Below are 60,948 nucleotides of genomic sequence, written 5' to 3' on the forward strand. Positions count from 1 at the left end.
ATGAATGTAATTAATTTTCACAAAGCAGGAGCTAAATCTGTCTTTAGACTGAGTCAAGTTAATTAGTTCATAAATCAACTGTTATTGACTGTAATTATTAAAATAAGTCTTTCAACAAATAATTCTTATTGTTTCTTTCATTTGTTGATACAAATTTATTCAATTAGCATTAAAATGAAGTCTTAAAATTTCTTCAAATTTAGGATGTTTGCCTTCCATTCTGTACAATTGCCTTTGTAAATTTTATTAATTAAATTTTAAATGTAATAAATGGGTTGGTGTTGTTTGATTGATTCATACATTGGTTTTGTTCCTGTATGCATTATCACTAACATTCGTTATAATTATAATTCTTATTTTTAATTAAATTTATTATAGTGAAGTAATATGAGTAAATGATACTAGTATATTGTTGGTAAAATTAAATGGCTTTATATGACAGTCCTCATCCTTAAACTGCTCAACCAGTTGAGCATAAAAATTAAATCCTTTTCCCAAATCTTCTAGTTTTTGTAGTATGGAGAGCATTTTTTATAGCAAACAATATGCTAAATGAAAGGTAGTTCACCATAACAAGGATAACTGTTCCCTTCTTTTGACTAGTTTTCAATATGTTTCTTACACTGTTTCATTCTTCTTAGTGACTACTTTTTATAGGACCATTTTCACCCCTACCAAATTTTTTCTAAAATCGTTTTCTGTTTTTTCTCTCTTCAATAATGTAATACTGTGACCTTGATCTATATCTTCTCAAATTTTGCATTAGCAATTCAAACAATGTTATTGTATTTATTATATGATAGTTTTAATTAAAAGAATAAATGTTTTTCTAAATAAATGAAACTTCCAAACAATGAAAATGTTGTGAAGTCGATAAGGCAACTGATAACATTTATTCACAGAAGTATACAAGGGATAGGCATACACATATTTGTAAGGAATGTGATAAAATTCTCAAAAGAAATATAAGTAAGAATAAGTAAGTTCTTCTTGAAGAGTTTATATCTAACTATAAGAAACTTTCAAGAGATAAATGTTCCAAAAATATTATTGTCAATGATAAAAGATGAAGAACCTCAAAGTATTTAAAATTTCTGCTTGTTTATACTTTACTACATCTAGGAACAAGCTCTCTAATACATGTAAAATTTGTCAACAAAAAGATAAGAATAAAAGAACAATGGTTTGTAAATGTGGTTAACAAGTATTTAAAAGCATTTAATCCATTTGACAGCCAAATCAACTGAAAATGAAATTTAATTTTGCTAATCCCGTTTTTCACGAAGTTAATATTTCTTTATACTAGATAAAAGGAGTGATTTACAGACACCTAACTTTGTGATTATTGCAGAAGGAATTATTTGAGAGGATGTAGTAGATTAAGGGAAGCTGATTTAGTCATATTTATTAATGAAAATCACATACCTAAAGTGGGCTCTGCAATTAATGGCAATCTTTGGAGACATCTACCGTTTTATGAAATTGGAAATGATGAAATTTTTCAAATAAAGAATCGGAATCACTGAAATATTTCCAATTTATTATAATGAATTTGAGAAACAAAGACAAAACAACAATTAGAGATCTAGGTGATACAGCATTTAAAAGCAGATTGTAAACTATAAATTCTGAATATAATATAAACTCAAATGAGCCTACTCATTTCTCAAATGTGGCAGAACCAAAAATTATGAAAATAGTCAGAGAAAATTTAAAATTATTTAATGGTTTCCAAATAAATTTTAATTTATCTTGTGATGACAGACTGCAGGCAAATGATAAACTTTAGCAATGTGAACAACAAAAACAAACCAATGCTAGCATTGTCAAGAAGGATTTGATTAAAAAATGCGAGCATGTAAGGCGAGATATTTTAATGAAATTATCTAATTTTCAAGCAAGAGGATCAGGATGGACAATAAATAGAGTTATTGGACTCAGATTAGGAATTAACACATATGTTCCACTGAGACAATCCTCTTACATTGAATTACCAGAAAAAATAAAAGAAAAATAAGCTTGTCTTAATGTATGTATGGTGATCAAAAATGTTTTCCATGATCTATAAAATATGCATTATCTCCTGCAAATAAATATTCGCAAAGGGTTACAATATATAAAAAAGTTGGTCTTGATCTTGATCAAAACTAGAAAATTTTGAATTTCCTGTGGTGTTCACAACATTCCAAAAACTGAGAGTAGAAATAATGTATATATGAACATTTATTCATTTGACGGAATATTCAAGATTAGAAAAAGTAAGAAAGAAAAACATGTAAATTTATTATATTTTAAAAAGAATAGAAAGTTGGAAACTCATATTATTATTGGATTAAAGATTTATTTCAACTCGTTTCAGTCCATATGTGAAAAAATAAAGAACCAAAATTTATTTGGAATATGTGGTTACCGCATTTCAGCAGTGAAGAAACGATTAGATAGAAACAAACGAAATTGCTTATTTACCAAACCAATACATGAAGAATTACCACAGAAAGGATCATTCATCATCAGAATACACTGAAGTTTCCCGTATTATCTATGGGTATTATGAGAGTATATTAAAAAAGATGGACAACTGTCAACCAAACCCAATAAACAAACTGAAGATTTCTATGAAGACCCGAAATCGGTGATCGATCACTTCGATACAAGTGACTATAGATCAGATAATATATACAATATGCCACAACTCAATAAGAAAGTTTAGGAACACTGAGAGATGAATGTAATTGAAAAATAATAGAAGAATTTTGAAACGGAAAGCAAAACTGTAAGCATATAAAGTTGGTGATAAAGCAAAGAAAAATCTAAAGGATTCAAGAAATATGTTGTTAAAACTAAAACAAGTTCAGAAGACTACAAAAACTGTTTATTCAACAACAGACAACAATGCAATATGATGAATTTGACTGGAGCCAAAAATGAAATCTGTACAGTTGAGGTAAACATTGAGCACTGAGTCCTCATGATAATAAAAATATGTCCTGGAAATTAGAATAGATATATTACCGTACTGACATTCTTCATTATTATCATCTTCTGTATAGTTTTCATGTTCATAATTATTATCTTCTGTAAAGAGAAACAGCTTAATTCAGGTTTATTATTTCTTATTTCTGCTATTTGTTCAACCATATAAAGTGGTGTAGAGTTTTTGTTGTTGTTTTCTGAGTCTATGTATAACATAAAATCTAATTGCAAAAATATGAATAACAATTTGTCTTCAAAAATGGAGACTTAACTGAAGAAGCTCACAATTGAAAATTATGATACAGTGCCTTATGGAAACGGAAGCTGTACTGTTACTTCTAATATAAAATAAAAGTCCTTACTAAATTTATATTGCAAATGGTACAACTTTATTAGTAGATTTTTATTGCGATCTTTGACTTCTAAACCTCTATTGATTGAGTGAGAAACTTTTAAAAATAGTGAATAGACTTTAATATAATTTTGTAATATTTTTGGTAAAATTTTTTATTGGTAAATTATAATTTGCTATTTTTTTACACTCATGAAAGAGAGAGAATCAGAATTTTCTATTTCTTTCCATATCTCTATATAACTTTCCTTATAACTATCAAATCTAATTTTGTATTATCTTTCTCCAAAAATTTGCTTCAATATATTAGTACTGTTAAAGTGGTCCTGACTTCTCAAATGTTCTATAATTGAAGGCGACTTAAAATATTTTTTTTTTACAAATATTACACTCAACTTTTCTCTCTCCTGATTTATTATTTCTCTCAACAAAAATGTAAAATAGCAATTCATCCCATACATTATTCATGTTTGTAAGTTTAAAAATTGTAAAACTTATTACATCTTTAATTTATAAAATGAATATTATACTGAAGAAGTTTAATAACGCAGGTTAATGCAATTTATTTAAAAAGATGAGAGAGCTAAAAGTAAATCAACTGTATTACTGTATGTTACAGTATATTTAAAAACTAGATATGGGGAGAAAATTTGTGTGAAGCTTAATAATGAGTTTAAGATCATTTTGCCTGATAGATACTCAAAACTTATTACTGGTTGGAGCTTCCAGATCGTGATGATGGTATTATTAAACTGATGTATAAAGGAATGAAGAAGCTAAAAAATAATTGTAACGAGTTCCATGATCTGAAATTTTAATTCTGTATCTCACTGCATTACTTTACTTTGAGTGTCTTTGAAAGTATATTTTCAACTACCTTATTAAATTTATACCTGTCATTTTGCTCTCATATGATGGCATGAGTGGGTAAATTGCATTTTTGTGGTTATTTATGTATGAAAATGTCGTTTTGTGTGTGCATATTTGCCTTTTGTTTTATTTAAAAACATAGGGGCTTTTGATTTTTTACGTCATTTGTGTATAAAAGTACCTATTTGTAAGACTGTGCTTGTGTCCCAATGTACATCTATTCAAAGGCGTTCATAGCCAGTAACAAGAGTCTTGAGCTCTTCTGTGAACGACCTTGCAGCAAAACATTGCTGTAATCAATTGGAAGTATAAGTGTTTATATGTGCTCCTTTTTTATGTATAAGGCGAGATGAGGACATGTATACACAGTGATGCCCTCTTGCACACTGCAGTTACGTGCTCAGATTTTTATGTTTTATTGCTCCTAGAATCTTTGCTGAGGGAGAGATGTTGACATTAGTGACATTTAGGATTAAAGATGTAAAGGATTTCCGATATTTCGTGTAATGAGTCCTGGAGACAGTCAGGACCACTTGGTTTTCGTTTCGGTTGAAGTTTAACCTTATATTCACTCAGTGTCCATTCTGAAACTGCACAGATGTCGATATTTAAATTCTCCAAAGCTGTTTTCTAGTTTACTAGTTTTGCACTTAGTTATAACTGGAGGTCACCACCATACATGTCGAATCCACAGCACAACAAAAGTGTGATACAACATTGACATACAATGAAATGATACAGGCCCTAACGCCGAAGAGTGGGGGGGAATACCTGTTATTGCCTATCACCATTGTCACATATAGAGCTGGACACCAGATTTTGGGTGCGCAAGTAATCACTGCACTGCACTGGCCCAGAAATTTATCGATGACAACATCTTGAAAGGCTTAGCTGAAGTCTAATGAGCGCAAGAGAGTGCCTCTTGTCTATCTTTGAGAAGCTTGATATCGTCTGTTCTTTACTAAGTGGGGTGACAAGCTGTGATATTTGTGGAAACCTGATTGGTGTTCGACTAGAAGGTTGTATGTAATTATGTAGAGGGTTAGCTGGTTGCAGACTACATAGTGTGAGGTCTTGAACAGTGTTAGAAGGATTCAAATCAGTCAGTAATGAGCGGGCGCTGTGACAATGTACTTTTTAGGTAGTATCTTTACTAGACCCTGTTACGAAGCCTCAGTTGCATCACATGTGGTTAAGGAGTGGTTGAAAATGCATAATGGGCAGTAGTGGCTAGTCATTTGGCGTGTGAAACCATTGTATCCAGTGGATGCTGTTCTAATGAATATGATGGCTTTTTTGACAATATTGTAGAGAACATGTTTTACACAGAATTTTGAATTGCTACTGCAGTTTATCCCCATGAAGTAACCAGTAAGTAACATCTTCGTTTGGGGTCAGCAAATCGTCATTCTCGTTTTCTACAACGCAATTTTCGGCTTCCGAAATAGTGACTGGGAGACAACTATTCGTTTTGCCAAGCACTTAAAGCCAGTTGAGATACTGGCGAGGTCTATATTTTCTCCAACTGTACCTGGACTTTTAATCCAGATATTTGAGGTTTCATTATGCTTTTACACCTCACAACTCACAAAATTATAAGTAAGCCGCATTCAATGCAAAAGCGTACATTTAAAACTCATTGTAGACAATGGAAAACCGAGATATACTTTCATTTACTGCCCACAACACTCTCGCAGCATGCAGATTAGCTGAAATTCATGACAGTGCACTATAGAGACCCTCATGCTCAAATGTTATGCTTATTTCCAGTAATAATTATAAAATTAAGTGAAGACAGCTATAATTTGAATGATGATGTCTTCTTATGTCTACTGCAAAGTACTCATGAGCTGCCACACAGTACAAATGAAGACCTCTTCAGCAGATGAAAAGAAATGTAACACAATATGCTACTTTCAGTAAGCGCCTAAGAGTTTTAGGCCATTATGTGAATTTTGAAGAAGCAAGCTTTTGTCGAGTATGTTTTCTTGTGCAGCTGCTTTATTCCATAAATAGCCACTTGACATTTATGAATACGTGCATTCCAAGTGATGTGGAAATTGGGGGATTGACTTTTCCATTCCATAGGAAGACATTTCCGAGACAGAACTCTCACCGCTGTTGGCCTTTTCAGTGGATGGTGTACACATATAGTCTAGTAGTTTGACCATTCAGTTCATCAGTAACTTAATCTCACTGTATTATAACTTATTAGTATCGCTCAGTGTTTGTCTTCTTCCTTGGGAGCTATACAGTGTTGTTAAGCACTAAAATCTCTAATATTCTGGTCATAAAATATAAATTTAATTTTCCGTTTTTCATATTACTAGCAAGTTCTACACTTCATTTAATTTTTTAAAATCCCATGTCATTATGAAGATATTTCTTCATTTAATGCATATTTGTGCTTAACATCTGTTTGCAATACAAGAATTCATTCTTTTAATGCTGGCAGTAATGAACGAACAGTGCACATGCCTTGAGGGAAACCATAAGTACATGTTAAAAATAAATTCATGGTTTATCTGCTTAGCTCCATTATAGCGTCACTTAATGTTGTTCACTTGTCCTTGTTAGTGCACTTAAGATGAACATATCGATATTGTACCAAATGGACCGTGTATTTGTGAAATACCATGTGGTGACCATTTGGACTCCTTTTTGAAACTAAAGGAAACATCGAAGTGCAAACTTCAATTGTTTCAACAAATGCTAAAAGATTTCCTAACTACTAGCATTCGCTCACCTTCAAGAACCTCTGAATCCTATCATCCACTGTTATAGCCCTAAGATGGATATCCAACAGCTTTCGTACACAACGTGAAGAACAATTTAAAATCAGAGTTGGTGACATAGTCTATATTAAACTGAGTGAAAGTCCAATTCCTCACAAGCTGTTTATCGTGTTTCCACTGTATGACGACCGTTTTCATACCATGAAGGTATACCATCAGGTCGTATCTGCATATAGAATGAAATTACAAAAGTGAAAGCACTAATAGCCAACATAACCTACTGAACAAAGTATACACTAAAGTGATGTACTCGCTAAACTAATAGTTCATGTGCCACAAATTACAAGGTGCAAGTGCGCATAAAAACATGTCACTCCTTCATAAAACCTTGGATGAAACACCAGATGGGCATCTGATCCAAACCATACAAGATCAGTAATACACTTCAAAATACATTCAAAAGACAGGCAGCTGATGATGAACTTCGTATGGTAGGATGAAAACTATGAGCACAAAACATTCTAGAATGAATGTAATGTAAATTAAAACACACCTCGCAGTGTCAGTAGGGTATAAGGGAGGAGAAAACTGCCACTGTCAAAATCCATGGGAGAAACAAACAATTAAAAGACACATAATCCTCAGAACTCATCAACATACTAAAATATGTTGGCAAGTGTCAAACGAAACTACACATTACAGCACTAGCCACACACTGAATACTGTGAAGCCAAGCACTCACCATCCTATTGCGCCTTGAAGACTGTGACATCTAGTGGTAGAAACCAAAATTAAAAGGACACATAGGCAGGACCTTGGAAATCACAACAACGAAAGGATCTCAGTATTAAATAACTATCCTCTACAACACACAGAGAATATTACCCATTACACTTATGACAAGTAAGATACACTTAAAATTGCTTACAGCTAAGGAAACTCAACCACCTGGTTACAGCCACAATCCAACTGAAGCCCTAGTCCTGGATAGCAAAATGTATTAAACCAATAAATATATAAAAAATATGTAAAAAAATACATAAAAATATAAGGGATATAAAAATATAAAAAAAACAAAATATCTAAAATGGTGATGCTAGACCAGGTTAACATAAAAATCGACCTCCACCCGTTTTTAGTTTATGGCTGCTGTAAAAATGGATGATTTTTGGCAAGGCTGAGGTTAGACTACTAGAGGCTGAATGGTTATCAGTTTGAGTATTTTAAAATAAAGTAACACTGACAGACCGAGTTACACCCAAAGCCACAGATATAAGGTTATCAGTTCAGCACTACATGAGAGATTTAAACATCTGCACTGGAAAGATAGTGAAGATATGGAAGCCTAATTAACACTCATAGATTTGTTCTGTGTGATGGGTCCATTACTAGCGACGCCTATAACGCAACATAGGACACCAGCAGGATGGAATACTCCAGAGCATAGGATGTCATACAGCATCCCAAAGCATGTACAACCATTGATGGAGGATTTCACCTGCCAGCAGTTAGCCAATGTAATCATTGAACACAATGATATCCCTGAGGTGTGAGCATTGTCATCAAGCTCAAATATCGGCAGATGGTACCAAGAACTATAGAATCTATTGCGTGTGTGACTTCCTAGATGCAAGGACTGTCCGTGATGCATATACCATCCATAAAATTAGGCAACGTTCGACGATTTCGACCAATATAGACACTTTTCAACCACATGTTTCAAGAGGGGCTACCAGTAACCTAAAGCAGTTCGAAAATATGGGCCAACAGCAGCCTTTTCATGGGGGCATTACCAGCATCATAGGATGGCATGGCTGGCTCCATCAAACTAGTCAGAAAATTCAAGAAAAAAATATACCATTTGGCCTGAAGAATGTGAAGGCTAAATTCCTTAGACTCTTGGATGGAGTGTTTCAGGAACTGAATCCTAAAAAGAAGTGTGGTCTCCCTTGATGACATGATTGTCTTTTTAAAGGGAAGAAAATGAGTCAACTAGATAAAGTTTTTAAAAGACTGCAGGTACCACACCTGACACTAAGTGCCCATTAGTGCCATTTCACTAGAATAGAAGTAAACTAGCTCAGTTACTTAATTAGTCAGGAAGGAGTAAAACCTGATGCACATCTCATATCAGCAGTCTGAGACTTTCTGGCACTGCATACTATGAAACAAGTACAGTCATTCTTAGGTCTCTGCAATTATTATAAAAATTTTTGACGAATTTTGCACAAACAACCAAGTCGTTGAATCGTGTATTGAGAAAGAAAAGACTCAAATTCGAATGGTCAGCAAAGTTTCAAGCTGCTTTTGAGAAACTGAAACATTCGTTGATATAAGTTATGTCTTGGTATTTTCTGAATTTGAGCAAGTGTTCATCCAATCATGTGATGTGATCAATATAGCAAATTGGTTGTTTTTTGAGCTACATTGTGAATAACAGGATACTTTCAGTGGCTTATGTGCCAAGGCAGTAGAATGAGGAGAATGTAACTATTCCACTACAGAGAAGGAAGTACTAGCTGTCATTTATGGCACTGTCTACTTTCAGTGTAATTTATATGGACAAACATTTAAGGTATTTATGGGTCATACTTGCCTTTAGTGATTGTTGAGAGTGATAGACACTTCCAATATGTTGACACAATGGGTGATGAAGCCAAGTAGATTCAGTTATAAAGTGGTGCACATACCATACATGGGAAAAAGCACACAAATGCAGACACACCGAGTAGGAAGATTGGAGCTATGCAAGCACTAGATGAAAGTCTGTTACAGTGGCAGAAGGCACAAGCAGCTGATGTAGACTGTCAGGCATTTAGGTCACAGCCATAGTTTGATACGCCTGGGGGAATGTTTGTTATACAGTAGAAATACGAAATGCCGACCACTCATGGTGCTTCCCACATCACAGAAATAAATTATTATGACCGGCACATGACCACGACTATCATGGTGGACATATGACATCAGACAGGTGTGAAACTGACAAGGTTTGGTGGACCACCAGAAAACAGGATGCTCTACAATATATGAAAGACAGTGTGCCATGTGCACAAAGAGCAAAGATTGGTGGTACAGTTAAAACTTTTGAAATTCTGGGTTTGGATACCTATGGATCATTTAATAGGACAGCAGCAGGAAATAAATATATTCTGACGATACTAGCCACTTTTCCTGGTTTGTAGCAATGGTTGCAATGGATTTCAGACCAGTGAGCAAGCACATCACGAAACGGATAGTTACCACTTGGTTATAAACATTTGGCATTCCCAATGCTATAATTGCAGATCAATGTACAAATTTTGTGTCAGATCTGTTGAAGCAGCTGTGTTGCCAGCTTCATATCGGAAAACTGTGCACTATCTCTTTCCATTCCCAACAAATGGACATACTGAGAGAGTTCATCGCATAGTTTTTAGAATTTTGAGTCATTATGTAAATAATCAGCATGGTAATTGGGATATGTGTCTTCAACACGTCTTCTCTGTGTATAATTCCAAAGTACACACAGGAACAGGTCTTTCACCACTCGAGGTGGTATGTGGTAGGAAGATGCCATCTCCTTTAGAGACTTGGAAACCTAAATTAGGTTTTAATGAGGAATCTGTGTACAAGATCGGGAAACAGTTAAGAGAGGTTTGGCAGAAGATCAAATGAACGAAAAGAAAGGCACTTGAACATCAAGAATGGATGGAAACTTACTGGAAAACTGCTGCCATACTGGATGTGCCAGTGGGTTTTAGTGACAAAACCTTACACACCAAAGTGCAGAACAAAGAAGTTTTTAATTATCATAGTTTATATGAAGTGATAGAGTTGATATAACTCGTAAATGTGAAGGTGCAACTTCTAACGAAGACATCTATTATTCGTGCTTGCCAAGTCAAACCCCTGAGTGGAGTGATAGATAATTTGTTACACATTTCATCACTGCAGGGGGTGCAGAATAAAGTGTCTATGAAGGCAAAGAGGCCACGATTTTAAAATGATCAGGTTACATGCAGCACGTGAAATACACTAGTACTGCATGACAGGTAAAGAGTATTTAATTTCTTTAGTCTCAATACGTATTTTTGTCTTCTTGTTTCTGAAAAATAGTAACTTATTACTGCATCAAATTCCGGTTGAATGGTTACAAAAATCCAGAGCATACACTGTACTACTAAAATGTATGTAGAGATAATTGTTGCTTGCTACTTCATTGTATTGTTACTGGTCGTCATTCTACCATATTTCTAGCATTACTTTATGAAGATTTCTTAATACTGTTGTATTTCAAGCTATTACAGAATGAATATATTATATACTTTTCCTAGTGGGCTAAGGCTTCCGCTTTGTTGTATTTGTGGATGAATATAGGAGAAAATTTGAGGACAATTTTTTCTGGCTGGGGGGATTGTAGGCTGTATAATAATAATGTTTGATTTAGGGTTGTGTATAACAATTATGTATCATGGTATTATTTATGGTTTTACAAATCAGGGATCCGGCAGAAAATTCCCTCTGATGATCTGTGCCAGAAGACGCTGACCCTGAGAGTCGTTGGTTCGATTCCGCGATGGAGCGTGCCACACCGTGTGGTGGCCTTTTGTTACGAACGCAGCGAGCGAATTCACAAGGAAAAAACCGCGCCGCCACTGCAGAGAGTCCCAGGCATGGCACTGATGGAAGAATACGCCACCTGGCGCTCTGCTGCAACACGACCCGTCGCCGTATCTGTGGTCACTGGAATGTGTATGCTACCACCCTGTGCCGCTCTGCTGTAGCAAGGAATGGAGCGAGTCAGAACACATTGTACTACTCTGTTTGTTTAAAGGGTCTCATGTCTCAATAAATGACTGATAGTGGAACCACCAATGTTTCACTTACACCTCACACACTGAGTCAAGGAAAGAGCCCATCCACCGCCCACAAAGTGTCGCTTTCCCTCCCGCCATCCCCGACAAAATAATGGCCTGTGCTCTCCTCTGTCACTGATGCTCAATATCTAGTGTCACAAAACCCCGACCCACTACAGTAGTAAGGTTACATAGTTTAGCAGATATGAGCAGCCAACCATAATAAAAGATGATAAAAGTACACTACATGTATGAATATAATAGTTGTCACATGTTCATTATAACAGCTTATGTGTCATGAAGAAAAAAAGAATGGAAGGAAGCATAGGCAGAGAAGGCAGAGTATGTGTGCGGGAGAAACATTTGTCTGAAGAAATCAACGTTTCATCTGAGCAGAGAACTGCAAATACCGCAGTCAGCTGTCTGGTGCATTCTACAAGAAAGTCTGTGTGTAAAGGGGCATTAGAAAATGATCCGCCACAGACAGCACTTGTGACAGCCAACTGGCAGTAGAACGGATGGAATTGAGAGGAACTGAGAGAATTAGCAGACACATTATCTGCACTCAGAAAGAGAGTGCAGTTCTAGACTCCTGTGAATTGTGCATGCACAAATTTGGACATGTTCATTAGATGGCCACAACTTGCACATACTCAGAAGGGAGTACTCTGAGTATTAGTATGATTTCTGTTTGTTGTTTTTTATGGTCTGCTGTTGTTGACATATGTGGCCAGCAGTTATAGTGCATTTAAAATTAGTTGCGACTTTAGACGTTTGGCTGACAGGAGGGGAATGTGACATCCTTACCCACTGCTGAGGTATCACCAGTGGCGAGCTGGATTTACCTACCACACTGTTCTGTAGTCGTGAGGTTCTGTAGTGTTCACACTGCATTAATAAAAACAATACAGTATATCTGAACACGAGATTTTAAGCAAAAGTATCACCCAATAACATCTTCACTGGCTGGGAAGATAACGTTCTGCTGCAAAACATTCTTCGGAATTCGACAACAGTAATGGACGAAACACCACACTCCTCTGCTGAGATGCATAAAGCTCCAACAATGCAGGGGAGACAAGTGGATATTTTGCTCTGGGTTCAAACAGCTGTTCCTTAAGATAAAGCTTAACCTAGCATGTATAAGGCGAAGTTAGTGTAACTTGTAATGCTGTACAAGCCAAAATCTCGCACTACCAGGTCGACGAACTGGCTAATGGTAAAGGGAGTAGTTTAATCAGACTTATCATGCACATTTAAATCCGTCAGAGAACATGGGTTTAAGTGAAAAGTAATGCGACAAAAAACAACAAGAATTTTATATTCACTGAGGTTGAAATAGTGACAAAAGAACCTACTTCAAGTGGTACATGGCAGGATTAGGCTTGAGGTGTCAGCCATAACAAGAAGATAGTTGAGGAGACCTTGGTTCATGAAGAACTGTGATAAGTTTTGAAAAATGTGTCTTCTCTTGCTGTCATATTAAAATATGCTTCTTTTGCCAAGACACAGCAGAGTTTAGAAATATTCATCTCATTAACATTCTTATATATACCAGTAACAGCGTCACAGAAAAGCCCTTGGCTTGCAAAAATGGACGTAGGAAATTTTTTATCTTGTCTATATAGTTGAGAATATATAGAATACAAGTTTTCGATCTTCAAAACCCTCAGGACAACCTTTTCTGCCAGAAAAAGCACGAAATTTTGCCACTTTTCCAGATTTCCTCCAATTAATCGAAAATTATGCATCCTACTGAAAATTTATCATTACAAAAATGAAAGCACATCCAATTATTCTTTGAATGACTGTTAAATGTCAAAATCTGTGCAGCCGTTTGGCCACAGTCAGTTGTCAAATTTCGGTCATTTCTTCCCAACATGGTTCGAAAGCCACCTCTAACGCCTTCGCTTAGATATAGCCACTCCAAATTTAAAATATCAAGTTAATAAAGTTGTAGAGCATGAAATTTCATGTTACAAAAGCATCAAGTTTCTCAGTTTTCGACAATATTAATCGTCTTGGGGTTCAAACGGAACAACAGCATCTATTTTATAAGGGTTAAGTGTGCTTGGGACTTTAATTTGCTAACAATGTGTAGTCATTCGAGTCAGGTATCTTTTAATTCAAGTTTCATCACTTTATCAACAATATTTCGCTTTGAGTAGGGAAGTCTGCTAAGGTTCTCCCAGTGGGCATCAATTTCCTAACCACAGCAAAAGCAATGTTTATTAAAATCAAATACCTTCTCGTATGATCGAAGATTTGAAGCTGGCTGAAGTGCACAGTTCTTGTTGGCAGAAGCACAAGGGTGCTAACATGATTAGATCGTCTTTGACAATATAAATAAACAAAAGGCGCTGCAAATTTACTCCTAAGAGATGCTCATATTGGAAGACTGAATGGATGCTGCTGAATTCAACAAATTTACATCTGAAGGCTACTTCACCATTAGGTGAAGTGTTAAATTTTTATGTGGCATATGGTCTGATATGACGACAGAGCAAACTTTAATGAGGACAATGAAAGCGAAAGGTGGTTCAATTCACGGATGGGGGTTTTCAGATTCTTTGCTCTTAAAGTGGACTTCAAGGATGGAAACCTTACAGGAGATTTGTAAAAAAATTAAAAATTCTCTGGTATATAACAAGGAACAAGCGAGCAACATGTAGATTCAAGAGCCTCACGCACAGATGGAAATGTAGCAGACAATGACAATCTGAATAATTGGTTGTTAAAACATCCATCTTTTCCAAAAGTAATGTTATTATGTCAATAAACAGTGGAGTAATTGGTGATGAATGGTTGAACTTTCATGAGTTATTAGTAGAGGAAATCAACAGATCACCTGAATGAAAAGAGAAAACTTGAAGAACATCTCATTTCAACACAACACCAAGGTACCTTACCACACTTGCATCCTGCGCTATGGCACTCAAGATAGGGAACAGGAGGATTTATACCATAAACTCATTAACATTGTTTTACAGACTATGTGTTTCCAAGCAATCTGATAAAGATGTGAAGTTCTGTTCCTCATTTGAACTTTCTCCATTCCCCATGTCGTTGTTCACAGAGGATGGTCTCAATAAGGGTACCAAATCATATCGCTATGATGCATTCACACCTCTCCAACAGATGAAGTACCCAAAATAAAATGCCTTATTGTGAATGGAAGTCACCTGCTCCATAAGGTTTCTTGGTACATCAAAGAAAAGTTTGGAATCATCTGTATGAAATATTTTGAGGACGGAGTTATTAAAATGGAACAGGCAGAAGAAGTTGCGGATTCATTAATTGTGAAAACGGCTATTTCCCAAGTTGCTGAGTCTGACAGTGTGGCAGTCGTGAGCGAGTACAGTCACTTGCTTGTTCTCCTAATGGGTCGACAAAACAACTACAGCAACTTGTGCTTCCATAGACAGGGAAGAGGGAAAGTAAGCTGGAGTGTGGTACTCCAGTAATTCTTTCACTTTGTATCCTGAATCTGCTTTTTAATTTATGCCTTACAAGACGCGCTACCAAATCTTCTACTTTTTTTGGCGAATGAAACAGGAAATTAATAAGCCTTGTGGAGCAACAGCCACACATCAAAGTGCAAGGTGCTGAATTCGTTAACACATTAGTCTCTCGAGAAGTTATAGCACAGGTAGGTGGACAGCTGATGTTTGCACTGTTATGGAATTCCAACTGTGTTACTTTCTACGAGGTTTTCGTAAAGTCTTCCAGAAAAAATCTCCCAAACTTGAACGGCTACTGGCAGCATCAGACGCAGCAAGGGGCCACTCATTGCGATCCTACCATGAGGTGCAATCTTGGCTGGGGAAGAAAACTGATCCATACCAGCTGGGCTGGAAGGAAAACTTATCAGGCTTGTTTCCCATGTTGATGAGAAAAGATGTGGCAGCACTCACGGTACTGAAGATGGTTTCCTGCACTTGCAAAACAGGATGCACAGCAACACGTGGATGTTGCAAATATGGACAAAACTACTCCTCGACATGCAAATACTGTTGTGGCTTATCTTGCGTGAATGCCCCAAAAATTGTGTTCGACGAGGGTGAGGAAGGGATCGAAGATAACTTACAGAACAAGTAAGTGGTGAAGGTGACATAATGGATCCTGAAGATCGGACACTGGACCGGTAACTGCCGCAGTCTCCCAAACTACCTCGATAGAATTGAGATTTGTCACAATGTGAATCACTGTTATTTAAATTCTGCTTTCTTAAATACTCTCATGCCCTTTTATTTGTTCATTTGTACACACTTGTGTATTACTCGTACATAAACAAATACTGGCCATTACTACGTACTTGGTTTTCATTTTAGCAACCCACTGCCACCAATAAAGTGATGGATAAAAATAAATAAAAATACACACGAATGAAGAAACATGAAAAGATGTACATAGAAACATATATCTGCTCATTAGAGAGCCGTCTTCCCACTGGAAATTCATTTCATTGAATAACTTTGCTTGAAAAAAAAAAAAAGAGACCTTTGGTTTCAATAGTATGAACACTTTATAGTGACTAAAACTGCAAAACTAGATGCTTTCGTAACATGAAATTTCATGCTCTACAACTTTGATGACGTTTACCATTTGGAGTAGGCATTTTTGAGTTACAGGAGCTGAAGACGACCTTTTAGACCAGTTGCTAAAAATGAACGAACTTTGACAACTTACTGCAGCCAGACGGGTACACAGACATTGGAATTTACGTAATCATTCGATGTAAAATTTAATGCTCCTTCATTTTGGTAACAGTTAAATTCTGAGTAGGATGCATAGTGACCGAGTAATAGGTGAAAACCCGAGAAATGTAGCAAAAGTTTGTGGTTCTCTGTCCACAGAAATTGTCCTGAGGGTTTTGGAGGTCGAAAATGTGGATTCTACATGCTCTCAACTATATGCACAAGATGAAAATTGTATCTCACCTTTGCAACCAAAAGCATCCCGTTACTGGAATAATACAATTGAAATTGCAGCAGAATAATGACATAGTGGATTATTAAACTAACAACTAAGTGCAAGTCAGGTCAATAGTTTGTGGAACAGCTGAGTCTCAGTATAGAGATAATCTTGTAACTTCTTTGCTTGTACTGTTACAAAACCTACAGCAGTTCTCGTTTCACAAGTTATCTGTGGTTCTCAATAATTACATTATTTCATTGAAAAAGCCTGGAGTCCCTCGAATGTCGAGGCATAAATGGAAGTTTCACATATTAATCATATGCCAAAACGCTCTCGTGCTATCATTTGCAGAAATCTTGTTTCGGTATCACAGATCATTCATGAGGTTCGAGGAAATTTTGAATACGTCGTTCTAGTTTCTCACTGACACACGAGTTAGCGATGGAGAGATTTAAATACATTCTATTTTCTCGAGATTGGAAACAGACAGCGATATACTTCCAAGTTTAAAGAATGATTCAATATATTATCTAATATATTATCTACATTTAATACACAGTAACACGTAATCTGACATGAACCAAACACAGATTCATAGCGGTACCTACTTTTCACTGCAGACTACGAATTTCTTGCATAGTCTACCTACTAGCGAAATATCACAATAATATGACCATTAACGAAATGCTAGGTCATTCATCATGAAGCTGGAGAATTAAGCTATAAGATGCGCGAGAATGACAGTTTATTACCGAATAGATTCTTTAAAATCGTTTCAGAAAGATCGCTGATTGGCTGGCTTGAGCGGTAGTTAAGCGAGCCTGAATGGTTCTGCGCCGAGTAGGTCTGTACTGGCATTACACTGTGGTCACCTGCTAACCTGCCCAGCACACACTGGTAAACTGCACTTCCCTCCACTCGTTCCATACTGAACTGTTGAGAGTCGCAACTTATTGTAAACGCACTTCAGCTTCAGGTTTCCATAGTGTAAATTTACCACAGTTTTCAGCGATTAAATTTTCATAAAAATAATAATTAAACAAAATCGATATTTTGCCTACAAACTTTCTTTTACACAAATTGTCACTGGAAATCAGTCTTTGTACTGATTGTTTCGTATCCTACAAATAGAAAGAAATAGGCAAACATTTAGCAGTCTAAATCACGTGTTTGGTGAGGAAACGTGTCTGTATACAGTCATCGGCACGTCGGCAAACGTTTAGTTATGAGTAATTAAGTATATAACATTATATGTGTACTTTCTTTTTCTATATGTAGTGCCATAATTGCTGGAAGGTCACATTTGATTTGATTTCATCTTTTGCTATATTTCAACATGCCAGGATGAAGAAACTGGCCAGAGTAGGTGAGAGTGCTCGATTACAAAATGAGTGAAAAATGATTTAATGGTCCCTTCTGACTAGATGAAAGTGTCTAACATTACGGTATCAGTTGAGTGAATTACTTCTTGTATCATCGACAGCCGCTTGTCGAAATAAGACGCCCCATTCCCACGAAGTTCCAGAATTCCTGCAGATCTGTGTCAGTTCCTTCAGCAATAGGGAATACATGCCATCAACTTCCACCCTTTTTCCCAGCCTGGTTTGATCCCCACAATATCTGCCTTGTGATCATCATTACACTGCCCTAACCCTATGAGTGACAAATACTGCCTGTCCAGTAGACCCAAAAACAACTGCATCCTCCAAGTGCATAAAGATGTAACAACGCAGTTCATACAAACATATTCTTGTGATTCCATATGTCATAACTTGAAACAGACAGTTAAGCCGATAATTCAGAACAGAAATAATATAGTTCGATGATAGTTACATAAGAGAACAACAATTACATAATAAATAATAATAACAAGAAATAGAAGCTATTACTTAGAAAATAGAAACTTCTAGTTCTCAGACATTTTTAATTTGAATGAACACCTTTACAAGAAATCAGACAGCCCACTTCAAGATTTGCACATAATTACCATCTAGTGTGAACGCCTGGACTTACACCAGGACTACTCTGTCTGCATGATGTAATCAATTGACATTAACCAATGTGCAGTTCCAAACATGTACGCTTGGGGCTCTGCTGCATAAACCTAGGACTACATCTTAGGTACATCATGTAATACGGGCTTAAAACCAATCCAGCTACAAGCGACGACTTCAAGTGACAACAAGTGGAAGACAGTTTTTGACAATGTTTATTTTCAGTGATGAAGACAAGTTTTGTGTGTCTCGAAAGGTGAATCAAACACACGAGATTATAGAAAAAATTGGTGGTTCACCTAACATTAACGTCTTTTGTACCACGTCCTCTTCAAAAGTTTACAGACTACTTTTCTTCCTGGAGAAAACTGTGCCTGATTTCGTGTACCTACACACACTGCAGCTGTGGCTTATGCCAGAGGTACAGCAAGCAAGTGAAGGGTTCATTTTGCAACTACAAAATGCTCCACTTTACTTTCTTCCAGACATTTATGATTATCTCAATGCCGAACTGCCTCAGTGTCGAAATGCACATGGTTCCCATTGTGACCCTCTTCTCCAGTGCCCCCCCCCCCCCCCCCACAGTCACCTGTCTTAGCTTCATATGATTTCTTCTTATGGGGTTAAGTCAAAGATCACCACATTCCTGCTTACATTGCCACTTAATTTGGAAGAGTTGAAAGGAAGGACTAACATGGTCGCTGACAATGTAATTGGTAATAAAGATAGAAACTGCCTTGGACAGATTTAAAAGCACAGAGAAAATAACATTATGGCATAAAACAGAAAATTCAGTTTCCAGTTCTTCAGAAGGATGAGAAATGCACTGAACTCTTCCTGGGACTGACATGAAAGAACGCAAAAAACCGATTTAAAGAAATGGATTGGGCTTGTATGCCACACAGTGATAAAAATTTCTCTGTATTCCTATCTGATAGTAAATACATAGCAGATGATATGTATATCTGACACTGAAAAATTTCAAACGAGTATTAGTCATGAGCAGCATGACACCAGTAAATGATGTACTCTAGAACTAGACAACCTTAGGGCACTGCTAATTATTTTGAGCAGCTTGAGCTAATATGAAGAGACTAACACATTTTTATTCTTTCATTTTTCTACAGTGCGTTTGTGGAGAAAGACGTGTTGCCCTGAGTGGCATGTGGCAGAGACCAAGTGAACTAGTTGTGACATATTTACCACAAGCAGCCAGAGATGTTAAACAGCACTATGAATTTTGAGTCAAAAAGTTCCAACATGTCCTTCACTCTTTATGTAAATGTAAACAGTGGTATAAATGTGCACTCTTGATATACATTATGAATTTTAACAACTGACTAGCATCAAAAGAGTGCTGTGTAGACAAGTTTCACAAGGTGCATTTTAGCTGTGTATGTTTTTACTTGCGACAATTCTATTTGTAATGAACTTTTTGTCAAACCTGTGTGGAATGTGCAATCCGATCTCCACTCAAATGTGAACATCACATGAGTGATGAATGCACAATGGAACATGATGTAGACCTGAACAAGTTTTTAAAGATCTAAAGGTGACAATCTTAGCTGTTGTAACCAGTCAATAAGAAACTGTTTAGATCGAAATCATGCCTATAGACTATTTCTTTGAAGTACATAGAGATCGCTGATTCTCGTTTCTCATTATAAAAAAATTCAGAGATATTATATGCCAGTTTAAGGTTAGGGAACAGATGTATAATTAGCAGGCTGGTGGAAATATAGGATGAAATATCACAAAGGTGCCATTATAAAACAAATTTTGTGAACAAACAAAACAAAAATTTTGTACAGCTGCTTGATATTTATTTATGTAGAAATCTGTAACTGGCTGTAGTACCTTTCCAATATAAGGAAACTTTTGAAAGTGGAGTCTTTTTAATTGACATTAGCAAATTAGAATAAAAAGTGACTGATGAACTTTTGTCATAGACTTTCTTCCACCAGGATGAAGCTTACAGTAGACGCTCAAGTTAACAAAACACACAGACTTGGAGAGGAACAAAGCACAAACTGAGTGTGACTTTACCTTCTGGATTCTTTTCTGGACTTTATTTCTAAACTAATTTTTAGTAAAAATCTGAAAATAAACAGTTAAATATTGCACTTCGCACATTTCTTTAACACAATTATTTTCTTACAACATTATAATGTTTTCTGTCATTGTTAGCACTTTCTTAAAGAGGACATTTAAGCTTCATTTGTCTTCTTATTTTTTTCCTGAGGATCGGAGTTCCATGTGACTTTTCAATATAAATACTACATTACTTGTAACAATTATTAACGAAAGGTTTACATGAAGTAATTGTATTTTCAATGTTATTAATCGCTTCCTGAAGCAAAATTAAATCAATCCAAGAATAACAATAATTACCAACTGATGAAACTGTTTCTGTTATACCACTTGCTGTGGCATCACTTTGGTTGCAAATCACTCCTGCACCCCACATCAGTTAAATAAGAGCAAATATTGAAGTTACTCTATAACGAATTTGGAATTATGCTTCGTGCAAGTTCACTTAAAGACACTCTAATACCATTCCTTTGCATTGTTAAAAACTACACTTAATCTCTGTAATCTCGTTCATTTCCTATATTAAAGAGTATACTTAATCTGAAGTTATACTGTCACCAGAAACCTCCTTACTTCCTTCCTCAAATCCACTAGGTCAGTGTCTAATGCTTCGTACTCTGTAATGGAGACATAGGGCATCTGTGTACACTCATATTTAAATCGCCACCACCCAGTGGCGAGCGTGCCACAGGGAATTGCACAAGCCTCTTTGTGGAAACAATAAGGTCAATGACCAACAATTAGGATATACATTCAAACAAGAAGTGCACTTTCATGCAAGCATATTTACATAACCATTACAAACCAAAACTTTTCATTGTTTGATATTTTTTGAATCTCTTCAGGGTGGTCTGTTTCCTCTATCATTTTACTCTAATTGTTTACAAATGAATCACTGTCATTATAAAGACTATTGTCATGGAAATGGTTGTTGTTCTAATTTTCACTTTAAGATTTCTGTACAAGCTCTACACTGTCTACCTCGGAAAGGAATGTATATGAAGAATTAGCCATTTCACACCAACTTACTTGAACTTTGTAATTACAACTTTTCTCTCAACATTATGGCTATAGTTTGACACTGAGTTAACACAGACTTACGTAAGTGGGAAGCAGCCAGGTTCGAGAATGGGGCATGTAAGAGCTACAAAAAGCAATATTTGGAATATCAATCGCCACTGGCCATTGGAGTGGGAAGGATTGAGAGCATTGAAGCTGCCAACCCTAAAATCCGAATATACTGCCAATACTGTGTTTAGTTTCACCATTTGTAGAAATGAGTGAGCTAATGTGAAACTACAAATCATCTTCCATTAACAATCCAAGAATACTTGCTTACTCAGACAGAAATCTTAACTGTGCATCATATAATGGGACAGCATAAACAATATAAATTAACAATGACGTGCCCAGAACTGCAGTGGCCAAACGTTTCATTGCTAGCAACCCTAAATGTAGAAATTAAATATTATATTCCTATTAATATACACATCATATAGTCACAGTCAGGGCACATGCCGTTTGCAATAAAAACATGCATGATGATGTCAAAGTTACTTTGTGCTTGCCAATAATGAAATAATGCTCCACATCTTTTTCTCTTTTTTGGCTTAAGTATGGTAACATTATTATTGTGATCAGACTTTCACAACAGTCTCTCTGCATTTCAAAGAATATATGGGATATTTTTCAACATGCTCACAAAATTAACTAATAATTTCTTTTAGTAGGCTATAATATAACTTATTTATAACCATACAATTGCAACATAAGTTTTAGAAATAAGTCTGTATGGGTGCCAGTTGGACTGGCAGACATACCACTTCCGGTGGCTGTAGCACAACAAACAGTACTAAAACCGACACTTTTTGTAGAGGTCTTTGATGTAGTCTAAATCTGAATCTGCATATTATCCTAATATACAGGTATAAATATCAAAGCTACCAATACTGCATACTAGCTTCAGAATCACTGAAACCATAATGGCAATTGCTTGATTTACTTCTGACACCAATTAGTGTGGGTGAATGAAAGTGGTGCCAAATAGTTAAAACGACTTTATCTTTTATGACATAACTAAAAGTGGCTTCAATTGAGTGATGCCACAGTAATTGGGGTGCTGCAATTTCTGCATAGTTATACAGTTTTCTATATGGCGTCTGTGTCAACGGAAATTATTGAGGCAGGTATTATGTAGTAGTATAGAGTGTGGCATTCGAATAATTAATTACACATGAAAGAAAATGAAAAGGATACCAAAACGGATTTCAGGCAGGAATAAAATGGAAATCACACAGTCACCTTTAAAAGAATTACCATTCAAACCTGAAATTTGTTTTATAAATCATTTCCGAATTACAAAAACAAATTTAGAGTACTTCTTGAATCAAGTATCAAGCTACATTTAAAGATGAGGAACACAAATTTTGGACACAAACCCAGTTTGCCTGAAACTGCAGGTGATAGATACTGGCATGTCAGCGTTATAGTGCCTCTACAGTATCCTCAAAAATACATTTTTGGAGACGCTGGATGATGTTTACAGACGTAGCAATCATAATAAAATTTCTATCTGTGGACCACTTTCGAATAACAAGAACAAATGTTGCATAGTTGTAGAGCTGCATATTGGACACCATTTAAAAATCCGATACTCATATTAAAGATGCATTATAAGTTCGAGTGAAACTGCAAATGACACTTCGATATTTGACATGTGGCATTTACCTGTCATCTCTCCAAAATTTATATCATGTCCCCAAATAGAAATTTTTAAATTCTTGCATGTTCGTTCCATGTTGTGTACTATGACCAGAAGATACAATTGAGAGCTAATATTTTTTCATCCTTGGACCCAATGTCAGTTAAAAATGACAAAACAATAATGTTACTCTATAATAAATTTTGTAGATATGCTTTGTTCAAGTGCACTATAATATAATTGAACATTGAATATCCATGTTCCTGTATTAAAAGCTAGAGTCAAGTTGAAAGTATATTGCCAACAGTAACCTTATTCACTTCCTTTCTGAAATTCACTGGATAGATGCTCAAATGGATGTCGCCAATACTATGATCTGAATACATTTGCCAACATTGTGTTGACGTTCAACATTTGTAGAATTCAGTGAGCTGCAGTGAATCTACAAATCCCCTTCCACTAATTACTCAATGACACATGCTTACACACAACCAGAACCTACCCATGTGCATGATAGCACAGATATGATACATTTCCACCACATAGATTAACCATTTTTGCTCATATCTGCAATCTCAGAAAACTTTAGCTATGAACAACTTCGAAAGTAGGAAGTTGATATATTCTCCTACTGAAATAATTTAACTAAAAGCATACATATAATGTTGTAAGAATTGCTTGGTACTCACCTTGTACACAACCTACAGAATGATACCACACTTTATATCTTCTTGTTGTCTCACCGGCTAAGCAGAGTAATAACAGTATTTCTACCCAACTTTCTCAAATTATCACAACATATTTTAAAGAAAATACAGATTGTTTTTCTAACAAAAAAAAAGCAAACACCATCCAAACAGGCCTTGAAGGTTCAATAGTACTGACTGGCCGCCATGTCATCCTCAATCTTTAGGCATCACCAGATGGGGATATGGAGGAGCACATGGTGAGTACACCAGTCTCCCAGCCATTGTCAATTTCCGTGAGCAGCTTTTGTAGACACATAAAATAAAATAACAGGTTTCTAGAGTACAATTTTTTTCATGTAGTGCCAAACATTTACAGCAAACAACCTTTTTAGGTGCCAGATAAATCTGTGCACACGCCTCTCTTCGAAGATTATAACGATTTGTTATGTTCATTGATTTAGACATAGTGATTAATTCTTATTTTGGCTTTTGGCATAAATAAATGACAACTGTAGACAATTTCCCGTGTACCTACATCAACATCTATGCTCTGTAGGCCAGCCTGAAGTCAATGGTACAGGGTATGTCCAAATACCAGTTATTAGTGTTTCTTCCCATTTCATTCCCTTGGAACATGGGAAGCATGACTGATTGAACGCCTCTGCATGTGCTGTAATTAATCTAATCTTTCCCTCACTATACCTATGTGATTGATACATAAGGGGTTATAATATATTCGCATAGTCATCATTCAAAGTCGGTTCTTGATACTTCGTTAGTAATCTTTCTTAGGATAGTTTATGTCTGTCTTCAAATTCTGCAGTTCAGCTTCTTCAGCATCTCTGTGACATTTTCACAAAGCTCAAACAAACCTGTGTCCATTTGTGCTGCCCTTCTCTGTATACTTTCAATATCCCCTGTTAGCCCTTTGTGGGACAGGTCACACACACTTCAACAATATGCTAGAACCAATTACATGACTGATTTGTAAGCAATTTCCTTTGTAGACTAATTGCACTTCCCCAGTACTCTACCAATAAACTGGAGTCTACCTTCTGCTTTTGCACCGACTGAGCCACCTCATATCCCTACAAAGGGTTATACCCAGGTATTTGTATAGCTCGCCTCATTAGTATTATAGTCATAGGATACTACACTTTTTCGTGTTGAAGTGCACAGTGTTATGTTTCTGATCATTTAAAGCAAGTTGTCAGTTATTACATGCCTTTGACATCTTATCACGATCTGGCTGAAAATTTACACAGCTCCTTTCAGACAGTACTTCATTATGGATGACTGCATCATCTGCAAAAAGTCTGAAGTTACTGTTAATATTGTATGCAAGGTCATTAATATACGCTATGAACAGCAAGAGCCTAACACACTTCCCTGGGGCACATCTGAAGTTATTACTACATGTAACGACGACTCTCCATCCAAAATAACATGCTGCATCCTCCCTACCAAAATTCCTCAATCCAGTCGCAAAGTTCAATTAATACTCCATATGAATGTACTTTTGATAACAAGCATAGGTGTGGTACTGAGTCAGATGCTTTTCGAAAATCAATAAATACTGCATCTACCTGACTGCCTTGATCCAAAGATTTTAGTATGTCATGTGAGAAAAGAATGAGTTGGGATTCACATGACTGATATTTTCGGAATCCTTGCTGGCTGGCATGGAGGAGGTAATTCTGTTCGAGATACCTCATAATGTTTGGGCTCAGAGTATGTTCTAAGATCCTAAACCAAATGGATGTCAAGGATGCTGGACTGTAGCTTTGTGGATTACTTCTACTACCATCTTACAGATTGACGTGACCTGTGCTTTCTTCAAAATACTAGGCATCATGTTTTGTTTGAGGCATCTGTGACAGAGTTTAGTTAGAAGGGGGGCTAACTTAGCGTAAATTCGGTGTAGAATCTGACAGGGATTCCATTGGGCCCTCGAGCTTTGCTCAAGTTTAACGATTTCAGTGGTTTATCAGCACCACTGACACTAGTACATACTTCCCTCATCTTTTCAGTGTTATGAGGACTAAATTGGGACATTTGTCCTGGGTTTTTCTTTGAAATGGAAAATCTGAGAACAGAGTTAAACATTTCAGATTTTGCTTTGCTACTCTCAGTTTCGGTTCCTGTTTCCTTCGCTAGGGACTGGACAGTAACTTTTGTGCCACTAAAAGCAATTACATACAACCAGAATTGCTTTGGGGTTTGTGAAATATCATTTGACAACAATGCCCGGCAATTCCTGCCCATCAGTACGTGAGGTCTGCCTGGTCTGGGTTTATCTATGTTTATTCCTTCATAGCTCCACGTCAGAGTCACAGCATCGATTTTCGACGTGGGCAGATGACAGAAAATTTGACAATATTCTGCTGCGGCAGTCACTGAAAGCCTCACACATTGATCTCTTGACAGACAATTGCGTTTTATTCAGCAATTCTGTAGCTACAGCTCTATGCTTTGTTTTACATCTATGACACAGTAGTCTCTATTTCTTTAGCTGTTTCTTTACAGTAACTGTATACTGTAGAGATTGCCTCCCATTATGAACTGTTCTACTGGGTACATATCTGTCCAGTGCATGCTCAACTATTCTCTTAAACTTGAGCCAGCATTCCTCTACATACTGCTGCCCTGTGCTTAAACTTTCAGTTCCTCATTGAGATATGACAGTACTAATTTTTTTATTTACTTTACTGAATACACACACACACACACACACACACACACACACACACATATATATATATATATATATATATATATATATATATATATATATGCTTGTTTCAGTTATTCTTTGTACTCTGCTAGTCATTTGCTGCCACAACCATATCACATTCACTGATGTGGACATCCTCAAAGAGGTCATGTCTATTTGTTGCCGTTACAAACAATATATTTTCATCATGAGTGAGGTTCCTAACTGTCTGTTCTAGTTAGTTTTCAGAGAAGGCAACGGGACCGATGACCTCACTGTTTGGTCTCCTCCCCAAAATTAACCAACAAACGACTTTAATTTTTTTCCTAGCAGATATGCAGCTCTGATTCCAAGAATGTTAGAACGACCTCCGTGGTAGGTTCTTTCTTCCGCATTTATTGACTTTGACCACAGCAGCTGACGGCTGTAGAGTTTAGTAGTTCGTGTCATGCGTTTGTACGGTATTATGTTGCGTTTTCTGTGTAATATGTAAGTGATTTGATGGTGGAGACAGGAAATCACGGAAAGACGCATATTGAGTGTGGTACTAAGTCAATACTTAATTATCATTACAGCTAACTGCCTCGAATGAAGTAGTTTGCCAATGCCTTGTAATGATGCTACAGTAACTGTTCGTATAGTTATTACATCGGTTTAATTTCATTTATTGGGCACATTTGAATGATAAGTTTGTTCCACATTTAATTCTTGCATCATCTTTGGCGCCTCTCGTTATGGTTTGAGATAGCCTTAGAATTTCGTAAGTAATTATTTCAGGTTATGTGTATCAGAACCAAACACTTGTTATTTTCAGTGAGCTTATGTTTCCGCATTGCGAGCAGGTGGTGACTAGTGTTTAGACAAACATATTAGTGCACATTACGTACCTGTGCTGTTCGGCAATTACGAAAAATACCAGATCGACGTGTTGGTATGTAATATGCCTGCTGTTTTCGTTCTGTCCGATATAATTGCTGAATGTTACCCGTGATTTAGCAAAAGAACCGCCAGAAATTTTGATGTGTTGTCTGTAATTACCGGAAAAGTGTATATGCTGTGGTGGTTAGAGAAAGTGAAGGTCAATGTGAAATACTTTGCGATTGACGAAAAAAGACCCTCATGAAGTTCACACGCCCGCTGCATTCATATTGTTATATTTACTTGTGTTATGCATGCGAAGTTCGGTAACAATATTTGTGAAGGAAGGAATAGGGACAGTAAGAGTTAACTTTAATCTGTAGTTCGCCCGGGTTGTAGCGCAAACAGTTGTACTGTCGATACATCAGATTCGTTAGCACGCGTTAATACAGAGTATCAGGGATTGGTTACGTTGGTATGAAAGAGAATGCTGTAGAGGGAATTCATTGTGTTGCGTTTTCCATGGATTTTCAATGTGCCTATGTGCTCCATAGTTTAGTAAATAGTGTTAACTGCTGTTTGTAGTAATATGCACGTTTCAATCTATGGAAGGATATGGGAAATGTAAGGCCTAATGGGTATGTGTAATTTCCATCGACAAAAGTATCCCAAAACCACAGAACATTGTCATGGGTACGCTTATGAGAAAGTAATTTCACCAAGTCTTGTTAGAGCAATTTAATCGGTGTTAAATCTTGACAGTCATTTATTTATTTTTCCATGCAACGTTCAGGCAGCAGTGTGTGTTTTTTAGTGACTGGGTAAAGATTGCAGCATTGCGCTATATTGAGTTGATAATGTTGCTATAGATGACTGTATAAGGAAACAGTTGTTAAAAATACATACTAAACTGACTGAAAAAGAAGAAAGTTCTGTCTGTATGGGTTGATTTTAATGTTCGGCTTTTCTAAATACCATGAGCAAATATGGGTTTATAGATTGATAGAAAGTGCAGCCAGTATGATTGAGAAATAATTCTTTTCTGTCCTTGCATACATTGATAAGAACACAATTATAAACCTCTTACATTATTCTATATATTCAGGAATTTGCAGGATACATTGACAGGCTTATATATAGCTCGATACTCATTTAATCTTTTATTCTTCATACGTAAAATTGTCTACAGTAAATAGATTTGTCTGGTAAACTCACTTTATCTTAGTTGCTTCACATGACACTTAGAAATTTATGTGGAGAAAGCAAGATGTGTCAGCTACCATATTCAGAATAGGATTGTATACCACAAGCAAATGCTACTAAGTAACAGCAGTAACTGTAAGTCATTTGTTTCCATTGTGTGTGGTTTTTGTTTTCTGTCAAATTGAGTTTTGTATTCCATTAATGACAGTGAGGCTTCAGAGTCCTCATAACAAGAAAGTTGTAAATCAGTTCTTTTTATCAGGTTCTTTGTTCCTCAGCCAGTTTTAAATTTTTAATATGCATTGACTCGTTTTCTGCAGCCAGAAAATGCTGCCTGTGAACTATGTTGAATAGTGACAATTTAAACAATATCACTTTTGCTTTCTTGTTTTTCAGTGGATTAGGAGAGCACTCATGGACTCCAAGGGAACTAGTTGCCTGAAAAAAGAGAACAATGAAGTATATGCTGAACCAGGTTCCTTGGTAAATAGCTTCTTGTGTTTTTTACCATTGTTTCATTAATTTCTCTGTGCAATGTGGTGTGTAAACAAGCAGATTACCTTCCTTGTTGTTTGTCAGATGAAATATTTGGGGGTCGACAGAAGCGTCCGATCCCACGCGTCGGCTTTGACCCGTGACGTAAGGGTGTTGTTGTGTGTGACGTCATGATGGCGCGGAGTTTGGTTTGTGAGTGTGGCGTGTTTGTAGATGTCGTCGTGTTCTGGTTTGTTGTGCGCTTTGGTGATATGTTCAGGGTTTTCGTTTGTGTGGTGTAATGGGCTCAGTTTGCTTTCACTCATTATCCAGAATTGTTAAAGTGACGGCTGTGTTTGTAGTGGAGTTCGTTTCAGTGAGTTAATGATTTTGTGTGAAGGTTAATTTAGTGTTGTTCGCTGTACATTGTGTGGCAATTTTAGTAAAATTAATCGGTTGTTGTTTTTGTTCAGGAATGGATATGACGCATAAAATTAACAGTGCGCAGGTCAAGGGAAGTGTTCGATCCCAATGTGTGGCTGTTTATGTTGGTATCCGGAGATGTGTATGAGCTATATAGGCCAAGGGAAGTGTTTGAGCCGAATTTATGGTATCGGGAGCTGCTGTTGAGCTATATAGGTCAAGGGAAGTGTCCGATTCCAGAAGATGTGTTTAGTGGTATTTGGGGAGTTTTGTGATGTAGGTTTTTTCGTCGTTTTGTGTGGTTTCGTATGGGGGTGGGTGTCTAAATTTGTTTATATTTAGTTTGACCACACTCAAAAACACCCCATTTCCCGCGCTTGTCCCGTTAGTGTCGTTAGGCTTTTTGTGGAAAGTGTATGTGTTTGTTTTTCGATGTATTTTCGTCCTCATAATGTGTTTGTACTGACTGTATATGCGCCATATTGGAAACGTGGTTTATGGTCGTTTCCGCCATATTTGTGACATCATGGGTCAAAGCAGACCGGCGGGATCGGACGCTTCCGTATTTCCAATATTGGGTACTGGCTGTTGGTTTTGATTCTTGACCAAATGAAGTTGTGACTCTTGGCTGTGCAACATATTTGCAATGGATTGGTATCTTGTAGTATATAATGCTGCTCTCCAATATTTAATTTGTTTTAAAATTTCTGTAGCTTATTGTTATTGTGATGTTTGAATGCCAGTAGTTAATAATTACAGGTTTGTTGTCTGCTAGGAAATTGTCACATGTTCTTGAACTATTGTAGTGTTCGCAATCACTTATTACAAATTAATTTTCTACTTTGAGATTTAGTTTGGTGTGTTGTTAACGTCTAGATTTGTTCCTTTCTTAGAAAGTGGTATTATTAATGGATATGAGTAGGACTTTACTTGCTAGAGTGCAGATGATTCAGCTGCTACTGTAGATCAGTTGTATGGCTTGCTGGATGAATTAATCAGATGCTCTATTTGTGGTCAGTTTTTAAGTTGACCATAGTTGCTTTCTCAGACAAGAGGGGATATATATATGAGGACTTATTGCAAAGATAATAGTTGGTAGTCTATTTGTCATGGTGCCTGATGGTGAAATCTAAACTCATGACATACAATATTGTTTTCCTGGTGTATTATTTTTGCTATTGCTCATCTAATTGGTTTTATTCACTCAATGTTCTTGTTAGCAATATTACTGTTCGTGATCAGTTTTTGATTTGGGGGTAGGTATTCAGAATCTATTAAATTTAGGGAAGTGGTATGTGACAAAGAGCTCTTATTGAAATGCTTTAAGGAGCTTAAATACTATTAAATGAAAGAGCAGTTGGTAGTATAATTTACAACCCTAAGAAGGAAATGGTGGTAATGCTGATACTAAAAGAGTAAAGGAGTGTTACAGTTTTAACTACAGAATGTTTGCAATGCTCTTTAACGAGTAGATTTTCACATTACCACTCTAAATATTTGGTAACACATAAATTACATAAATATTAGTATAATCACAGAGTTCAACTATGTGGGCTCAAATATGACACATCTGTAACACACAACATATGCCTACGGATTTGGTGCTCATAAAAGAAATAATTATAGCAGAATGTCACTGTCAGCTTCTGGCAAATTAAAACATGCTAAAGCTACTGTTAGAGCTCACTTCTTGATTCAGTATTTCTGAGGTCAGCTGGATTTGAAGTTCCCAGTGTGTGGCCATCAACATTCTACGGATAATTCTCTCCTCATTGAACTTGTTTTGAAAATATATTGTTCATTTTTTACTTCATCAAAGTGCTGTAATTTGTGTTTTTGTAGCTAGATCAAAACACTTGTGACCCTATAAAGATGTCTTTGCTCTGCATCATTCATCTTGAAAGTTTATCTAGAAGCAGTGAAAACACAAATGTATACCCATGCTAGACAATGTCATGTTATGAAAGCACCCTTGACAGGTTTTATAAGTGTCAACTGCCAAAGTCTGGGTCAAGTAGGAACCTTCCTCTCCCCCCCCCCCCCCCCCTGAAGGAAGAAAACCTTTGTACTTTCAATGTCTCACTTAACTTTCTTTCTACGAACTTGGTGTTTGTAGTGTCTTGCTCATATTCAGGGTGTTCATTCTTCTAGTGGTACTGTAGGTCTAGCATTGATCTCAAAATGTAAGCAGTTGGTAAAGGCAAGTCATCGTAGATTTGGCACACATGCCTTCTTATCACTTCTTTTTGGAACAACTAAAGAAGTGATGACTACAATGCACTTTCATATCATGTGTTACATCTATATTGTAAATGTATCTGTTTTTCCATTAGCTCAAAGCTGTAGGACTGCGTGACTGAACAGTCGCTGTTCCAGATTTTCATGTGAGGTTGTATCTGAACTAGTCCAACGGTGAAAAGCAAAACTCAGTTGCCGATAACTCAGGTGCCTCAGTTACATTTTCCAAAGACCAGAGAAAGTAAAATCAAACACAGAAAATGTGGAGGTGATGCTGTGCTGCCTGTGGAATTGGTCAAGGACATAGGGTGACAGAATAGGGCTTCTAGGTGCAGTGTTGGGAGGCTGTACGGGGGGTGGGGGGGAGAGTTGTGGGGTAGGTGTGTGCAGTGCTAGAATGAGAGCAGGGTAGGGAGTAGGTGGGGCGGAGCATACAGACTAGTGAACATTGATGCTATGGGGGGTTATGGGGATGAGTGATATGTTGTAGGAAGAGTTTCCGTTTTGTACAATTTAGGGAAGTGCTGTCACCGTCTATGATCACATCCCCCAACACACATGACTTTGTCACTGAACAGTACCTTCCCCAGTGTCTGACTGTCTCCTAACCTACAGCCCATTCCTGGTTGCCATGTCCAACTACATTCTCACACACAATTACTTCTCTATTGAAGGGATTGCCTAGAAACAAATCTGCAGTACATCAAAGGCCAACTGTGTCACCATGTTCTGCAAATTTATTCATAGGCCACCTCGAGGATTCCTTACTAACCACCCAGAATCACAAACCATTCACCAGATCAAGATTCGTTGATGACATTTTTGTAATCTTATTGGTTTGTTTATTGAACCTGATCTGATTAAGTCCATCAGACCCTCTATTAAATTGGACCATGGTTTCCCTTTTTATATCATATTTTTCTGAAACTAAGTTTTAATATGGCAAATAGTATTACAATGATTTGAGTGTCTGAAGTTGCAGTGTCAGTGAATAATACTATGAACTAAAAGTTAATACTGGCAGTTCTTCTACTACTGCAGTTGCTACCACTAGTGGTTCTGGTAGTGGCGGTGATGAAAGAATTTCTAGGTGTGCAAGGTAGACTTTTTCTGATGCACAGTGTTATGGGGAAAGGAAATGTAAGGAGACTCCACCAGCTAAGAATATTGGGAAACAATGTGGTTTGAAGGAAATGCTAAGGGTCACACTGAGGCATGCACAGCCTAAAATTTCCTTTACAGGCTTTTCCTAGAAACGGAATTCCCATGCCTTGTCTTGTCAGTCACAAATACAGAAGCGTCAGATTCCACCCATCTGCTTTGACCCATGACGTCACAAATATGGTGGAAACGAACATACACTAAGACTACAATATGGCGCCTATGATGTCATTACATAAACATGACCACTAACACGAAAATACAATTAAAAACCAACACACACGTTCCACAAAAACCTAAGGAAACTAACGGGGCAAGCGTGGGAAATTGGGGGTTTTTGGGTGGGGACAAAGTAAATACGAACAAATTTAGACACACACCACCATACTAAACGACACAAAACGACAAAAAAGATGGCACAAAACTACTCAAATTCATATAAAATACTTAATGATGAGTAAATAAAGATTATGGAAGTAGGAAATATGATCGAAAAAAAGCAGCATAGGAAAATGAAGTGCAAGATGCTAATAAATTTTCAAATATGTTGTCACTGATAATTCATATAACTTTTTGATCATTACCATTGAAATGCACCTTACTGACTGTCACTGAGAAAGCCACTCTCTGAAAAGAATGAGTCATTTATTCTTTCGAAGTGTCATAGACTTACAATATGTGATACTTGTTTGTAATATATCTAAAATTGTCTTCCTAAAAGAACTCCTTGCAGATATTTTTTTACTATTCACCACAGGTTCAGTTACACACATCTACCATGAAAGTAAAAGAAGAATTGGATGAGCAAGTGAACCAACAGGTAAGTCTAGAATTTGTGTGACTGTATGAAACTAAGCAGTGTTATGTTACGGCTCAGTTTTGGTGAATATAATATAGATTGGCTTGATGCGCTTGTCCATGGCAGTCTACCCTCTATAAACCTCTTAATCTCTGATGACTGTCACCTACTACATCCATTCGAACTTGCTTTTTGTCTTCATGCCATAGTCTCCCTCTACACTTTTTACCCTCACATACCCCTCCATTACCAAACTGACTATCCCTAGATGCCTCAGAATTTGTGCTATTAACAGGTCCCTTGTGTTAGTGAAATTGGTCCCTATGTTCCTCCCTCATTTGTTTCGTCTACCCATCAAATCTTCAGCATTCTTCTGTAGCACATTCCAGATGCTTCCATTCTCATCTTGTCTGAATTGCCTATCATTTATGTTTGACTTCCATACAGGGCTGCACTGCAAATATCTTCAGAAAATACTTCCTAACACTTAAATTTATATTAGATGTGAACAGTCCTCTTTATTAGGCACATGTTCCTTGATATTCCTAGTCTTCACTTTATTTCTTTCTTACTTCAGCCATTGTCAGTTACTTTGGTGCCCAAATAGCAAAAGTTGTCTGCTACTTTTAGTGTCTCATTTTCTAGTTGAAACTCAACATTGATAGATCTATTTCAGCTAGATTCTATTGCTTTTATTGATGTTTGTTGTACAATCTCTTCTAGTAATACTATACAATTTTACTCTTCCAGTTTTTACCTCCCACAAATCCCTTCATTGACAATTTCAAGATGCTGGTTTTGTTTGATAGAATTACATTGTCTTTGGTAAATACACAGTTTCCTTTATCTTCCAGATTTCCTTCATGTCTTCATCGTACAGAGTGCATATCAGATGTGCGCTACAAGCCTGCCTCATTTCCTATTCAATGCTTCCCTTTCATGTCTTTCAGCTCTTACAACTGGAGTCTGGTTTCTGTGAAAGTTGCAAACAAACTTGGGCTTCCTGTCTATTTATTCTGCTGCTGTCCAAATTCCAAAGAGTGCAGTCAACTCCACATTCTCAAAAGCATTTCAGTAAATCTGCAAAAGCTGTAAACACAATTTTGTCTTTCTTTAACTCTTCTAAGGTAAGCCATAGTATCAGTATTGCCTTGTATTACATGTTCCTGGTACCCAAAGTGATCTTATGTAAGGTTAACCCTCTAAAAGCTTTTCCATTCTTGCAAGCATGTCCTATTAATCTGATAATATTCACACCTGTTAGCACCTGCCTTTCTTCAAATTTGAATTATTGCATTCTGGTTGACGTATGACTGTACATCAACTATCTCATATCTTGCACAAAAGTGGAATAATTTTGTCATGGATGGCTTTCCCAAGTATCCCAATAATTCTGAGGGAATGTCATCAACTGCAATGGCCTTGTTAAGACTTTGCTCTTTCAGTGTTGTATCAAATTCTGGCCATCTCATAAAATCTCCAGTCTTGTCTACAACTACTTTCTTTCCCCTTTCTGGAGCAAGTTTGTTCCCCTTTGCCGTACAACCATTCTTGTTTAGCCATATTGCATGTTCTGTTAAAATCATTCCAGTAATGTCTGAATTCCCTTTTCTCTGTTTTAATAGCCACATGTTTGTATTTTCTCTTCTCATCAGTTAAATTCAGCATCTCGTGAGTTGTTAAGGTATTCGTACTAGGCCTTACTTTTTACCTATGTTTCCTCCTGCCTTCACTGTTTCATCTCCCAGTGTATAATTACCCTCTATGTATCACTTGCCCCCTGCGGGTTCGGGGGTTAGAATAGGCCCGCGGTATTCCTGCCTGTCGTAAGAGGCGACTAAAAGGAGTCTCAAACTTTTCGGCCTTCTGTGATGGTCCCCTGTTGGGTTTGACCTCCGTCTCTCAAAATTATTCCGAAGAGCGAGCCAATTGGGGAAGGGCACCTTACATGGTGCACTGTATCCTTCGTGCAATTAGACCTATTGCCGTCTTTCTCGTCGTTGCGATGGTGTCCCGCTCGTTTTCGATCTCATGGGCGATTACCACGCTGCACTCTGCAGTGTTTCTTTTAACTGTGACGACGACCTTGGCCATTTTTGCACCTAAGATCCAGCACGGTAGCCAGTCCGTTGTGGTGGGGTCGCCATGTACCCTCTTGGTTGTAGCCCCCTGACAACACAGGGATCGCTCTACTGATGCCTGCGCCGTTCACTCCCCACGTATGCCAAGGAGTAGATGCCCATCTCCCTGGGGCATCGGGACTCCCGGCAATGGCCATCCTGCCAGGTGGCCTTTGCTGTGGCTGGGTGGCGCCCGTGGGGAGGGCCCTTGGTCGGAGTAGGTGGCATCAGGGCGGATGACCCGCAATGAAGCGTGGTACATCATCTGTCGCTGGCGGCCAGCCGCCAGCAGTCTCTAAGCGTTCTCGGGCTCAATTTAATGCTGAAAAGTACAATCCGAAAACGTTCCCCTCTCTGGCCACGCCGTGGGAGGAACGTAAATCTCAGGATGGCAGTAGCACTTATTCGCCCCGATTCTTAGTTTGTACGAGAGCTGATGGGGAGTCTTTTCTCTCAACAAAGCCTCAGTTCTTCGTCGAGCATTTAGAGGACAAGTTTGGGGAGGTGGAGGGCTTGTCAAAAATGCGCTCTGGATCGGTCCTGATCCAAACGGCATCCTCTGCCCAGTCACGACGGTTACTTGCTTGTGATAAGTTGGGGGATGTTGCTGTTACGATCACACCGCATAAGAGTTTAAATATGGTCCAGGGAGTTATTTACCATAAGGACCTTCTTTTGCAGTCTGATGACGAGCTGCGCGCCAACTTAGAGCGCAGAGGTGTACATTTCGTCCGGCGCGTTCATCGGGGTCCGAAGGAAAATCAGATAGCTACCGGTGCCTTCATCTTGGCCTTCGAGGGTGATACGTTACCGGAAAAGGTCAAGGTGATGGTCTACCGATGTGACGTCAGGCCCTATATTCCTCCCCCGATGCGGTGCTTCAAGTGCTGGAAGTTTGGCCATATGTCTTCCCGCTGCACTTCCAGCCTCACATGTCGAGATTGCGGACGCCCGTCTCATCCCGATACTCCATGTGCCCCGCCTCCCATCTGTGTCAACTGCGGGGAGCACCATTCACCTTGCTCGCCAGACTGCAGAATCTTCCAGAAAGAACGCAAAATCATGGAATATAAGACCCTGGACCGACTGACTTATACTGAAGCCAAGCGGAAATACGACCGATTACATCCCGTGCGAATGACGTCATCCTACGCCGCCGCTACGGCACCTGTGCCCGCCCCATCAGTTTCACGACTTCCAGCCAGCTCGATAACCAGTAAGACTCCTCCTGCCCCCTTGCCAGTGGGGGGCTCTACCCACCGGGTTGCTCCTGCGCCACCTACCTCAGGGGCAACACCATCCCCCCCATCAGGGACGTCCGTCCCTGCTTCTAAGCCGGAGAAGTGTCCAACTTCTTCGGCTTCTCACGCTCGCAAGGGGTCCCTCGGGTCCCTCCCTTCTCAGGTTTCCACCAGTGGGAAGGCTGGCGACCGCCAGTGGCGTAAGTGCCCGCAATCAGCTGGTCGACGGGCTTCACGATCCTCCTCAGTCCCGGAGACTGAATCGGTGAAGCCCTCCCAGCCAGTTAAACCCAAGGAGCAGCGTGAGAAATCAAAGAAGAAGAGCTCTAAGCCCAAGGAACTCGCGGTGGCAGCCACCCCACCGCCACCTTACAGCTCTGCGTCTGAGGACGAGGTGGAGATCCTGGCGTCCGCTGAGGACCTAGAACTCGCCGGTCCCTCGGACGCCATGGATAACACTAGCACGGGTGCTCAATCGGAGGCAGCAGGTGACCCAGCGGCGTAATCTGCCTTCCCCGTCCTGTCACGCCTTTCTCAGCCATGGACAATACCATCCTCCAGTGGAACTGCAGCGGTTTCTTCCACCATTTAGCTGAGCTCCGCCAACTTCTCAGCCTTCGCCCTTTCTTCTGCATTGCTCTCCAGGAAACTTGGTTTCCGGCGATGCGAACCCCCGCCCTCCGTGGCTATCGGGGTTATTACAAGAACCGAGCAGCTTATGAAAGGGTGTCTGGTGGCGTCTGCATTTATGTCCTTCACACTCTGCACAGCGAGTCTGTCCCTCTCCAGACGCCTTTAGAGGCTGTCGCTGTACGCGTGTGGACGCCACAGGCTGTTACCGTCTGCAGTCTTTACATTCCACCGGATGGTGATGTCTCGCAGCATGTCCTGGCTGCACTGGTCGCCCAATTGCCGCCACCTTTCTTGCTATTGGGCGACTTCAACGCTCGTAACCCTCTGTGGGGTGGGTCAGTGGCAACAGGTCGAGGCGCCATCGTTGAGCATTTATTGTCGCAGCTCGATCTCTCGCTGTTAAATGATGGTGCCTTCACACACTTCAGTGTGGCGCATGGCACCTACTCCGCCATTGACCTTTCAATCTGTAGCCATAGCCTCTTACCGTCTGTCCAATGGAGTGTGCATGACGACCTGTGTGGTAGTGACCATTTTCCGATCTTTTTGTCACTACCACAGCGCCACTCTTCTGGGCGCCCTAGCAGATGGGCTCTGAATAAGGCTGACTGGGACTTGTTCTCCTCCACTGCCGCTTTTGAGCCTCTCTCTACCGATGACATTGATGCGGTGGTTCAATCGGTCACCACCGGCATCGTTACTGCTGCCGAATCTGCCATTCCCCATTCCTGCGGGTCCCCTCGGCGGAAGGCTGTGCCTTGGTGGTCGCCTGAGATCGCTGAAGCGATTAAAGATCGCCGGCGGGCGCTCCAGCGTCACAAGCGACACCCCTCCCTCGACCACCTTATCGCCTTCAAACGGCTGCGTGCGCGGGCCCGCCTCCTTATCCGCCAAGGCAAGAAGGAGTGCTGGGAGCGGTATGTGTCCACCATTGGCCTCCATGTCACTCCCTCGCAGGTCTGGGCCAAGATTCGACGCGTCTACGGCTATCGGCCACCTGCCAGCGTCCCTGCGCTCTCACTGAATGGAGCAGTTTGTACTGACTCCGACGTCATTGCCAATCGCTTAGCAGAGCATTTTGGTATGAGTTCCGCTTCTGCAAATTACCCCCAGGCCTTCCGCTCCATTAAAGAGCGGATGGAACGTCGGAGCCTTTCGTTTCGCACCAACCACCCAGAATCTTACAATGCTCCATTTAGTGAGTGGGAATTTCGCAGTGCCCTCGCTGCTTGCCCTGATACCGCTCCTGGGCCAGATGGCATCCACTGTCAGATGCTGAAACACCTTTCAGTGGACTGCCAGCGGCGCCTTCTCGATCTTTACAACCGTCTTTGGGTCGAGGGGGAGTTTCCGTCGCAGTGGCGGGAAGGCATTGTCATCCCCGTTTTGAAGCCTGGAAAGAACCCTCTGGAGGTGGACAGCTACCGTCCCATTAGCCTCACCAACGTTCTTTGCAAGTTGCTTGAACGGATGGTGAGCCGGCGCTTGCATTGGGTACTGGAGTCTCGGGGCCTTCTGGCTCCATCTCAGGGTGGGTTCCGTAAAGGCCGCTCCGCCGCCGACAATCTGGTGAGCCTGGAGTTGGCCATCCGTACTGCCTTTTCCCGCCGTCAGCACCTGGTCGCCGTCTTTTTCGACATGCGGAAGGCGTACGATACGACATGGCGTCATCACATTCTTTCTACGCTTCATGGATGGGGTCTTCGGGGTCCTCTGCCGATTTTTATCCGCAATTTTCTGTCGTGTCGTACCTTCCGCGTGCAAGTCGCGGCCTCGTATAGTTCCTCCCACGCCCAGGAGAACGGTGTGCCACAGGGCTCTGTTTTAAGTGTCTGTCTGTTTTTAATAGCCATTAACGGGCTTGCTGCGGCCGTGGGACATTCTGTCTCCGCTTCCCTGTATGCTGACGACTTCTGCCTTTATTACAGCTCTACTGGCATTGCAGCTGTTGAACGTCGGCTACAGGGCGCTATCCGTAAGGCGCAGTCTTGGGCTGTAGCGCATGGGTTTCAGTTTTCAGCAGCCAAGACCTGCGTTATGCATTTCTGCCGGCGCCGAACAGTCCATCCTGAGCCGCGGCTTTATCTTGCCGACGAACTCCTTGCTGTGGTGGAGACCCACAGGTTTTTGGGGGTGGTTTTCGATGCCCGGTTGACATGGCTGCCTCATATCCGGCAGCTCAAACAGACGTGTTGGCGGCATCTAAACGCTCTGAGATGCTTGAGCAACACCCGCTGGGGCGCCGACCGCTCTACACTGTTGCGGCTCTACCAGGCGTTAATCCAGTCCCGTCTGGATTATGGGAGCCTGGCTTATGGCTCAGCATCCCCATCTGCGTTACGGGTGCTGGACCCGATTCTCCACAGCGGGATACGCCTTGCCACTGGTGCTTTCCGCACCAGCCCTGTGGACAGCGTACTAGTGGAGGCAGGTGTACCTCCACTGCGGTTCCGACGCCAACGTTTGCTGGCCGCTTATGCTGCCCATGTACTAAGCTCGCCCGGGCATCCAAACTATCGCCTCCTGTTCCCGCGGTCGGTCGTCCGTATGCCAGAACGTCGGCCCCGGTCTGGTTGTACAATAGCGGTCCGCATCAAAGAGCTGCTCTCTGGGCTCCAGGGTTTCACTGTTCCACCTCCTTTCCGGGCTACTTTGCATACACCCCCATGGTGTGTCCGTCGCCCTAGCCTTCGGCTCGACTTGGCACAGGGCCCTAAGGACTCAGTCCCTCCTGAGGCCTTCCGCCGCCGCTTTTATTCCATCCTGGCCACGTATCAGGTCTCTGGTGTTGTTTACACTGACGGTTCGATGGTTGCTGGTCGAGTCGGATATGCGCTCACTCTAGGGGACCATTCCGAACAATGTTCCTTGCCGGATGGCTGCAGCGTTTACACTGCTGAACTGGTCGCCATCCTTCGTGCCCTAGAGTATATCCGCTCCTGCTCAGGTGAGTCCTTCGTTATCTGTAGCGATTCCCTGAGCGGTTTACGAGCTCTCGACCAGTGTTTCCCTCGTTCTCGTCTGGTGATGGCTATCCACGAGTCTCTGCATACTCTCGCCTGTTGCGGCCGCTCTGTGGTCTTTGTGTGGACCCCCGGTCATGTCGGTATCCCGGGTAACGAACATGTTGACCGCCTGGCGAAAGAGGCCACCAGCAAGCCATCTCTGGACGTTGGCCTCCCAGAGACTGATTTGCGGGCAGTCTTCCGCCGCAAAATCTTGGCGCTATGGGACGCTGAATGGCGGGAACTGACAATGCGCAATAAACTCCGTGCTGTCAAGGAGACGACGGCTGTGTGGCGGTCATCCCTGCGAGCCACTCGCAGGGACTCAGTAGTTCTTTGCCGGCTCCGCATTGGCCACTCCCGGCTGACACACAGTTATCTACTGCGCCAGGAGGACCCTCCTCTATGTCGCTGTGGGGCAGCTTTGACAGTGGCCCACATTTTGCTGGCCTGCCCCCTTTTAGCTGTGGTCAGGCAGACATTTGCGCTGCCTGCTACGCTCCCTGCCCTTTTAACAGACGACTCCACTATGGCTGACAAAGTTTTACGTTTTATTCGGGCAGGGGGATTTTATCATTTACTCTGAGTGTTTCTGTTTTCTTTTAATGATTTGTGTTGATTCTGGCCTTTGGCCTATGGTTTTACACTGATTTTTTAATGTGTTTCTCAGTGGTTGGCCTTTCCTTTTTATGTCTATGGTCGGCCAACCACCGTCACACTCTGTGTGGTTTTAGTTTGTTTTGTCTTGTCTTTGTCTCAGTATCTCTTGTTCTGTGTCGTCTGTGATCTCTTCTGTTCCTTGTTTTTATTCTCTGTGGGTGTTCTTTGTCTTTGGAAAAAGGGACCGATGACCATGGCAGTCTGGTCCCTTTAATCCCCCAAACCAACCAACCAATCTATGTATCACTTGTTGCCTAATGCTAATTTTCAAACTATCAATGATTTTTGGTTCATTCAACTTACCCAAATCCCATGTACTTAAATTCTACTTTTACCATTTCAACAACATTACTCTGCAGTTAATAAAAACAACTCTATCCAGAGTCCACATCTATCACTGGAAATGTTTTGTAGTTTACAATCCTGTTTTGAAATCTTTGTTTTTGACATTACATAATCTGCTTGAAACCTTATGGTTTCTCCACGTTATTCCACATACACAAGCTTCTTTCATGATACTTGAAACAAGTGTTTGCAGTGACTATTTCATGCAATGTGCAAAATTCTACCAGGCAGCTTCCCCCTTTCAGTCATTTATGCCATTGGATGTTCTCGTAACTATTGTGCATCCTGTTCCTACTATTGAATTTTGATGCAATTCATGCAATGTGCAAAATTCTACCAGATAGCTTCCCCCTTTCAGTCATTTATGCCATTGGATGTTCTCGTAACTATTGTGCATCCTGTTCCTACTATTGAATTTCATTACCTTCTAGAATTGGCTTTCATCTTCCTTAGCTATTGAATAATTACTCATCAAACTTTTTCCTATTCCATTCTTCTTCTGGTCTGGTTGCCATACAAATTTCTACCACTGTTGTATTTCCTTCGTGCCTATTTCAGCTATGGTAATTCATTGACATTGCTGTTGATAATAGCTTACTCATGTTCCTATTTTCTTGCTCATTACTAGAGCTCTCCCTGCATGACTCCTATTTGATTTTTTTGTAGATAATCCTGTACTGACCTGACCAGAAGTCTTGTACTTTCTGCCACTGCACTTCAGCTCTTACTACAACTGAATACAACCTATCAATGGTTCCTTTTTAAAGTCTCTAACCTCCCTAGGCTGTTGTCATCATCGTCAGTTCAGAGACTGGTTTCGTGTAGCTCTCCATACTACCCTATCCTCTGCAAGCTTCTTCATCTGAAAGTACGTACTGCACTCTACATCTTTTTGAATCTGCTTAGTGTATTCATCTCTTTGTCTCTCTCTCTCTTTGACTTTTACCCTCCACATAGCCCTCCTATACTAAATGGGGGATCCATTGATGCCTCAGAACATGTCCTACCAACAGATACCTTCTTCTAGTCAAGTTGTGCCACAAATTCCTCATCTCCCCAATTCTATTCAGTACCTCCTCATTAGTTACATGATCTACCTATCTAATCTTCACCATTCTTCCGTAGCACCACATTTCAAAAGCTTCTATTCTCTTACACACACACACACACACACACACACACACACACACACACACACACACACACACGCAGGGAGCTGAGATCACACTGCCAAGCTGTGCTCTCAGCTCTCTGAGACCGCGTGCGAATGAGTGTCTACTGCTGACAAAGGCCTTAATGGCCGAAAGCCTTAATTGTGTGAATCTTTTTATTGTGCCTATCATGACTCAGCATCACTGCTGTATCATGAGTAGCGACTTTCCTTCTCTGCTATTGTTACATTCCATTCTGGATTTTCCATTGTTTGATGTTTGCTTCTATTCTCTTCTTGTTTAAACTGTTTGTCATCGATTTCGTCAACTTACATACAAGACTACACTCCAAACAAATACTTACAGAAAAGAATTCCCAACAGTTAAATCTATACTCGATGTTAACAAATTTGTCTTCTCGAGAAAAGCTTTACCTGCCATTGCCACCGTACATTTTATATCCTGTGTACATTGACCATCATCAGTTATTTTGCTCCCCAAATAGGAAAACTCATATACTACTTTGTGTCTCATTTCCTAATATAAATCCCTCTGCATCACTGACTTAATTCGACTACATTCCATTATCCTCATTTCGCTTTTGTTGATGTTCATCTTATATTCTCCTTTCAATACACTGTTCCTTCTGTTCAACTGTTCTTCCAGGCACTTCACTGTCTCTGACATAATTAAAATGTTGTCAGCAAACCTCAAAGTTCTTATTTCTTCTCCATGGATTTTAATTTCTGCTCCGAATTTTTCTTTTGTTTTCCTCACTGCTTGCTCAGTATACAGATTCAATACCATCAGGGCTAGGCTACAACCCTGTCTGACACCCTTCCCAACTGCTCTTTCCCTTTCATGCCCCTCAACTCTTTATAACTGCTGTCTGGTTACTGTACGAATTGTACATATCCTTTTGTTCACTGTGTTTGATCCCTGCAACATTCAGAATTTGAGAGTAATCAAGTTAACATTGTCAAAAGGATTCTTCAAGTCTGCAAACGCTAGAAATATAGGTTTTCCTTTCCTTAATCTGTGTTGCAAGACAAGTTGTAGGGTCAGTATTGCCTCATGTTTTCAAACATTTCTATGGAATCAAAACCGATTTTTCCCAAGGTCAGCTTCTACCAGTTTTTCCATTCATCTGTAATGTATTCGTGTTAGTAATGTGCACCCATGACTTACCAAACTGGTTATTTTCATGTCTGTCAACACCTGCTTTCTTTGTGATTGGAATTATTATATTCTTCTTGAAGTCTGAGGGTATTTCACCTATCTCCTACATCCTACTCACCACATGGTAGAGGTCTGTCAGGGCTGGCCTTTCGAAGGCTATCAGTAGTTGTAATGGAATGTTGTATACTTTCAGGGCCTTGTTTCAACTCGGGTCTTTCATGGCTTTGTCAAACTTGTCACACAGTATCATTTCTCCCATTTCATCTTCATCTACATCATGTTCTATTTCCATATATTGCCCTCCAGTACATCGCCCTTCTATAGACACTCTATATAATCCTTCCACATTTCTGCTTTCTCTTCTTTGCTTAGAACTTGTTTTATGTCTGAGCTCTTGATTTTCATCCAAGTGCTTCTCTTTTCTCTAAAGATCTAATTTTCCTGTAGGCAGTATCTATCTTACCCCGTAGTGATATATACTTATCCTACTAAGGTATGTAATACTCCACACTCAGACATATAGACTGCCTGGCCTGCTTTTCTAACAACATCCTCCTGAGTCAACTCTGCCTGGAGATCTGAATGGGGGACTATTTTACCTCCTGAATATTTTGCCTAAGATAATTTCGTGCAGTAGAGCTGCATGCTCCTGAGAAGAAAAACAAAGAGACCTACAGTTTTGCATTGCTTTCAGCCATTTGCATTATTGGTACAGGAAGTTAGTTAATGCTACAAGGCCAGGTCAGTTGATAATACAGACCATTGCTCCTGCAACTGCTGAAAAGTATTTTGCCCCTCTTTAGGATCCATGTCTAAGTTTGATATTTCCTCAGATAATACTTATTTGTGTTTGCACCTAACACTGTTTTCAATGTTGTTGACATGCAAGCAACCCTGCCTCAACAGTGTCCATGGTTCATTTGGGGTGGGGACTGTGAACTATTGTTTAAAGTGCTGTCTTTGAGCAGGAGCAATAGTTCTAGCATGTATATCTATAGAATTACTTCATTATCTATATGAAGATAAATAACAATTCTGTATTACTGCATTGATACACATACAAACCAACAGATGAAAACTGTTGCTAGGTCTCAGATTTGAGGCTGTAACTCCTAGTTTCAGGATCAGTTACTTAAACAATTATCCTAACCAAGCATGCCTCCAGGGCTGCCAAGGGGATTTCACTTGGGTGTCCTCATAGATTTTCGTCTTAGGTTCAAGATTGGAAGGTCAGTGGCCAGCCAATTATTTGGTATAGCAGTATGATGGCGTTCTCCATAAAAGTAGAAACAAAAAATGCATTTGGCAATTGGGTGATTTGTGAGTGGTGGCAAGTGTAAAAAATGTATTGTATAGTTGTCTGTAGCTGAGTGCATAGGATAATATTATAATAATCATAAAATTAGTGGTTCAGATAACACTAAGTGCTACCATTTCTTTTAGTTTTATTTAAATTCCATATGTAAAAGAAATGGTTATTTTAATTCATGCTGAGTCATACTTTTCTAATAGTTATTTTTAGTTAAAAGTTACATGAAAATGCGAGTATTGTTAAAAAATTACATTTTGGTACAAAAATGGAGAGCATCAAATTGAAAATAAATAAATCTCACATGAATGTATCAAAATTTTTGTTTTAATATGTTGAATGATGAAAAAATATGTAATTTTTACCAAACCATTACAATTCAGTATTTGTTAAATTTGCGAGTTGTTAGTAGACTTGGAAGTTTTTAAAAAGTAGTAGTTCCTACTAGGAGATCCGAACCAGCAACTTTTTCATTAAGGCACTTTTATGCTATTCTTCCAATTACCAGCAATTGTGTTAATAAATAGGAAATGTTTTGTAGTAGGCAGCACTCAGAAGTCTTCTGATCTTCAAAGTCAATTTTTTTTAGTTTGGTTACTGCCTAGTGCTGGTTTAAGAAATAGATGTTCCAGCACTAAACTCCAAATACTGTAAATCTGAATGAAATTGAAGAGGATGATCTGCAAGATACCCTTTTCAGTCAAGTTCTTATTGTCACAGGGATGTGTCCATAATGGTTAAGGTGGCAGCCCATAAAATGCAAGAAATCCAGGTTTAACTTATCAGTGCACCCAAAATAAATTTTTACATCTGTTGTTAGACAAATCTCTAATATTAGACAGTCAGTAGATCACTATGTGAACGTTTGTGATTAGCTTAAATCACCCGGTATTCAAAATTGTATTGGCTGATTGCAATCAGCAGAACAGTGAGTGAATAGAGCAGTCAATTTTACTTGATGAATGACTATAGGATTCATTTTTATTCATGCAGACGAACTGTTTTCTTTCCAAAATCATATAGGAGAACAAAATTATCTGCTGTTTAGGTCTTTAGCTCCAAACATGTTTGCTGTGCCTCTTCTTACAACTTGAAATGAACTGTGCATTTTTCTATTCCCATGACACACCACTTTTCCATAAAATAACAGTTCCATTGCCACAGGTGATCCTGCAACATCCACTTGTTTTATTTCATCTGATGGCTTCCTCTTCAGGTCTAGTGGTAAATTGTGTAGAAAAAGTTTGGTTTTTCCTTCTCCCTCCTGTCCCCACATTAGTCAATTATGTATGTGTAATTTTAGTATCTGTGCTGTAGTAAGAAATGTAAAATGCATTTTTATCTTCTTTAGTGGAGAAAATTTCTAAGGCAAAGCATTGTAATTATGTCTTTTCTGTTACTGTCTTCCGTTTTGCTACAATCTGCATCATTGTCTACTATCTACTGTAGAGATGTCTTTGATCCCTTTCCTAACATTTTTGTTCAGAACTTCTGGGGTTTTCGTTTTTTGTTTCATGTTTTGCAAGATATGATGTTGCTTATAAATTAATGAAAGCTTCTTATATAAGCTGTCTTGGTGGTTCCCATATGTTCAACTTGTGGTTGGCCATGGGGATTCAGGGGATTTAGCTTCATTTGAATTTGCTGTACAGATATCTGCTGTCATGTAACTATGTAATGTTGTTAACATTTGCAGGTCCTCACCGTATTCCCCATGCTGGGTGTATTGGCTGTTTGGTCATGTCTGATCACTTTATCAGGTTTGTTAGGCAGAAGTATGTTCCTGTCTTCCAGAGTTTGTTTTTAACAGTAGCAATCTGTGATGCTTCAGTAGTCCAGTGCTCATGTTCCAATCTCTGTAATTAGAGAATTTATTATTTTGGGCATGTCTATTACTAACAGAATAAATATTTTCCTGTTGTGTGGTTTTTCTAAACAGTTACACAGGCTAATTTTGGGAAAACATGTTTTGTAGATTTTCACAGGAATTTTTGTTTTCACAGCTGTGCTAATGTCACAGGACATCATTTTGAGATGAGAGTTCAGTTTGTCCTCTCAAAATTTAGATCTACATTTTGCATGGATTCTCTAAATCTCTTCAATGAAATGGATGGACAGCAGGGGTCATGTTGTCTATATTTGGTCAACCTCATGTCATGTTGTACTTTATTGATGTAATTTTCCTCCAAATCTTTTTCACTGTTTGAATTAATGCATCTTCAATTATGTAGCTGACAAGTATATATATCCTGTCACTGCAGTATGATAGAGGATTTTGATTTGTATACAATATTTACCAGACTATTTCTTAAGCATTAATGTACTATGGTGGGTGGATGTTGGAACTTAGTTACTTTTTCCACATCACATTTGACACTTCAGAATTATTTTTTCCTCACATTTGATACTTACCTGCATGCAGATTCCAAATTTCAGTAACATTCAATGAGATAAATGCAGATTTATCTTATTGTCCAGTGCTGATTTTTCATGATAATGTATTACTGCCTGTGTTCTGTGGTGCATCTTTCTAGTGGGTCCTTGGCATGGAATATCTGATTTTGTAGCTAATTATTTCTAGTTTTCCTTCCAGTGTTGTGTACAATGCCACTGTTAGTTAATGAAACTCTGGATCTTGTCTTGAATGCATATACACTTTTCTAAGAGTAAGAGGATTGCTTATTGAATGGGTGTGAGGCTACAAATTCAAGTGTTCTTTGTTCCATCCCAGGCATCATCCGTCACTTTTTCACATGGGAATTGTCTATGTGGAAAATGACAGTTTCCATTCCATTGTGAAGCTCTAGGTCCTCATGTAACTTACTGTGTCAGTGAGTTCAAAAGTTGGAGGAAGCCAGTGGTGTACCACATCCAGTAAGACAATGTCTAACGGAGCACTAAGGTGTTCATAACTAACTCCAGGTTGTTGAAAGCTTTACTTTTACTTCAGGTTTGCATTAGTTTTTGTGACATTAGACATGTATTTTCCTCAGTACCAAAATTTGGTGACCCACACTTAGATCTGCATTTAACTGCTTATTGTCTTTACAGGTGGTTTTCTGACCTAAAAAATGCATTCTGCATATAACATGCTAGTTGCTTAGTTTCTTCTTGACCATAGTGCCATCATTGGCTTTGCAGAGGCACCCTATCATCTTCCACTGAATAACTTAGGTCAGAAAATAGGGAGCTGAGATCATCATAAAATCAAATGCTCTTATTGGAGCCTGCACCTTGGCACATTCAGAGGGGCGGGGGGAGGGGACAGAGAGAGAGAGAGAGAGAGAGAGAGAGAGAGAGAGAGAGAGAGAGAGGAGGAGTAGTAGTGCTAGTAGTAGCTTCTTGGCAAGGATGAAATAATCTCTGCTTGGTTGATATCTGATGTGTCTACCTCCAAGGTAAACAGAACTTTGATTTCAAATGTTCATCATGTTTTTCTGACATTTCCTACGTCCTGTAGGACCTCCTCAGTATGAATCAATTGGAATGAAAGTAATTCTAATTTAATGTGACACATTTTCTTGTTACCTAATGCCAGTAAGTGAATACATGTGACCAATAGCTTTTTAGCCCCACTTGATGTGTAACACAAGCACAAGAACAGAAGCTTTGAATTTGCCATTCTTTCTTTTTCCAGTTTCTTCAAGATCCACCAAGGATTGTAATGCCTAGTCTTCGTATAAAGCAAGACCTAGAACTGAAACGGGATTTAGATGGCGTCGAGCATGATGTAAGTTTTCACATCGGTGATGCATTGTGCATGAAGTACTGTATGAATATCATGAAATGCATTGGGTGCAGTAAATTCCAGTGATCATAAATGATGAATCATTAAAACCTAGGATATTAGCACTTCTCCAGAATTTTTATAGTATTTCAATTGACTGTATGTATATTGTTCTGTTGTATGTAATGGTATTTGAATGAAACTTGTAGGAAACATAAGTTTATTAACTGTAACACATCGTAATTTTATTGTACATGTAAATAATAAATGTCTCAAATTCATTCTTGGAACAAATGTACCAAAGACGACTTCTTTGCAGCAGCTGTCAATTTGTCTGTGTCACAGTTCTGTAATAGAAAAGATGTAAGATGTAAAGCAATCAACTGTAAGCAGTATGTTATCAGATAAGTATGGTATTTGTCATACTATTTCTTTTCTCTGAAGTATTTAATGAAAAACATACTGCATTACTGAAATTATGTTTGCTCTGTGTAAAGACAATCGGTTTATCCAGTATGCATGACATAAATGTACAGTGTATGCTTATCCCAAACTGCCTGCAAAGAGAAAACATTGTGATAGCAAGAATTCTTGTAAAGAGCATTAAATTTAGCACATTACAGTGATAGTGTGTGAAATTCCATATTCATTTATCACCATAGTGTATTAAATTTAATGCTGATGAAGGTTTCTCAGGTCTTCAGCTGCATGGTAGTGCTGATATCTTGCAACGTTTCAGGAATTGTCATACTACCCATCTTCTGGCGAAGTGTTCAGATTGGTGGAGAGCGGGTTATTTATATGTGCAGTCACCCCTCTCAACTAGACCTTGGGTAGCCACGGTGGGCCAATGGCGGGCACACAGTGATGATGACAGTCACCCTTGGCAGCCATGTTTGGTTCTCGGTGTAAGTATTCTGTCTACGTCCATGGCAGAGGACGTTGACGGGTAAGCTCCCGATGGACTGCTGCTATCGCAGAGTTCCATGCTGCGCCGAGTTAGGATCCCTCATCTCTGTTGACCAGATTGTTGTGAAACCTTATTTCTATGGATTCTTTGATAATGCTTTCCCATAAGCCAGATGCTCGGCACTGTACCTTTGTGTTTTCGAAGTGGAAGGTGTGTTTTTCATTTATGCTGTATTTTGCTTCGGCTGATTTTTCTGTGTGGCCTAGTCGCACACATCTGATATGTTCTTCACAGCATTTAGATGTACAGTGCTGTGTTTGCCCAATGTATTGTTTTACGCATTTGCATGGTATGCTTTATACTCCTGGTGTGTTAAGGATCAGCGGGTCTTTGGCAGTACCTAGGAGCTCCCTGTCTTTGGTGGTAGTTGGAGAACGGTTCTGGTATTATATTTGCCAAGAAATAGTGCAATTTTGGGTGAGAGTGGAACCGTGTACGGAAGGAAAGAGAGTCGTTTGTCTCCTTCTACTTCATCATAATCTGGGGTTCTCACTGCTTCCTTCTTCCTTTTAAGTGCCCTGTTGATCTGCGTTTCGCTGTAGCAATTTTGGAGGAAGACTTCCCTCAGGTGTTGCAGCTCGGATGGTTGGCTGTCTTAGTTGCAGATGGCATGCGCCCTACGTACCAGCGTGGTAAGTACTGTTTGGCTGGCCGGAGTGGCCGATGGTTCTAGGCGCTGCAGTTTGGAACTGCACGACCGCTACGGTCGCAGGTTTGAATCCTGCCTCGGGCGTGGATGTGTGTGATGTCATTAGGTTAGTTAGGTTTAAGTAGTTCTAAGTTCTAGGGGACTGATGACCACAGAAGTTCCATAGTGCTCAGAGCCATTTAAGTACTGTTTGTCTTTGTGCTGGATGGTGGCAGCTTGTTGCATGAAGGTATAGGTCTGTGTGTGTCTTCTTCCTATGTACTGCATGGCCTAGTGAACCGTCTGCCTTCCTCTTAATTAAAATATCAAGGAAGGGGAGGCATCCATTTTCCTCCATTTCCATTATAAATTTGGTGTTTGGATGGATGCTGTTGGAGTGTTCCTGAAACTCATCTAGCACCTGTTTTGCATGTCCGCATATAACAAAAGTGTCGTCGACATAGCATAAGAAGTGCTTTGGTTTCTGTCTGGCACTTTGAAGGGCCACCTCCTCGAAATGTTCGATATATAGGTTTGAATTCACAGGAGCCAGTGGGAAGCCCATGGCCACATTGTCAACCTGTCCGATGAATTCCCTGTGGTGCTGAAAGCAGGTTGTTTGTGCTTGTTCAAAGAGGCTGACTTTGTGGTTGTGCTGGGCTAAAAGTGTCAAGGAGTCTTGAAGGACACTTTCGTGAAAAGCGACGTCATGTTGAAGCTCACGAGTAGGTCCTCGATTTGTAGTAGCATGTCCCTGAGTATTTTTACGAATTTGGCTGAGTTTCTCACATGGTGGCTGCAGTGTCACACAAGGGGTTGGAGCGGTGTTGCTAGGCATTTAGCAAGTCCTTAACTATGAGAGTTGGAGTCTGCAATCTGTCGAGAGGTACCCCTTTCTTATGGATCTTAGGGAGTCCATAGAGGTGTGGTATTGCTGGCACTCTAGGATACAGCCACTTCTTCATTGGCTCAGGTAAGCCAGATTTCTTCAGCAGAGCTATCATCTTTCTACTCAACGTCAGGGTTGGATCCTTCTTCAGCATCTTATAGGCCTCGTGTTTTGGCAGCAGGTTTATTTTCTACCGGTACTCGGCAGTGCTTAATAGCACTGTAGTGTTCCCTTTATCTGCTGGTAGGATCGTTATATCACCGTCATCTCTAAGGGACCAGAGAGCTGCTCGTTCTTCTGCAGATACATTATTTGTAGGCAACTGAGATCTGTCAATTATTCTGGAAGTTTCCCACGTGACTTCCTCTGCTTCCTTCTTTGGAAGCCCTTACTGCTTCTTCCACACCACTATAATGTCTTGTTTCGGGTTTGTTCTGGGGATAGGGCCAAAATTCACTTCTTTCTTGAGGACTGCGATTGTGGCGGTGTTCAGTTCTTTTCCAGCCAATCTGATCATGGCTCTGATGTCATTCATCTCCTTTTTTGTCAAAAACGTCGCAAGATATCAATGCTACCACCCGGCTGGAGACCCAAGAAACCTTCAACAGTCTTTGGTGGAAAACACAGTCAAATTTAATGCTGTTTACAAAAATTTGTAACACATAGTAGAAATCTATTCTTTGTAACAGTATCCAGCTCTGTGGACTAAGATCAGTTGCGGTGAATATTGGAATTTTTACTGGGTAGACGTGGAAAATGAAAAGAAGGGAACTGAAACATTTCATATGTGGGATTAGAGAATGCCACTGAAAATAAAGTGAACTTACAAGGAATATGGAGTCCTCAGTAGAACTGTTAAGGTAAGAAATGTACAGAAAATGCTGACTAAAAGAAGGGACAGGATGATTGGATAAGTGTTAAGACATCAGGTAGTGAACTAGTCAGATGTGTTTCCATCTCACTTGGGGGAAAATGCTACTATTACACATATCAAATAGGAACTTTAAATAGAGTGTAGTTAATTTTTATGTTAGTTACATAGTCCATAGTGGAACCTCATCACGCACTTGCAACTCTAAACTAGTAGATAAAGAAGTGCTTTTTTGAGGAGGATATAGTGTAATTCAGTACACAGCAAGATTTGGACAATGTACTATTTATTCCAGTATGTGTCTTGCAAAATAAGTGTGTCAACAAAATAGGAGGCATTAGAGCTAATATAGATGCATCCTGGCAATTGTTCTCCCACAAACACCACCTTGATATGGAGTAGGAAAGGGTGAAGTAATGGATGTAGTGGTACCAGTTGTACCCTCTTCCATGCAACATTGGGTGACTAGTCTGGTGTAGATGTAGGTGTACAAAGAATCGAATATTAATAGGCAGGGATATGGACTGTAATCACACATTTATTATGAGAGAATAAGGAACCCGTTTCTTAAAGATCACAGTACTCACAGACAATGATTACACATGACTGTGAGGGTGTTGAAAAACATCGTCATCGTTTTTCAAGTGTGTTCAACATAATACTTGACAAATTAACAGTGATACATTGAATGGTAAAATCTGTGCTTAGCACTGTCATAGCAAATTCCAGAGCTAAAATGGTTGTCCATAGCATGCATGAAAGTTGGTCTGTAGAGCATTACCCGAGAAAACAGGTTGAGAACTGTTGACAAATGGGTACAAGTTACAGCTGAATTTAAAGCACTAGAACATTAGTAGATCAATAACATTGAAATAACATTAGTAGATCAATAACATTGAAATTATGAAAATGATTGTGTGTAAAATCACAATCTACAGTAAAATTAAAACTGAGGCTTGTGATCTATACTGTCCCCAAACGTACTTTGGTATTGACATTAGAGCAGGAACACATGGAGATGCAAAATGCAGTTGCCTCATTCTTCCTTGACTGTTGGTATGATCTGTCATTTCATTGAACACACTCTAATTTGCATACTAATCAGTGTACAAAGGTGGAAGTGGGTTCTGGTAGAGTTGCACTACATTCTCATTTTAGATTTGTTTGTGGCAATAAATTTTGTTTTATATGCAGAATATTTTCGAAAATCCATTATCTAATGTTCCTGAAAATTTGACTCATAGGGGAACTTTGTTACTGGGTTTAAATGACCAAATTGTGTTAACAAAATATTTAGAATATATCTTATTTTCAACAGCTCCAAATTCTGTCAGAGATGTCTAACATAAGATTAATTTAAATTAAATATTATGTGTGATGCTCTGCTCATGTGATAAGGTATCAGTAATCTGTTTTGTTGAGAGAAACACAGCACAGGATTTACGGTTAACATGACATTACATTTTCTGATCAAATATTACAAATCCATGTAACAAGAAAGTTACCCATTTTGGTAGAGGTATGGGAATTTAAGTTTGAAAGTAAGAAGAGTAGTGATAACATCATTCACTACCTTCTAATTACAACAATTATGATTCAAAAAATTAAGATTTTGTTAGTGTCACTAGTGCTGAATTCCTGAGGTGCACTTCATTTGATTGTAGTTGCCAATAAAAGCCTTCTTAGTAATGAAAATTCAATCTGCTCTGCAGGTAAATACACCACACATTCTGCGGTAATTCTCTTAACAGCTTCATTACTGAGTTCCCCAACTGTACCTGTTTTACTTGTTTCATCAATGTTTTGCAACATAATCCTCAATTTAGGCCCATATCAATTCTGTTGGGTTGAAGTGCCAGTGAGAAGTTGTCAGCCTAATCATTTTATGCCTGTATGTTTTTGTCAACTTGTAAGTTTTTGTATGTGGCCAACAGGTTTGTTGAGAGGTATTGGATTTATATGCTCTTTTCAAATTTTTCACTTCCACTTACGGATGCTGAAGCCAATAATTTCCTCTTTTTATTTTAGCATATGTTTCTCATCAACAACAGTACATTCGGCAGCACTATCAACAAAAGGTGTTGATGATGTAGGCAGATTATGCACAAACCATTTCTCTCAACTGATTTTATATCGCAATGCCTTGAACAAGAGTGATATTGATATGTTGTTGTTGTTGTGGTGTTCAGTCCTGAGACTGGTTTGATGCAGCTCTCCATGCTACTCTATACTGTGCAAGCTTCATCTCCCAGTACCTACTGCAGCCTACATCCTTCTGAATCTGCATAGTGTATTCATCTCTTGCTCTCCTTTTATGATTTTTACCCTCCATGCTGCTGTCCAGTACTAAATTGGTGATCCCTTAATGCCTCAGAACATGTTCTACTAACTTATCCTTTCTTCTGGTCAAGTTGTGCCACAGACTCCTCTTCTCCCCAATTGTATTCAACACCTCCTCATTAGTTATCTGATCTACCCATCTAATCTTAAGCATTCTTCTGTAGCACCACATTTCGAAAGCTTCTATTCTCTTCTTGTCTAAATTATTAATCATCATGTTTCACTTCCATACATGGCTACACTCCATACAAATACTTTCAGAAACGACTTCCTGACACTTACATCTATACTTGATGTTAACAAATTTCTCTTCTTCAGGAACGGCTTCCTTGCTATTGCCAGTCTACATTTTATATCCGCTCTACTTCGACCATCATCAGTTATTTGCTCCCCAAATAGCAAACCTCCGTTACTACTTTAAGTGCCTCATTTCCTAATCTAATTCCCTCAGGATCACCCAACTTAATTCGACTACATTCCATTATCCTTGTTTTGCTTTTGTTGATGTTCATCTTATAGCCTCGTTTCAAGACACTGTCCATTTCATTCAACTGCTCTTCCAGGTCCTTCGCTTACAATGTCATCAGTGAACCTCAGTTTTTATTTCTTCTCCATGAATTTTAATACCTACTCTGAGCTTTTCTTTTGTTTCCTTCGCTGCTTGCTCAATATACAGATTGAATAGCATTGGGGAGAGGCTACAACCTTGTCTCACTCCCTTCCCAACCACTGCTTCCCTTTCATGTCCGTCGACTCTTATAACTGCCATCTGCTTTCTGTACAAATTGTAAATAGCCTTTCGCTCCCTGTACCACCTTCAGAATTTGAAAGAGAGTATTCCAGTTAACATTGTCAAAAGCTTTCTCTAAGTCTACAAATGTTATAAATGTATTGATATATCCACTGAATAACATTTGCTGAAGTAGCTTTTAGCATTAAGCTCTGCACAGTCCACAACTGCTAACAGTAATGACAGGTAACACTGCAACTAGAAGTATATGAAATGAATGCAAACAAAATACATAGTGCAGTGAATGCTTCCATAGGACAGCAAGCTGCGTAAAACTGAACTGTACTGCACTTGGGAAATATATTGGCAGTGTGGTGAAGGTATATCCCTTGGGATAGACTGCATGTATCACCACACTATTTCATTTCTAGTTGCCAGTCCTAAAGTAATTCTAAGTAGAGTTCAATTGAATTATCCTGTTGCTTTCTAGAACCAGGTCCTTGACTGTCACACAGGCAGTCAATGCAAAATAATTTTTGCAGGCTGAAAATCTTGGATGTTATCTTTGGTCCAGTGCAAGACACTACTGTTGATTGGAGAGGAGGAGAAGTCAAAGATTACCAGAACAATAATACATTGTCCAGAAATGGGTGTCAAGTGCCTGAACTCATTTGCACTAAAGCTGTGAGTGTGAGAAGTTAAGTTGATAAATGCGGGCAACAACAGGCAAGTGAAGGCTGAAGACGAGTGATAAAAGGTGTGTGGATAGGAAAAGCACAACACTGCAATGTGAGGCAAACTTTTGGGTCACCAGACGATGGTCAGGGTCAGTATGTGCTGTGCTGTGCTGTGCTGTGCTGTGCTGTGAAGTAACAGTGTAGCAGAGATCTGTTACTGTCTCTGCAAAGAGCACTGTGAAATGTACCACAAGGTGGAATCATGGGAATGTGGGTTAGAAAAGCTGATCAGCAAATTATATCTTTGTATTACAGATTTGCACAAGCTGTATTAATTCGAACATATTTGTCATTTTCTTGAAGTTCTGTTGGGATTATCTTCTCACAGTGATTGTATCAGTGAGGATCCCAGACTAAATTTGGTGTGGGATGATCTTGAGAATATTGCAAGCATTTACATCACTAATATTGCATGTAGATTGAGAAAAGTTATTGGCTAGTTGAAAGCTAATTGAAATAATCAAAGATTGTGAGTTTTCTAGAGATCAGCAGTATATTAGTAACGAGCAGAGTGTGTGGCATTGCCGGGGTAGGTATTTATTCCAATCTGTTAGTCCATCTTCTCCTTCCATGTTCATTCCATCTCCTTCTTTGCCACTCTTTTTGTCTCCCCCTCGCCCACTATTTTTCCATCTTGTCACCTACTCTCTCTCTGTCTGTCTCATCCTTGCCCTTTCTCTCTGCCCCTCAACTTCTCCTCAAGGTGTGCAGTACACCTATGAGCTCCCTTGCAGGCAGAATGACATACCTGTCTACTTACAGTGTCATGTAGCAATCGTATTCCAGCTACCACCTTGAAAAAAAATGTTAGTGCCTCTCATAGTTCGCTCCATATCCAGGAGAAGGGGCTCCCACAGGGCGATGTATTAAGTGTTTCTCTGCTTTTGGTGGCCATTAATTGTCTACCAGCAGGTGTTGAGTCGTCCATCTCACCTTCTCCATATGCAGACGACTTGTGCATTTTGTACTGCTCCACCAGTATGGATGTTGCTGAGTGGTGCCTAAGGAAGCAATTCAGAAGATGCAGTCATGGTATCTAGCCCACAGTTTCCAGTTTTCGGCCACTAAGTCATGTGACATGCACTTCTGTCGGCATCGTACCGCTCATCTGCAACCAGAACTTTACCTTCATGACGATCCAGTAACTGTAGTGGAGCCATATCGATTCTTAGGAGTGGTTTGTGACACCCGATCGACTTTATATCCTAAACTTCATCAGCTTAAGTGGAAGTACTGGCAGCACTTCAATACTCTCCACTGCCTAAGTAACACCAACTGGAGTGCTGATAGCTCTATGCTGCTGCAGCTCTACAGAGCCCTCATTGAATCCAACCCTGACTATTGTAGTCTGGTTTATGGTTTGGAGGCGCCCTCAGCGTTGCATTTACTCCACCCGGTGCTCTACTGTGGCCTACACTTAGCGACAGGAGCTTTTAGGATGAGTCCAGTGACCAATGTCCTTGTGGAGGCCAGAGTACCTCCATTTCAGATTAAGTATGCACAACTGCTGGCCAGTTACATTGCACAAACTCATAGTTCTCCTGCACATCTAAATTACTGTCTCCTTTCCCCACTCATGGTGGTTCATCTCCTGCATCGGCAGCCCAGGTCAGGGCTAATGATTGTGGTTCGTGTGTGGTCCCTTCTCTCTGAACTGGAATCATTCTCTTTACTACTTCCACTTGCAGTCCATTCACGTATGCCTCCATGGTGTACACATCGGCTGCAGCTTTGTCTGGACCTTTCAGGTGGCCATAAGGACTCCGTTAACCCTGCAGCTATCTGCTTTCACTTCCTCTCGATTATTGACATGTTCTTGGGCTCTGAAGTGGTTTACATCAATGGCTCGATGGCTGATGGTCGTGTTGGCTTTGTCTACGTTCAACTCAGCCATATTGTGAACAGAATTCCTTACCAGATGGCAGCAATGTATTAACTGCAGAGCTGGTGGCCATTTATCATGGACCTCAGTGTGTCTGTTCATGCCCTGGGGAGTCATTTCTTTTATGTACAGGCTCTTTGAGCAGCCTGAAAACTGTGGACCAGTGCTACCCTCTTCATCCATTGGTATCATCCATCCAGGATTCCATCTATGCCCTGTAACGGTGCATTCGTTCAGTGGTGTTTATCTGGACCCCTGGTCACGCCAGAACACCAGGAAATAAACTTACTGACAGGCTGGCCAAACAGGCTACACGGAAACCACTTCTGGAGATAAGCATCCCCGCAACTAACCTGCTATATTTATTATGTCACAAGGTTTTTCAGCTTTGGGGGACGGAATGGCAAGATTTCAGTATGCACAACAAACTTTGAGCCATTAAGGGGACCACGAGTGGGTGGAAGTCCTTGATGAGAGCCTCTCACAGGGACTTGGTGGTTCTCCGCCGGCTCTGCATCGGCCATGCCTGGGCGACCCACGGCTACCTTCTGCTCTGTGAAGACCCACCTCAGTGTCGGTGCAGTACCTGGTTGACAGTGACATAAATTCTTCTGCTTCGTCCTTCTTTGGCTGCCCTGTGACTTCATCTTCGGTTGCCAGGCTTATCATTGATTTTAGCAGATGACGTCTCATCAGCTGATTCTGTTTTACATTTCATCTATGAGGGTGGGTATTACCATTTGATTTGAGTTTCAGTGCATGTCTGTGTCCTCCACCCTAGTGCTTTTAGGGTGGATGTTTTAATGTGTCGCAGAATGGCTGCTTTTTCCTTTTTACTCTCGTGGTCTGGCAGCCAGTTGTTCTTGATTGGAATTCAGGAATACTTACTACTTCTACTTTGCTGAAGGAGTTTCGAAAAACCGTGTTTAATAACTCTGCTTTAGTGGCACTGTCATCAGTGACTTCACCGTTATCACGCAGTGAAGGTATTGATCGTCTTGCCACTGGTGTGCTTTATGTATGACCAGAATCCCTTTGGGTCTTCTGCCAGATTTCGAGACTGAATTTCGTTGTGGAAATTATTAAAATCATCTTGCATTGAAGAGAGCGCCATATTTCAAACTTCTGTAAAACTTTGCCGATCTTGGGGATTTTGTGTTCTTTTAAATTTGACATGCTTTTTTCGTTGCTTCTACAACAACGATCTGACCCGTTTTGTGTACCATGGGGGATCAGTACCCTCACTTACTAATTTATGTGGTATATATCTCTCAATGGCTGTTGACACTATCTCCTTGAAAACATTCCACAACTTTTCTACACTTGCATGATCAGATCGGAAGGAGTGTAGACTGTCTCTGAAAAAGGGTTTAAGAGCATTATCAGCTTTTTTAAATAGATGGCGTTTCTTTTTGATGATTGTAGGTGTTACAGTATTCAGCGTAGCAGCAGCTGTCTTGTGGTCGCTAATTCCTGTATTCGTCACAATACTCACTATATGTCGATGGTTATTTGTTACTAAAAGGTTAAGTATGCTTCGGCAACCATTTACGGTTCGAGTGGGCTCATGAACTAATTATTCAAAATAATTTTCTGAGAAAGTAGTCATTACAATTTCTGATGACGTTTTATGGCTGCCACCACCTTTAAATGTATAATTTTTCCAGCATATTGAGGGTAGATTAAAGTCGCCACCGACTATAATTGCATGAGTGGGGTACTTGTTTGAAATGACTCTAGTTTTGTTTCAACTGTTCAGCTAATATATCATCTGAGTCAGGGGGGGGGTGTCGGTAAAAAGATCCAATTAATAGTCTAGTGCGATTGTCAGGTATAAGGTCTTTCCATACTATTTCACACAAACTATCTGCTTCAACGTCACTACAAGGCAAACTACCTCTGACAGCAATAAACACACCACCAACTGTATTTAATCTATCCTTTAACACTGTTAGATCGTTCGAAATAATGTCGGCTGAACTTATTTCCGGCTTTAGCCACCTCTCTGTACCTACAAGTATTTGAGCTTCAGCGCTTTCTATTAGGTCTTGGAGCTCTGGGTCTATCCGAACACAGCTATGACAATTTACAACTACAATACCAATCTTTTCTAAAACTACCTTACAGTGTTTTTTTTACCTGCCTACTTTTAGAAGGATGTCCCTTCTGTGGTTCCCTGAGACCCTCTAACCTAAAAATCAGCCCAGTCCGTTTCACACAACTGCCAGTACCCGTCTAGCCACTTCCTGTGTATAGTGGGCTCCTGACCTATTAAGCAGAACCTGGAAAATCACCACCCAATGGCACAAGACAAGGGGTCTGCAGCCTACATGGTCACAGAACCGCCTGAGTCTCTGATTCAGACCCTCCACTCGGCTCTGCACCAAAAGGACCACAGTTGGTTCTATCGATGAGCTCCACCTTAATCTCAGAAGCAAGACTGGCAGTCTTTACCATTTCCACTAGCCGGCTGAAACCAGACAGTCTCCTCCAATCCAAAGT

At 39.6% G+C, this 60,948-nt stretch overlaps 1 protein-coding gene across 4 annotated transcripts; it reads left to right on the forward strand.

Moving 5' to 3' along the window:
* The first annotated feature begins 27,278 nt into the window (after positions 1-27,278).
* LOC126442680 (uncharacterized) lies at positions 27,279-49,629 on the forward strand. Of its 4 annotated transcripts, XM_050090734.1 has the most exons (5): positions 27,279-27,417; positions 29,331-29,417; positions 33,988-34,050; positions 47,369-47,432; positions 49,310-49,629. In XM_050090734.1, exons 2-5 carry the CDS (start codon positions 29,349-29,351, stop codon positions 49,342-49,344), a joined length of 231 nt encoding a protein of 76 aa, XP_049946691.1. In that variant the 5' UTR covers positions 27,279-27,417; positions 29,331-29,348; the 3' UTR covers positions 49,345-49,629. The 4 variants fall into 4 exon arrangements, with proteins under 4 accessions (XP_049946691.1, XP_049946688.1, XP_049946689.1 ...); XM_050090731.1 differs by lacking the exon at positions 47,369-47,432; XM_050090732.1 differs by lacking the exon at positions 47,369-47,432 and having other exon boundaries at positions 27,293-27,362.
* The last annotated feature ends 11,319 nt before the right edge of the window (positions 49,630-60,948 follow it).

The sequence above is a fragment of the Schistocerca serialis genome, unplaced genomic scaffold (assembly GCF_023864345.2).
Source record: "Schistocerca serialis cubense isolate TAMUIC-IGC-003099 unplaced genomic scaffold, iqSchSeri2.2 HiC_scaffold_1400, whole genome shotgun sequence".
Taxonomy (NCBI): Eukaryota; Metazoa; Arthropoda; class Insecta; order Orthoptera; family Acrididae; genus Schistocerca; species Schistocerca serialis.

Coding starts and splice junctions, on each gene's coding strand:
- LOC126442680 (XM_050090731.1), top strand. CDS start 29,349: ATGGACTCCAAGGGAACTAGTTGCCTGAAAAAAGAGAACAATGAAGTA. Junction 29,418..33,987: donor ATGCTGAACCAGGTTCCTTG/GTAAATAGCTTC, acceptor TATTCACCACAG/GTTCAGTTACACACATCTAC. Junction 34,051..49,309: donor ATGAGCAAGTGAACCAACAG/GTAAGTCTAGAA, acceptor TTCTTTTTCCAG/TTTCTTCAAGATCCACCAAG.